The sequence below is a fragment of the Lithobates pipiens genome, unplaced genomic scaffold, assembly GCF_037356315.1.
Source record: "Lithobates pipiens isolate NorthernLeopardFrog02 unplaced genomic scaffold, aLitPip1_a1.2 Scaffold_28, whole genome shotgun sequence".
Classification (NCBI taxonomy): domain Eukaryota; kingdom Metazoa; phylum Chordata; class Amphibia; order Anura; family Ranidae; genus Lithobates; species Lithobates pipiens.
Window position 1 is genome coordinate 131,685,993 of NW_027507789.1, and position 72,089 is coordinate 131,758,081.

Sequence of the window (72,089 nt, forward strand, 5' to 3'; positions counted from 1 at the left end):
CTTTTTCACACCACTGTATATATATATATATATATATATATATATATATATATTTCTCTAATTCTCTGTTTTGCTTTTAATCATTCTATTATATTATGCAAAGCCGTGCTTAGGTTAACAATAGCGGTTGCTGCCTCCCCTCAAACTAAAGTCCCCGAGGAAACTAAAGGTGTAAAATATTATATAAAAAATGCGGTCAGTGGCGCTACCTCAAGTATGCACATATATGAAACACTTCCTTAGGAAACCTCCCTCAAAACAACTCCGCTTTAGGTACTCTTAACCAGAGGAGGAAGATAAAGGGGGGGGGTGACTAATCTATAATAGATCCCCAAAAAACAGAGGTCATCCCTCAGTGTCCAGTGTCCTAAAAACAGTAGTTTTTAAAACTTTCTTTATGCATTGATACATGTCCCCTGGGGCAGGACCCAGGTCCCCAAACACTTTTTTATGACAACAACTTGCATATAAGTCTTTAAAATTAGCACTTGATTTTTCATGTTCGCGTCCCATAGACTTTAACGGTGTTCGCGCACACACACTGGTTCTGGTGCGAACCCCCCTATAAGTGCTTTGTGTTCATTGCCTTTTATTTCATACACTAAGGACTTTGTTGTTATAAAACGTCATGGGTAACAAAAGTGCATCAATATTCTGTCCCAATCTGTAGCAATTTGCAGACATTTCCTGTATTTCTGAACTGCTGCAGAAGACATGTGATAGGGATCACTGAAAACAATAACAGTATATGTGTCAGTGGAAGTATGCATCAAGAAAAACTTCCCTTTTCTAGTCTCTGCCAAAATGTTTTCACTCACTAAGTTATTATCAGTAAGTAAATGCTCTGGGCTTTTACGCCTGAAGTGTAAGAAAAATAGTCATGAGTAATAGACCAACATTTTGTAAATGTTTGTCTAAAGGAAGCTTTATGTAATGTTTGTATAACCACAACGTGCCACTGTCTTTAATCCTTTCTTTAAATATCCATGTCAGTTATGTAATCCTGGAAATTGTCTTATGTTAAAGGGTAACTCCACTTTTGCGGAAGAAAAAATATATAGCAATTTCTACACAATTCACATTGTAATTTAATGTTATTAAAGATTACCTTACCTCTTCAATCTACAATTTGTATGGCAATATGGCGACCCGGAGGTGTTCTGTACATTGTTGTCATTTTCCTACTTGTGTGATTGGCTCACTGATTTCCCAAGTCTGCATTAAAGTGCTTGTAAACCCTCCCTAGTGACTTTTAACTATAGGTAGCCTATAATAAGGCTTACTTATAGATAGTGGAAATATCTCCTAAACGTGCGCCATTTAGGAGATATTTCACTTGTAGTGTGCCAATGATATAATCGGCGCATGCGATGTGAAGAAACGGACCGCCGTGCCGTTTCTTCCCCAGCGTGTGCCGTTACTGATGGCTCCCATGTGCATGAAGATGGACACAGCCTGCACAGGGGACAGTGATGGATTAGTTTGCAGGTAAGTGTGACATAATGAGCTAATATGCGATGCTTACTAGCCCATTATGCTTTTCATTTGCAGGCTTTGCAAGGCGAAAAGAGGAAGTAAAATCCATCAGGGTTTACTTCCTGTTTAAAAGTCAGATTTTAGGCATCCTCTGAAACAGACATGTCATTTTTAGTGAGATACGCCCTAAAGGAATGAAGACATTGCAACTTTTCTTATCAGAGTACTGGGAGTACACCAGTTGATTGTACTGAACCAGTCCCTCCCATTCAGAATCAGTCTACCAAGAACACTCTTCAGAGCAGAAACAGGTAGAAATCTGGTAAAAAGTTTGTTAAAATCCTTGCAATGTATGTCAAATTACAAGAGGGGATTGTTTTTTTCTCAACAAAAGTGTTGAGTTACTTTTTAAACAGCTTAACCGCTTACCGACCGCCTCATGCAGATATACTGCAGCAGAAGGGCACGTACAGGCAGATTAACGTACCTGTAAGTGGCCCTTTAAGAGGCGGCTTGTGGGCGCGTGCGCGCAACAGGAGCTTTGTGAGTGTGATCGCGAGTCCCGCGGACTCGCTGTCCGCAGGGATACCCGCGATCGTCTCATGGAGAGGAAGAATGGGGCGATGATAATGTAACCAAGCATCTCCCCTTTCTGCCTAGTGACACTATCACTGATCAGCTCTCCTTGTAATCGGGAGCAGTGATCAGTGTCGTGTCACACACAGCCCCTCCCCTCCACAGTTAGAATCACCCATTAGGACACACTTAACCCCTACAGCGCCACCTAGTGGTTAACCCCTTCTCTGCCAGTCACATTTACACAGTAATCAGTGCATTTTTAATTGCACTGTTCGCTGTATCAATGTGAATGGTCCCAAAATCGCCGCCATTACTAATAAAAAAATATTAATAAAAAAGCCATAAAACTATCCCCTATTTTGTAAATGCTATAACTTTTGCACAAACCAATCAAACACTTATTGCGATTTATTATTTTTTTTTAACCAAAAATATGTAGAAGAATATATATCGGCCTAATTTGAGGAAAAAAAATGTTTTTATATATTTTTGGGGGATATTTATTATAGCAAAAAGTAAAAAATAATGAATGTTGTCGCTTTTTTTGTTAATAGCGCAAAAAATAAAAACTGCAGAGGTGATCAAATACCACCAAAAGAAAGCTCTATTTGTAGGAAAAATAGAATGTCAATTTTGTTTGGGAGCCACATTTGCATGACTGTGCAATTGTCAGTTAAAGCAACGCAGTGTCAAATCGCAAAAATCGCTCTGGTCTTTGGCCAGCCAAATGCTCCGGGGCTTAAGTGGTTAAAGAGGTTGTAAACCTCCATGGGGAAGTTGTACCTATAAGTAAGTCTAGAATAAGGCTTACCTATAGGTACTGTAAATATCTCCTAAACGTGCACCATTCAGGAGATGTTTAATGCGCTGATGTCATAGGCGCATGCTCTCTGAAGAAACGGCCATCCGTGCTGTTTCTTCAGGTGAGTGTGCCGTGAACCGCGGCTTCCACACGCATCTGCAGGAGTGACGTAATGCGGCTTCGGCTAGTTAAGAGCCGGAGTCCGTGGCCCCCAGAAGGAATATGGGCAAAAATGGTTGCGGTGAGGATGATGCGGGCTTCGCTTGCTAATATGCGGTGCATACTAGCACATTATGCCTTTACATTGCAGGGAAGAAGAAATTAAGAAAAACTCACCAGGGTTTACTTCCTCTTTAACACCTGCCAATTGATCCATCTACTGACATAATTTATTAAAACATTTGCTTCCAATGAAAGCTATCAATGTGATATATTACTACGATGCTTGTCTTCATAAAATATAAAGCAATTCCCTTTATTATTTAAATAATTCTGTTATTCTTTTCATTCAATGAGAAGACTGCGTATTTAGCCAATCAGAAAAATGTTCCATGAATTGCTACTTAGCACTTACCCCAGAAGGAGCTGTTCAGGTCCCCTGTTCCCAGTACCAACAACTCTCTGTGTAGCACCGCACTGCCTGACACACCAAGGCTGAAAAAAGAATATTTGTGCAACACACCCAACAAGGGAACAAAAATGGCAACAGCAGTAAACAGTCACCAAGTAAAGCAAATTTGTACAGTGCAACAATACAGTACACCAATAACAAATTGTAAACCAAATATTTCTGCACCCAAACCCCACCGGGTAACTGAGTCATGACTCTATGGGGGCCCTAAATAGAGGTGATACTCACTTAGAGGCTAAGGCCCCTTTCACACAGACAGACCTATCGGGTCCATCTGTCAGTTTTTAAGGCAGACCCGATTGGACCATCCATTGATCTCTATTGAGTGGCAGATGTCAGCGGACATGTGTCTGCTAGCGCCTGCCAACATCCGATCCTGTCAGCTAAAAACAGACAGATGGGGGTCCTTTCCACATCCGTCTGGTGGATCGGATCGGATGACAGTCAGATGGAAACAGTCAGTGGTCCATTTCCATCTGACAGCACCATAGAGAACAGTGGGCTGTGTCCGTTTCCACTCACTCATCAGCAGAGGAGCGGACACAGACCTGCCATATGCCTGCTTAGTTGGGATCAGTAGACAGATCCCCTGCTGAGCAGGGGGATCCGCTTGATGGAGTCCACCCCATGTCAAAGTGACCTAAAAGTCATGACTTCTCTCTACAACCTCTCCCTGTGGACAGTGTGGTACTGGACATTGGCTACTATTGGGGCCTAGAGTCCTGTGTTGAGGCCCAGAGTGTGTTGAGGCCCAGAGTCCTGCATTGGGACATTTAGATTCTTAATATAATGGTAATGGAGTAATGGGGAAAGAATAACTAAATTAAATACCAAATTAGTATGGCTCTGTCCCATTAAGTGGAGGGTAACAATATTGTGCTGGGACAAACATTTATACCAATTTCACTTGTTGCCAAGAAGTAGTTAAAATATAACCAATATTGTAAAACCAGAGCCCTTCGGTTTACGTGAAGCAAAATAACTTAAAGCTGAATTCCTATTCACTTTATCTGTTTTTCTTTGTCTTAAATAATTAATAGCTATATGTGCATGACATGTAAAGGGATTAATGATAGCTGTTTGGTCTTTAACCACTACAATACAGGGCACTTTCACCCCCTTCCTTCCCAGCCCAATTTTCAGCTTTCATTGCTCTCGCACTTTCAATGACAATTGCGCGGTCATGCTACACTGTACCCAAATGAAATTTTTATAATTTTGTTCGCACAAATAGAGCTTTATTTTGGTCGTATTTATTCACGACTCCGTTTTTTATTTTTTGCGATATAAGCGCAAAAAAAGCGGAAATTTGGAAAAAAAACAATATTTTCTTTTTTCTATTTTAAAAGAAATCCAATAAAATCAAATTTTGTCATAAATTTAAGCCAAAATGTATTCTGCTACATGTTTTTGGTAAAAAAAAAATCCGTTATCAGTGTATAATAATTGGTTTGTGTGATCACGGACATATGTACGCAAATGATCATGTACAGATGTGTGCAGGTGATCACGTACATATGTGTGCAGATAATCATTGAAACATGTGATTTTAGTGGGACATATATGGGGAACATGTGTTTTTTTTTATTTGGGGACATGTCTTTTTATTATTTGGGGACATGTGTGTTTTGGGGACATGTGTGGTGACATGTGTATTGTGGTGATGTGTGTTTACACTAGACTGGTGATCAGTTAGTAAAAAGCTGTAAAAACAGCTCATACTCACTGATCACCAGCCGGCTGCAGCAATCTGCTCTCCTGTCCTCAGCGATGACTTCTGTGTGAGGAGAGGAGGAGCCGATTGCCTAGCAACCGGCTGTTTGTTTACATCACATGATGGGCGTGATTGGACACGGCCGTCATGTGATCAGGAGGGCCAATCACAGAGCCCTCCTGCCGATCCGAGATGCGCCGTGTCCGGGTGACACAAGCACATCGGGATCGCGTCGCTGCGCGGGTACGCGCGTGCGCGACCCCCCTCCTTCTGAAGGACGTTCCTGAATGTCCTCTCAGAAGTAGAGAGCTCCCACCCGGCCGTATATGTATATTGTCCGGGTGGGAAGTGGTTAAGTTAATTCAATTAGGTATGCATTATTCTAGCAACATCTGACTATTACCTGCTCAGGGACGGATTAACATAGGGGCTATAGGCCCCTTACCTTAATATAGGACCATTTGCCCAAAAAAAAATCACAAAAACCCAAAAAACAATCAGCTCGAGGGTCGTGGCTCGGCGACCAGGGGGTCACAGAGACCCCAAAGTATCTGAAGATCTACCCCACCACTGGTCAAAATTTGGTTCCAGAGATACAGGGCTCCTTGCGCAACCTGTCAGAAGCTACATACAGAGCGGGCAGATTAAATACAAGCTGGCACACTCTGTTTGCAGCAGACTGAGAGGATGAGCTCTTAGAGCCTCTCCTCACTTCTTGTCAGAGGCACTGAGCTCAATGGACAGCTTGAAACCTGTAGAGTTCGACAGGCAGCACCACCTGTCAAACTCGCCTATTGAGTTCAATGGGACCACTCTGCAACTGCAAGCCAAACTCGCTCACAGTAGCAGCATAGTCCAACTACCATTCAGCAATGTTAAAAAAAAAAAAAAAGGAGTGACAGTAGCACCTCATGAATGCCTGTCAGCTGCTGCTATACCACTTATTGAAAAGTAATCCACAACAGATCACTTTTCAGAGGGCAGTACGCATTACCGCAAATGTAAAAGAAACTTGAAACACATCATCCATTTCACACTCCCCACCAACCAGGTCACTCCCCAACCACTGCCCATGTTATCCACCTCCCTTCAACTTATATCACAGGTGACCATTTCCCAACCTGCAGATGACAGACCCTACTCCAAAAGATATCACTTCCAGTTACTTCCCCCACGCGCTGATTGATATCCCCCATGACCACCTCACACCCCCTACTGACAGACCTCACTCCCCAGCCTGTCCCCACACACCCTCTCACCTGCTGACCTGTGGATGGCGGAATCACTCCCGCAGTGCTATTGTGTTCTGCCAGTGGGGAGCCTTCCCTACCCACACACAGGCTGGTTGTACTTAAGTTGATTAATAAATTGACTTGTATACAGCCAGCTAGCCCATACATAGATTGACTATGGCTAGTATTAGTCTCTGCTTAATTGGCTTAATTTCAATCCATGCAATCCCTAAACATCCTTCCACAAACCTTTACATTTTACCCTTCACACTCCTCTCCTGTACATACTGCCCTCATAATACCTTCCACACTCCTCTCCTGTACATACTGCCCCTATCCTACCCTCCACACTCCTCTCCTGTACATACTGCCCCCATCATACTCTCCACACTTCTCTCCTGTACATACTGCCCCCATCATACTCTCCACACTTCTCTCCTGTACATACTGCCCCCATTATACCCTGCACACTCGTCTCTTGTACACACTGCTCCCTGTCATACCCTCCACACTCATCTCCTGTACATACTGCCCCCATCATACTCTCCACACTCATCTTCCTGTACATACTGCCCACTGTCTTACCCTCCACACTCCTCTCCTGTACATACTGCTCAGTATCATACCATCCACATTCGTCTCCTGTACATACTGCCCACTGTCATACCCTTCACACTCCTCTCCTGTACATATTGCCCACTTTCATAAACTCCTCTACTGTACATAGTGCGGCTGTCATACCCTCCACACTCCTCCCCTGTGCACACTGCCCACTATCCTACCCTCCACACTCCTCTCCTGTACATACCGCCCTATCATACCCTCCATACTCCTCTCCTGTACATAATGCCAGCTGTCATACCCTCCACACTCCTCTCCTGTACATACTGCCCCCATCATACCCCCCACACGCGTCTCCTGTACATAGTGCACAATTTCAACCCTCCACACTCCTCTGCTCTGCATACTGCCCACTGTCATACCCCCCACACTTCTCTCCTGTGCATAGTGCCCACTGCCATACCCTCCTTACTCCTCTCCTGTACATTGTGCCCACTGTTATACCCTCCACATTCCTCTCCCTCACCTGCACATACTTCCCACATTTATACCATCCATATTCCTCCCCTATGCCTCTTACCCACAAAAACAGTACATTAAAATTATATTGAATCTCCTCAATGTTACCAGCTCTATAATCGGCACACTTTTGTTAGTTTAACCAAAGGAAATCTTCTCAGTCCTCATATTTGTTCTGCCCCGTATTAGAACTCATTTAATTTTCTGATTACTATTTTGATATATAGAGGAACACAGGGGATGTCAGCTACACTAAATATACCACTGGTACAAGAGAGTCCCTGAAAATATTTTTGAAATGCTGGCAATTGTTTGCATTTTTATTTATTTCTTTTATAGAAAGCCCCACCAAAATCCTCAGCCCCAGGCCCATAATGTTCTTAGTCCGACCCTGTACCTGCTTTAAAAGCAATTCAGTCTTTCAGTTTATAACTGCAAATTAAAATGCCATAAAGCTGATCTTCATCAAGCTGCCTAAACATAAGCACGAAGGTTGAAGACCATCCCTTTTGGAATTCATAAAGTCAATTCTCCCTTTAGAACCCGTATTTCATAATTACGGTAACAAAGCTGAACATGAATTTCTCAAATGATAGCTTTTGTAAGATGTCTGAAATTCACCAGAAACTTGCTTATTTCCTTCCTGTGTAAATTCTCAGAGGTTATTAGAGATAATAGTTTTGACCTTTTTGTGTTATCTTTGCCCTGCTATAGAAAACAAAGTGAGTGTAGCTGTCCTGCTGTATTGGCATTGAATGAGAATGTTCTGTGATATGGCATATCAGCTCTCTCCAAGCACTGTTCTTCCATAAACCGGTTGTTAGCCTTAACAATTGCTGCAAATTGTTTCTTTTAAAGGCTTTTTTAATTTTCTTTCTGAAAAGAAGAATTGCTTCTTCCATATTGGTTAGCTTTTAAGCAGACAGTTAAAAAAGCATATATACAATATGCTATCATGGAACTTGGGGTAGCATTAGCAGAAAAAACTAATATTGAAGGTGAAGGAATTAGATAGTTGCAATATAGTGATAGAGCAAGTGGCGGCTGCTTCAGCGCATGACAAGGGAAGTGATCCCACAGTGGGCCACCCAGCCTGAAGAGCAATAAGCAGTATTCTAGTAGCAATGGGTGCTGTGCCTGAGTCTTTCATAGCAGCTGTGTGCTTTTGATGTCCTAACCAGCTATCCACATGCCAGGACTCAGGGGCGGACTGACAACTCATGGGGCCCCCGGGCAATAGGAGAAGATTATGGGGCCCTCGGTTGACATGTCTTCTTTTGTATGAACATAAAGTCTTGAACTATCCTTGGAGAGACCTAAACCATTTAAAGAGGATTCAGCATGGAAGGGATGGGTACCAGTTCCAAACATGAGACATTGGTTAAGCAAATTCAAGACTGTCTTCGTAGGAAAAAATTAATTCTGTCAGTAGACATTGCTGTAGATATATATGTAGATATTGCTGTTGATCCATTCAAAAGAGTTGGTGACACGGCAAAAACGATATCTTCAAACGATACAAAAGCCAGTCAAATGGTCCACTGATGTGCTATTAAACTTTTGTATCTTTTTTTGTGCCATGTTGTCAACTTTTTGAATGGACTTACAATCGGATGGCTGACAGGGGCAATAGTTTAAGCACCACTATATCCTTATTCTAGAGATTAGGTTTTTTTGAACCACAGCCAGGCACCCACAGTTAAAATGCCAGTGTCGCAGAGCGGAGGGGAAGATCCATGGAGCTTCGATCCCCTGCATCGCTGGACCCTGGGACAGGTAAATGTCTGATTATTAAAAGTCAACAGCTGCAGTATTTGTAGCAAAAAAGAGGGGGATAACACTGCGCTAAACCTGAAAGAGGGGAGTGAAAAAGAAAATAACTTTCTGTAGCAGCTAACACTCAAACAAAGTCATACAGATATAAACAAAAAATGTGTAGCGCTAAGGCATATGATAACCATGTGCAATAATGAGTAAAATTCCTTAAATAAACAATAGTGTACAGAGCAAAAATTTGAATCCAGCGGCCACTGCAAAACTGGTAGGTGAGAGTCTGCCTGGAAGATTTAAATCCAGATGGAAATCGGCAATGTCTCAGAAGAGGTGGCTGCATGGGAATGCAATACTTATGACATGGAGAACATCGATACTTAAAACACTCAATGAGGTACACTTACCAGCAATGGTGGACACACATACCATATGGCAGTCAAATGCGCATAGATTGCTCTCTTTAGGTATGATGACAGAATCCTGGTCACGGGGATACACCTTAGGACTGTTGTCCTTATATCCTATGGTGTTATACTTCCATAAAGGGAGGTCTCTTTGTTACAAGAAATTTTTCATTGTATTTTAATACGTTTTTGCTGTTTTTATCGTTGTGAAAGCCCCCCCATGTGTGCGCATCCCCTGGTCCTTGCGTCTTGGGGGTGTGAATGGCCCCCCATAAAGGGTTATTTTTTTGTGATTGGTGGAGATATAAAATTATCTTCCCTTCTTCCCCTTTCTGGGCGGCATGAGGTTTCAAATTGAACTGAGACCTTATTGGGTGCTGGGATGCCATGTGATCCCGTGATTTGACTTGGGGAGGCGGTGTGTCCTTCCGAGGGGATGTGTGCACTGAGGCCCGGTTTTCAGTTCCTTTGTGAGACTCACTGCCATATGGTATGTGTGTCCACCATTGCTGGTAAGAGTACCTCATTGAGTGTTTTAAGTATCGATGTTCTCCGTGTCACAAGTATTGCATTCCCGTGCAGCCACCTCTTATACATTATTGCCGATTTCCATCTGGATTTAAATCTTCCAGGCAGACTCTCACCTACCAGTTTTACACTGGCCACTGGACTCTAATTTGTACTCTGTACACTATTGTTTATTTAAGGAGTTTTACTCATTATTGCAGTTATCATATGCCTTATCGCTACACATTTTTTGTTTATAGCAGTATTTGTAGCTGCTGACTTTTTAATTTTTTTTGTGGAAACACCGCTTGAATCTTTTGGTTTGGTTGCAGACAAAATCCTATAAGGGTAAAAGCAGCATAAATTATGTAAATAGGAAAAATGTCAACCTCTTCCAATACAGAGTTAACAATATAAACAAACAAAAAAACCTCTACACTAGGGATGAGCCGAACACCCCCCTGTTTGGTTCGCACCAGAACCTGCGAACAGACCTAAACTTTGTGTGAACTTTAGAACCCTATTAAAGTCTATGGGACTCGAACGTTCACAATCTAAAGTGCTCATTTTAAAGGGTAATATGCAAGTTACTGTCCTAAAAAGTGTTTGGGGACCCGGGTCCTGCCCCAGGGGACATGTATCAATGCAAAAAAAAGTTTTAAAAACTGACGTTTTTTTCAGGAGCAGTGATTTTAATAATGATTAAAGTGAAACAATAAAAGTGTAATATTCCTTAAAATTTCGTAGCTGGGGGGTATCTATAGTATGCCTGTGAAGGGGCGCATGTTTCTGGTGCTTAGAACTGTCCCTGCACAAAGTGTCATTTGTGCAGGAAAAAAAGTCTTTTAAAATCACTTGCGGCTAAATTGTCGGCTCCCCGTAATACAGAGTACACTCAATGAGTGTTCTCTGTATTAGCCGACAATTCATTAATTGATAAAAAAAAAAAAAAAAGCGTGGGGGTTCCCCTAAATTCAATTACCAGGCCCTTCAGGTCTGACATGGATATTAAGGGGAACCCCTGTCAAATAAAAAAAAAAATTGACGTGGGGGTCCCCTTAAATATCCATACCAGACCCTTCAGGTCTGATATGGATATTAAGGGGAACCCCGCATCAAAAAAAAAATTGACGTGGGGGTCCCCCTAAAAATCCATACCAGACCCTTTATCCGAGCACGCAACCTGGCAGGCCGCAGGAAAAGAGGGGGGGATGAGAGAGCGGCCCCCCCTCCCTCCTGAACCGTACCAGGCCACATACCCTCAACACTGGGAGGATGCTTTGGGGGTCTGTGACCCCCTCAAAGCACCTTGTCCCCATGTTGATGAGGACAAGGGCCTCATCCTCACAACCCTGGCCGGTGGTTGTGAGGGTCTGCGGGGGGGGGGCTTATCAGAATCTGGAAGCCCCCTTTAACAAGATCCCGCCCCCACGTTTGAAATGGTAAGGGGGTACAAAAGTACCCCTACCATTTCACAAAGAAAGTGTAAAAATGGTTAAATAAGACAAACACACTTTTGAAAAATTCCTTTATTGAAAAAAAAAAATAAAAAAAAAAAAGATTCTAGCGGTGCTAATCCACTTTTGCTATCCAGCGACGGATCTCCGGGGTCCAGCGATGGATGATCATATCCAGCGACGGGGGATCTCTCAGTCCAGCGCTGTCCATACATCCGTCTTCTGTCTCCAGTGCGGAGACACTGCGGGATCCCAATGTTGAGGGTATGTGGCCTGGTACGGTTCAGGAGGGAGGGAGGGCCGCTCTCTCGTCCCCCCCTCTTTTCCTGCGGCCTGCCAGGTTGCGTGCTCGGATAAAGGGTCTGGTATGGATTTTTAGGGGGAACCCCACGTCAATTTTTTTTTTTTTTTGATGCGGGGTTCCCCTTAATATCCATATCAGACCTGAAGGGTCTGGTATGGATATTTAGGGGGACCCCCACGTCAATTTTTTTTTTTATTTGACACGGGGTTCCCCTCAATATCCATGTCAGACCTGAAGGGCCTGGTAATTGAATTTAGGGGAACCCCCACGCTTTTTTTTTTTTTTTTTTTTTTTAATCAATGAATGAATGAATTGTCAGCTAATACAGAGAACACTCATTGAGTGTTCTCTGTATTACGGGGAGCGACAATTTAGCCGCGTGATTTTAAAAGACTTTTTTTCCTGCACAAATGACACTTTGTGCAGGGACAGTTCTAAGCACCAGAAACATGCGCCCCTTCAGAGGCATACTATAGATACCCCCCAGCTACGAAATTTAAAGGAATATTACACTTTTATTGTTTCACTTTAATCATTATTAAAATCACTTCTCCTGAAAAAACGGCCGTTTTTAAAACTTTTTTTGCATTGATCCATGTCCCCTGGGGCAGGACCCAGGTCCCCAAACACTTTTTAGGACAGTAACTTGCATATTACCCTTTAAAATGAGCACTTTAGATTTCTCCCATAGACTTGTATAGGGTGTTCCGGCTTTTCGAATTTGCTGCGAACAGCCCAAATTGTTCACTGTTCGCTGAACAGGCGAACAGGCAATGTTCGAGTCGAACATGAGTGTGACTCGAACTCGAAGCTCATCCCTACTCTACACAGGCTAACCCCCTTCAGTCTATCATGATTTCTGCTGTCAAGACTCATCTACCTTACCAACCACTCTGTGTCTGCCACCCCTCTCTTCCAATCCTTATACTGGCTTCCAATTGACCAGTGAATTAATTTCAGAATACTAACAACAACACACAAAGCTATCTACAACCCTGACCCAATCTATATCACCAATCTTGACTCAAAATATCACCCAAACCGACCTCTCCACTCTTCCCAAGATCTCCTGCTCTCATCTCCTCCTCCCTTGCTAGTCTCCAGGACTCTTCCAGATCCTCTCCCGTCCTTTGGATCTCTCTACCTCAATGTGTCTGGTTATCTACTACTTTGGTCACCTTCAGGCTATCCCTAAAACCCACCTCTTCAAGAAAGCCTATCCTGCTCCACCTAACAACTGAACATTAATTCTTCAGTCAGCTCATCCCTCACAGTTATTATATTTTTTGTACCATTTTCTCCACCCTAAGAGATTGTAAACTCTTATGAGCAGGACTCCCTTAGCCCACTTATATTGTTTTGCAACAGTACTGTCTCCATTATATTGTTAAATTCTGGGCAAACTGTTGGCACTATATAAATCCTGAATAAGTATAATATTAATAATAATATTTGCTGAACTAGAACACAACAGCGGGATTAAATCAATACGTATATAGGGTAGATATGATTCAAGAGATGCTGGTGGTGACCAAGAAAAAAGAAGAAGAGGGTTGGTAGCTACTGAAAGACGCTTTGACTTCCAATTATTTTTTGTACTAAGGGTAATGTTGTACCTTTTTGAGCAGTCTCTAATGGATTAACTAATTGCATATAGAAAATGGCAATATATATTCCCTGCTATGCTTGATGAAACTGTCATTGTGTTATAAGTTACAGAGGGGTGAAACGAGGCCTACAGTAACATCATGGGAATATCAGTAGAGCTTTTGGTGTGAACCACAGAATGTTTTTACATTTCCATGTCAAGGGAATTGGCCTGAAATAGGCAAATTACGGTGTTAGAACTTTAGGTAGATAGTGCTGATACTGATGATATCCCAGTGGAGTATCTGGGTGGTACTTATGCTGCTTCCATCAGTGGAGTAACTGTTGAAGGAATCTTGGAATGTGAAAGTAATTCTTTAATCTGAAGATCAAAGCACAACACTAAAGTATTACTGTCTAAAATGTGGTTTTATTCCGAACATATTAAAGGGTGCAACAGCCAGCTCGTTCCAGGGGTCACACCTGTAGCACGTTTTAGGGGACACACTTCACCCTCTTCATTGGGGCCAAAACATTATGGGAAAACAAAAAATAATAATAATTAGGTTAAAATAAAAGAAAAAGGGCCTCAATCTTGTAATCATTACATATCTGAACATATCCTCATATGCATTTAACAGATATTTAGTAGTATGTATGTGATACTGGGAAAATTAAAATGCTAGAAGCATTTTTTTAGTAGGTCCACGCCAATCCAAACTGTGGTTAGAGGCTTGCCAGCCCATCTTTATGAAACCAAAGGGAAAGGTAAAGCAAAGTCCTTTACATCAAGATTTCCCATGCAGGGGTTTCAGTTTCACACAGCAAAAAAATAATAATGCAGAGCCACCTGGCTCCCTCTTTAGCAGCACCTCTTTTCCCTGGTCACTCAGGCAATATTACCTAGCTCTCCTGGTCCACTCCACCAGCACCTTAATTTTTGGTGTGTGTGTATATAATGGAAAATTTATATCAAATACTTACCGTAATTTTCCTTTCCTGATGGGCTCCATGGCAGCATACGTGTGGGTTAGCCCCGCCTCCATAATTACCCAATAGGACCTCTACTCCCATAAATCTTTGCTCCAAGCTGCTATCCGTGTTCCGTAACTAGCCTACTCCAACATTTGGGAGGGAACTCCTGCTGCCATGGAGCCCATCAGGAAAGGAAAATTACGGTAAGTATTTGATATAAATTTTCAATTTTCCTGACAGGCTCCATGGCAGCATACGTGTGGGAAATAACTCGCCAAACACACCCGGGTGGGCTAAAAATGTTGAGCAAAGAAATTAGAAATTTATTTTTCATTGTCCACTGACAATACTTGTAAACCAAAATTAACAGAAGAAAGCGCAGCTGGCTCTACACAATAATGGGAAACAAAAGTATTAATTGAAGACCAGGAAGCTGCTCTACAGATAACTTCTGGTGCGACATGTCGAACTGCTGCCCAAGAGGTTGAATGAGCCGTCACTGCCTCAGGAGGAACCATGCCATTAGCCTTGTATGCCCTTTGAATCGTTTGGACCACCCAAGATGAGATTGATCTTACTGATGCTCGCATCCCTTTATTTTTGCCATGGAGAAGGACAAAAAGAAAGTCTGTTCGTCTGAACGAGGCTGTAGCGTCCAAATAGTGCTTCAAGGTGCGACCAACATCCAAGGGATGAATCTCTTGGTTGTCTGACATTCTAAACGTAGGTAGCTCGATCTCCTGATTTTCATGAAATACTGATGTAACTTTTGGATTTGACCCAAGCATAGGGATCAGGACCACTCTTTCTGGAAAGAAGGTTAGAAATGGTTCCACAAACCCAAGATTCCTAATTTCCGACACTCTTTTGGCTGAAGTTATTGCCACCAAAAACACCGTCTTGATAGTGAGATCTCCTAAAGACAGGGGAGCGTCCGAACTTTTTCCAAGATCAGAAAGAAAATCCAGTACTAATGGAAGGTCCCATTTGGAAAACCTGGGCCTTTTTTGAGGCCTAAGCCTGATGGCTCCTTTAAAGAATTGTTGAATTAATGTATGATTCGCCCACGAAACTCCTGTAAAGGCTGAAATGGCTGAAACTTGTACTCTCAGAGAACTAACTGCCAGAGACAAGTCTAACCCTGACTGAAGGAAAGACAAGATATCTTGAACTGCCAGAGAATTATGTGAATTTGACCTAGAAGACATGTGGACCATAAACCTGGCCCATATACGTTCGTATACTTTATTGGTACTCTTCCGTCTGGCACTAAGAAGGGTTGGAATCGCTTCTTCTGGGCAACCCAGAGCTTCTAGCCTTCCCCTCTCAAGAACCATGCCCTGAGGTGTAGACAGGATGGGCACGGGTGTAACAGTGTGCCCTGGGACAGTAGATCTGGCCTGAGAGGCAGGGGAACTGGATCCCGATAGCTGAGGAGCAACAGCAGAGGAAACCAAGGCCTGTTGGGCCAGAATGGTATTATCGCAATGATCTCCACCTTCTCCCCTCTGAGCCTCCGAAGAAACTGTAGGATTACAGGAACTGGAGGGAAGGCATAGGCTCTCTGGAACTTCCAACAATCCATGAGAGCATCTGTCCCGAACGCCTGAGGATCCCTGAACCTCGAGTAGTATCTGTGCATCTTGCGATTGTACGGCGAAGCGCACAGATCGACCTCTGGAGATACTCCCAGAGTCAGAAGCCACTCGAAGACATCCCTGTGAAGGGACCACTCGTTGTTGTCTATTCTGACCCGTGACAGAAAATCTGCTTGAACATTCTGGACCCCTGGGATGTATACAGCAGAAATGTTCACCAAATTCCTCTGAGCCCAGCTCATTATCGGTTCTACTTCTCGTAATAGAGACCAACTGCGAGTCCCTCCTTGTTTCTTTATATAGGCCACCGCAGTTGTGTTGTCCAATCTTAACATTACTGACGACCCTGCCACCAGATGGCGAAATGCTATGAGCGCTTGAAAGGCTGCTCTCAACTCCAGGATGTTGGAGACCACACACAGCGACGGGAACGACCACCTTCCTTGAGCTACTTCCGTAAGGCAATGAGCGCCCCAACCTTTGTTGCTGGCATCTGAAGTTACTATTACCCAAGAAATCGGGACTATCGAATGATGGTTGCGTAGATTCTTCCCTTGAAGCCACCAAAGGAGAGACATCCTCATCGCTGGAGTAAGAAGTATGCGTTGTGTTTGACTGGATGAGTCCCATTGTTGCAGAAACCCCTTCTGGAAGGGACGAGTGTGCCACTGGGCCCACTTCACCATAGGGATGGTGGCCGTCATTTTGCCAATCACTTTCAAACATTGTAGAGCCGAAAGATGAGAAGATTCCCAAGCCTTGTGAATCCTGTCTCGGATCACACTGATTTTCTCCTCCGGTAGGGAGATAGTGCCTTTTAATGTGTCGAACTGAGCCCCTAGAAACACGATAACTTGAGTTGGAACCAGATGGCTCTTCTCCAGGTTCAGGAGCCAACCAAACGTCTGCAGAGTGGAGATGACTAAACTCTTGTGTTCCAGAATTTGATCTCTGTCCTGAGATAATAGGAGCAAATCGTCCAGATAATGATGGAGACAAACTCCTTTGACTCGTAAAAGAGCTACTATCGCTAGGAGTACCTTGGAGAAGACCCGAGGAGATGTTGTCAACCCGAATGGGAGACAGGTAAACTGGAGGTGTTGATCGCCAACTGCGAAACGGAGAAATTGCTGGAAATCCCTTGCTACTGGCACGTGAAAGTAAGCATCTTTCAAATCGATTGAGATTAACCAATCCCCTAGCTGCACCGACTGTTGGATTGTAAGAAGAGATTCCATCTTGAATTTTTCCTTGCGAATGAAGGAATTGAGGTGGGTCAAATCTATCACCGGCCTCCATGCGCCATTTCTTTTCTGAACCATAAACAGAGGAGAATACATGCCGTCGCCACGTTCGTCTTCTGGCACGGGTTCGGCTGCGCCTTGATCCAGTAAACAACTTACGTAGGTCAATAGGACCTGTTTCTTTTCCTCCGAGCTTGGAATTGTTGTGGGAACGAACCTTAACCTCGGAGTGTTGATGAAAGTCCACTTGTGACCCGAGGAAACCGTCTTGAGGGTCCAATAATCTTGAATTGATGCCGCCCAAACATGTCGGTAGTGAAGAAGGCGAGCCCCCATCCGACATGTTTGAGCGGGCCCAATTTCAAAAAGATTTAGTAGAATCTTGGTTACCTGCGGAAGCCCCCTTTGAGGTTTTCTTAAGGGAGGATTGTCTGGACCTCCAAGACCTAGAGAACTCCTTGCCGGGTCTATAACTGCGCGCTTCTCTAGCGCGATCCGAGGTCTGCCTTCTTGGAAAAATAAGTTTTTGGTTTTGAAGACGTCTGTCTTGAGGGAGGAACCCAGACCTCCCACCTGTGGCCCGGGATATGGCGCTATCTAGTTTATTACCAAACAAGGAGGTTCCCTCAAATGGTATACGACACCATGCCTGCTTAGATGTTGGATCCGCCAACCAAGGACGGAGCCACAAAGCACGGCGTGCCGAGACTGCTGCCAACATAGCCCGAGACAGAAGGCGGGTAATGTCAATAGATGCCTCCCCCAAAAAGGCTGATGCCATTCTGATCTCCTGAATGGGAGAGTCTTTAGCCGTATTCACTGAGATACCTCTCAAGAACTCCTCAACATTGTCGGCCCATGTTTCAATAGCCTTTGAGACTGCGGCTAAAGCCAAAGTTGGTTTACAAGCCATCCCTGAAGTTAGATAAATTCTTTTCAGATCTGAGTCAATTCTTCTCTCTAACGGATCTTTGAAAGATACCGTGTCTTCCAAAGGGAGAGTCACGTATTTGACTAAACGCATAAGTGCTGCGTCTACCAGAGGAGCTGATTCAAGGTGCTTCACATCATCCTCCTTAAAGGGGTACAATTTAGACACTTTTGATTGCATAGAGCTCTTCCTATCAATCTTGCTCCACTCTTCAGTAATGATTTCTCCCAATTCAGATAGGAAAGGAAAATGTTGCCATTCCTTTTTGAGTTGTTTGAAAAACTTTCTTGTTTGGGGAGGGGGGAAGTAGTGGGTTCTTCCCATTTTAAAGCTTCTTTCACTGCCTTGACAAGAGCAGGTACTAAAGCATAATCAAATCCTACTCCTGGATCCTCTGGATCTGATTCGCTGTCAGACAAGAGCACAGAGTGGTGGCTTGGTTGAGAAGATTCCCCAGTGATGAGCTTCCCTCTGCTGCAGGGATTCCTTTACCACCCTTCTCACCATAGATTCCAAGCGTTGATCCGCACCATCTCTTTCATCTGCGACTTTAGAGAAGCAATGATCACAGAGCGATTTGACTGATGGGATGGGCATCTTACAGCCCCAACATGAATTAACTGGTCCTCTGCTTGAGTGCGAGTGACCACTGCGTTGTTCAGATCTGGAAGATCTATGGTGACCAGACTTTGATGATGATTTACGGTGGTGCGATTTTGACAATCCACTGCGACTATGCGCACTGTAATGCGGTTCGGACCTAGAAGGGCTATAAGGAAATATACAAAAGAGAGAGAGAGACACAGACCAGGCTGGTATCAAATGCTAAGGAATACTCCACATATACACAGCAATCCAGCCATGCACATACCTGTTACAAGCGGGCAGGTCACTAGTAGGCAGTGAGGCATCCATGACTAAGAACGCTGACTGTAACAACAATAGACCCTCATAAGCAGCCATACAAAACACAGGAGCAACAATACATCAGAGCAGATCATAACCTACCTTACACCAACCAGAGAATGGCCCCGGGAAGTCGCTGAATTTCCTGCAATCATTCCCAAATTCTGACATCTCTCACTGTGTTTTAAATATGGCGCTCATGACGTCATCATGACGTCATCAGCTGCGTCAGACGCGAGATGCCCGCGCGCATGCGCGGGAACCAAGCCTCGCTTTGGATTTGGGTCCGCGCATGCGCAGAACGCAGCGCTGGACCCGGAAAACAGGAGGAGAAAGGCTGCTGGAACGCGGAAGCGTCAGCGTCTATGCACAAGAACCAGCTGGCATATGAAAAAGACACAGGTAGAAAAAACACATAAACACTGCTGCCATGAAAAATTGAATTTTTACAGCTCACCACTCCACCAACGATCATCTGGCCGAACAGATTCAAGCACACACCACCGATCCACTGGGCAGATAATGGCCACCTTACATAGCAGGTAATAAGCCGTGTACACTTATCTTCGGACAAACCAAGCCTTCAGCGCTACTCTGCCATACACTCCATACCCATGCTTAACAGACAGGGCCTATCGGAGGAAAATAGCTTGATAGTCGGCCGACTTGATCGTAGTGAAGATATCTTCAGATAGGAAACACCTGTCCTATGGAGGAGGACAAAAAAGGAACACGGATAGTAGCTTGGAGCAAAGATTTATGGGAGTAGAGGTCCTATTGGGTAATTATGGAGGCGGGGCTAACCCACACGTATGCTGCCATGGAGCCTGTCAGGAAATATATATATAACAACCTTGCGCTAAAATAATTTATAACAGACTGTTGAAAGTAAAAATTTCCTGAATACTGGAAAGTAGGCAAAGATAAAAATAAAATAAAAGTGCACTGTCAGTTAAAAGATACCAAACGCTACCAATAGTGACCACAGTGATAGTCAAATCAATGCGGTGAATTTTCTTGCTCAAACTAGTAAATTGGTAACAGTGAATAAAAACAAAAAATAAAACTAACAAAAATGCATCATTCACATAAAATATGCTACTTAAGGGGTAATTTACTATAGCGCTCCCCTGGGGGACATTTATCAGTAAAAAGAAAGTTTGTGAAAAATGTAATTTTTTTAAATGAGAATTGATTTTTTAAAGTGAAAGCATAAAAATGAAAAATTCCTTCCAATATAGTGCCTAGGGGGTCCCCTTAGTCTACCTGTAAAGTAGCAGATCTGTACCATGTCTAGAACTTGCTGCAGCAATAATTGCGTTTCTGAAGCTCAAAAAAAGGACATTTTCCCTGCAAGCTGCCTTCATTTTGCTTGGCAACAGCTGGGGACCCAGTGTGTATGATGAGGTCACAGTGTAGTACACTGGGAACTAGATTAGAGAGGTGCAAACAGGTGCAGAAAAATTACTCTTTGGGTGTCGGGGGCGCCTTCCCACCATAACACTATAGAGGTGCTCTTGATGAAGGGAAAAAATGCAATGATATGCACCTGCCAAACAGGTGCAGAAAAATTGGTCTTTGGGTATTAATTGTGCCCATGAAACCTATACCAAAAACATACTTCCAGATGAAGTGATTGAACACCCTCAGGCCACGTACACACGGGCGGACTGTCCGCCCAACTAGGTTCGTCAAACAGTTTGACAAACAGTCCGTTCAAAATTAGCATGAACGGACTTGACCACACACGACGAACGAACAGTCCGCTGAAAACTTGCGCGATGACGTGAACGGCACGTACGACGGGACGAGAAATTCGGCGTCCGATACACTGCAATGCAACCTTCGCCGTGTAAATTCTTTCTGAGCATGCGCGAGACTTAGTTTGCCGAACAAGCCTACACACGAGCGGACTGTCCGCTCAAACCAAGTTTCAGCGGACAGTCTTACGGAAATTCCGAAAAACTTTGTTCGTCAGACTGTCCGCTGAAACTGTCCGCTGAAGCCCACACACGAGCAGACTGTCCGCTGAAACACTGTTCAGCGGACAAAGTTGGACGAACAGTCCGCCCGTGTGTACGCGGCCTCAAAGCTAGGCAGCCTCAAAGTCCTGCAGAGATTCCAGATCCCAAAAAAGACTTAATCAGTGACATTGGCATCAGGGGCTTCATAGCTGGTAATCCAGGACTATAAAAGTCAAACGGTCCACAGAGTCTGTGGACAGACACATTCTATGATCAGTAACGAAACCTCCTGCAGCACTGAATGCACGTTCTGAAAGCATGCTGGATGCAGGGCAGCCCAACAACTCAATAGCATACTGGGCAAGTTCGGGCCAGTGTTCTATTCTCATGACAAAGTAAGTCAGTGGATCGTCAGCTGGAAAGCTGTCCATCTCATTTTTTGCCCCAAGGTAATTGTCCACCATGTAAAGCAGACGCTGCTGATGGGATGTGAAAGCTGACAGCCCTGAGCGGCGAGGACTAAAAAAATTATGAAATGCCTCACTTGGGCAGACGTCTTCTCCAATGCTCCTCCCTTGACCAACAGAAGACTCAAAAGTACGGTTTCCATGATACTGTAACCTACTGGAGTCAGGAAAAACGTTCAAAAAAAATCCTCTTTAACGTGTCCTTAAGAGATTTAATCTTCTACACTCTCTGGGAGGATGGAAGTTCTGAGACCTTCCCCTTAAAGCGGTGGTCAAGGAGGGTTGCCGACCAGTAATCACCCTTCTCCTTTATGCATCATATTCTTGGGTCCTTTCACAGGCTTTGAAGCATGAGGTTGCCCATGTGCCTCAAATTTTGCAGAGGCTTGAGAAGCAGACTCCTCAGGGTCATTCAGGATGACAGCTTCTGGAACTTCCTTCTCCTAGCCACGTACTGCTCCCAAGGGTCCTGGGGTTGGAAAGCCATTGCTTACAGATTGACGCATGTCTTCCTCTTCTTTGAAGCCTATGAAAGTGCCAGAATCCTCCTCCCCCTCCTCCTCCCCTCTCTTCTCCTGTGTGTTCTGTGACATAGGAATGATGGTGTCTGGATAAAGTGGGCCTTGGGAGGAAGTCCTCCTCTTCCTCCTGCTGCTCTGCCTCCAGTGCCCTGTCCATAATGCCACTCAGAGTCTGCTCCAGCAGAAACACAAACAGGATTGTGTCACTGATGCATGCACTGTCACGGCTCACCATCCTTGTGGCTTCCTGAAATGATGACAATACAGATCATGCATCCTTAATGATCAGCCATTGGCGTGGGGGAAAAAAGCAGAGGCGGCCTAAGCCTGTCATCATGCCATATTCGCAGGGCGGACAGGAGGTTTGAGTCATTATCGGACACCACCATTCCTGGCTCCAACTGGCATGGTGTGAACCACCTCTGGGCCTGTCCCTGCAGAGCTTCAAGAATTTCTGCTATGGAAATAGCTCTGGGAATAGCCTTTTAAATTCTTAGGGGGTACCTGATGTTCATAGGAAAATTCTGCAGAGGGCATGGAGGTGGCGGAGGAGGGGGTAGAGCTCACAGGTCTGGCATCATCACCAGCTGTATGGAGACATGGGGGCACAACAAGCTGCAGCACCGAGCCCTGTCCTGCATCCTTTAGAGTTGCAAGCAGCATTACCCAGTGTGCTGTGAACAAAATATATTGTCCTTGCCAATTGCTCGCTGGACCACGTGTCAGCAGGAAGGTGGCTTTTATGGCAAACTGCCTTGCCCACCGATTCCAGAACATTCCCTTCCACATGATGGTAGAAAGATTAAATGGTCTTACGTGAAAAGTAGTAGTGACTGGGACCCTGCCATTGTGGCACAGTACAGTACTGTGCAAATTCACAGAAGAGGGTCAGAATCCATCAGGCTGAAAGGCAGAAGTTGGAGAGCCAACAGCTTTGACAAACTTGCGTTTAGAAGCTGGGCATGTCGATGGCAGGGACTGTATTTTTTTCATTTTTTCACTGCAGCAGATGGGCCAGAGAAATTTGACGGTTACAGTTTACAGCTGGTGGTGTGCTGCTTGGACCTGGGACACCCTGTGCTATACCATCATCTCTGTCAGTGGAGGCAGCTGAGAGGTAATGACTCGGTATAGCAGGGGAAGACTGAAGTGGTTAAGGAGGAGGAGCAAGGAACAGATTTGGGACCCTTTTGTGTGGCTTTTAGGTGCTCTTGCAAAGGTTGAGTGGTCGGACATTAAATGCCTCGTTAAAGCGGTGTTTCAGCCCTAAAAATTTTTTTTTAAAGTCAGTAGCTGAATCAAAAGTAGCTGCTGACTTTTAATATGGAAACTTACCTTTCCAGGGCGCCCGCGATGTCGGCCGCCGAGGCTGACATGTCCCTCGGCTCTCGGGTCCCAGTGCTGCCATTCCAACTAAGGGAAACAGGCAGTGGAGCCTTGCGGTTTCACTGCCCGTTTCCTACTGCGCATGTGCGAGCCGCGCGGCACTTTGTGAATGGGACGCACTGTGTTAGGGAACACACAGTTCCCAGAACACAGCGCGCCCCATTACCCAGAAGACAGCATGGAGGAAGAGAAGACCGAAGATCACAGAGGAGCAGGAAGAAGGCAGATTAGGAAGACTGCCTAGCAACAGGGATTTCTGGACAGGTAAAATTTTTTTTAAAATATTAATGCTTTTTTTTTTTTTTTTAGGGTGGCCCTCCACTTTAAGCATGTGGTACCCAAATGGTTGGTGTTTTTGCCACGTTTGATGTGCCTGAGACACAGTTTGCAGATAGAAACAGTGCGATCTGCTGCAGATGTGCTGAAAAAGGCCCAAGGGATTAGTCCCAGATCTAGACCTCATTGATTCCATCTTGAATAGCAGTCAATTCGACTTAGAAGAGGTATATGCAGTCAGTGGGTTAAGCCATAGGGCTTTACTAACCACACAAAATACTAGAAGAACAGCTTACTGCATCTATAGTGGTTGTACTGCATCACTGGTCACTTTAATTTCACTCAAGAATAAAACACCACCGAGACTTATTACTGGCCAAGTTTGACTTCAACTCGTCTGCTGAGAACCAATAGCCTTGGCTACTGAAGTGAACTCAAGCGCATGCTAAACAACACTACCTAATGTTAGTATAATCCTTCTTCATTTCCAAATCCATATTGCTGTTCCCATGCCTCTGCAAAGGATATTGCATCATATGTTGGCAGACTGGCACTGGCTAGTCTAATGAAGATTCCTTGGCCAACTGCTTCTGAAGTAAAGTTGGGCTTTACAGAGAGGATCTTGCATCCCCTGCTGGCATGAAGACACATCTGGCCAATCTGAAGAAAGCTCATTGGTCCACTGCTTTTGAGGCAGAGGTACCCTTTACACAAACTCAGCTGTTTGATTAGCTTAGTACCTGAGCACAGTGGTGCAGCGTGGGTTGTCAGCACCCAGAACAAGGCAAGTAATTTGCGCCCCCTAACCTGCGGACTTTTAGCATTCCCCGAGTCCCTTCAAATACAATAGTACTGACCTACCTGATTCCTATAATGACCACTACACTAACCTACTTTATTTCAACACTGACCAACCTGATTCCTTTACTGATCATTACACACTACACTGACCACTATACTATACTGCCCACTACACTGAGAACTACACTGACCACTATACTATACTGTCCACTACGCTATACTGACCACTATACTGACCAATATACTATACTGTCCACTATACTGACCACGACACTACACTGACCATTATACTATACTGACCACTATACTATACTGTCCACTACACTACACTGACCACTATACTGTCCACTACACTGGCCACTATACTATACTGTCCACTACACTGACCACTATACTATACTGTCCACTACACTGACCACTATACTGCACTGACCACTACACTGACCACTACACTGACCACTATACTATACTGACCACTACACTATACTGTCCACTATACTGTTCACTATACTGACCACTATACTACATTGTCCACTACACTATACTGACCATTATACTAACCACTATACTGTCCACTACACTGACCAATATACTAACCACTATACTGTCCACTGCACTATACTGTACTACACTTACCTGCCTACAGGTACAAGGGGCAGTAGCAAGACTCTCACTCACCTTCTTGTCCTGGCCTGCATCAATCCGGAGGAGGAGGAGAAGACAGCGGTGGCTCAGATCTTTGCTTGTCTCCCCTGCGCTCTAGCTGCCATGTTCAATGTCCAGCTGGTGCGCTTTGATTGGGCGTATGGGGGGTCATGTGTGGAGGCAGGACTTCAGGAGCGATCTGGGACAGGCCAGCCCTACGTCTCACATGACCCCCATACGCCCAATCACAGGGCACTGGACACTTAACATGGCGGCCGGAGTGCTGGGGATACAGGAACTTGAAATTAGCAGAAGGCAGCCAATGACACATTCTGGCGCTCCCCTAAATCTCGCTCCCGGGGCCACGGCACCCCCTGCACCCCCCACGCTATGCCACTGCCTGAGCATTAACAACTAGAGAGCTACTCAGTCAGTTTGAACAGACTCAAAACATTTGCCTTTTGTTTGCTATCGCCTGGTATGCAACTTGGCATAGCATCTTGGTGGGCACATCAGCTGACCACACTCCCCATACCGCCCAGGATTGTCCTTATTGGGATCTTCTTTATTCGGCCCCTCCTGACAGCACCTTGCATGCATAGCTGTTTTCTTCAGAGCCAAAGAGGACTTGTCACTGTTAAAGGAATATTTTTTTATTTATTTCATAATAGTATACATACCTGACCCTCACTTTAATGAACGTGGCTGGTCTCTGGGTAGGCTCATGGCTCAGAGCATGAGCTGCTGGTTGTGGTCATAATAAATACCTGAAAGTACTGGCTAAGACATTAGCATTAATATACTATCAGTGGCCATCCACACATCCATCTGCAGACATTGAAGCAGCAAATGGACCTATAGGCTAGTGTGAGTAAGGATTAACCCATAAGACAGAAGTAATTACCAATAGGTGGGTAATAAACAAATAGCTTAAGGCACTGTAAACTTAAGCAGAGCACTGAATTTCACTCCAGCATTTAGCCCCCATTCACACCTATGCGAATTAGATGTGCATTTCGCCGCATCTAATTCGCATAGTAGGAGAATGTGACTGGCTCTCTATGGAGCCGGTTCACATATCTCCGAGGCGGCTGCGGAGCGCACTGCAGAAAAAATGCTGTGCGTCTTTGGCTCCGTTTCAGGGCCGCACAGCGCTCCTGTGCGTTCCGCAGCGGGTTATAGTGTGAACCCGGGCTTAGACATAACATTGTTTTATTGTTGTATGTATGAGTATGTCTGGTTTTGTTTGTAGAAAGTCAGGGTGTATGAACTGTTCAGATAAGGATGATCTTTGGGTCATCTTTGGTTAATGTTGTGTAAACATCTAGGATCGATTGATGCAATTCAATTAAGGTTTATTGTTTTATGTATAGAAAGAAATAAAAATATTTTTGCTATTAATCAAATGTCCTATGTGTTCACCGAAACCTAAGGTAGCTACTTTTCTTTTTTCCACGTGTTGGTACGCAAGTTAAAAGCGGGACACAACAGCAGGGGAAAGGTCTCTTTTCTTTCTTTTTTTCTGACTATATGTTGGCTACGGCTTCGGCCTTGTAGACTCTGAGGAGTGACATAAGGACTTATTTCTTTCAGAGGGGCCCACTGCCACTATTTGGATTTATTCGGTAGTGACAGTGGATATGGTCATGTAACGGTATAAAAAATGTTAGACATAACATAGCAGCACTTAAAGCAGAGTTCCACCCGAAAGTGGAACTTCCGCTTTAAGTACTTCTTACCAACTTACATGCAACATTTGGCATGTCATTTTTTTTGGGGGGGGGGGGCAACAGGTACCTGTTTTTGACAGATACCCAGCTCCCACTTCCATTTTGGGGTGCCTAGGTGACTCCCCCTAGGTGGCCCCTCCCTCCCTGAAATCTTCTGGGATGCATCACTGGTCCCGGAAGAATGCATGGCCATTCATTACGAGCAGCGCGACTCGCGCATGTGCAGTGCGCACCCGGCTGTGAAGCAGCAACCTGTCAGTCATTAGTAATGCCGGCACAGCGGACAGGTGGGGGAGAGGAGCGAGGCTTCGGGGTGGCCACATCGCTGGACCATGGTACAGGTGAGTGCCTGTTTATTAAATGGCAGCAGCTACACTTTTTTGTAGCTGCTGATTTTTAATAAACACAGAACCGGGTGGAACTCCGCTTTAAAGTATAGCAGCTATTCAGCATATAGTAGCCAAAGCAGGCATTAAACACATAGCAGCCATACAACGCATAGCAGTTATTAATACTGAAAACATTACTATATCATAAGCAGCGCAATGAAGGGTTAATATACCTTAGACCAATAGCCCTGGCAGGATAATCTACACTAGGCCACTGCACTGCTAATGTTAAAACAGCATTAGAGCCTTAAACACAGTAACCAAACCTGCAGAGCCAGGCATTGCTGAGTTAGCCACTTAAAGAGGAAGTAAACCCTGATGGGTTTACTTCCTCTTTCATTCCCTGCAAAGGTAAAGCATAATGGACTACTATGCATCGCATAGTAGTCCATTATGTGTCACTTACCTGACACAGGAGCCAGCGATGTCACCGCTGTCCCCTGTAGTCCGGCGCATCCATCTTCTCGGTGGGTCTCGCTGCTCCGCCGCTGTGGGGGAGCCGCCACGCGCGGCATGCGCCGTAGACAGCGGTGCCCGTCTTTCGGCAAATATCTCCTAAACCTACACCATTTAGGAGACATTTCTTGGACCTACAGGTAAGCCTTAATCTAGGCTTACCTGTAGGTCGAAGTGTGTTGTAAGGGTTTACAACCACTTTAAGGACCAGGCCTCTTTTTCAGACTAGGTGTTTACGTGTTTAAAACAGTTTTTTTTTGCTAGAAAATTACTTAGAACCCCCAAACATTATACATTGTTTTTTTTTTTCTAACACCCTAGAGAATAAAATAGCGCTCATTGCAATACTTTTTTTCACACCGTATTTGCGCATCGGTCTTACAAGCGCACTTTTTTTGTAAAAAATTCACATTTTTAATAAAAAAATAAGACAACAGTTTAGCCCAAATTTTTTTGTTATATTGTAAAAGAGAATGTTACGCCGAGTAAAGAGTAATAAGATACCCAACATGTCATGCTTCAAAATTGCGCCCGCTCGTGGAATGGCGGCAAACTTTTACCCTCAAAAATCTCCATAAGCGACATTTCAATGCTTGAAAATTTGACAGGTTGCATATTTTGCATTACAGAGGAGGTCTAGGGCTAGAATTATTGCTCTCACTCTACCGATCACAGCAATACCTCACAAGTGTGGTTTGAACAACGTTTTCATGTGCGGGGCGCTACTCGTATGCGTTCGCTTCTGTGCGCGAGCTCGTGGGGACGGGGTGTTTTAAAAAACATTTTTTTTTCTTATTTATTTTACTTGATTTTATTTATTTTTACACTGTTTAAAAAAAAAAATGGATCACTTTTATTCCTATTACAAGGAATGTAAACATCCCTTGTAATAGAAAAAAGCATGGCAGGACCTCTTAAATATGAAATCTGGGGCCAAAAAGTCATCAGATCTCATATTTGGACTTAAATGCAATAAAAAACATAAATAAATAAAATGTAATTTGAAAAAATGACATTGAAAATGAAAAAGAGGTAGGAGCGGAAGTGACGCTTTGACATCACTTCCACCCTCCTATCGTATAGAGACAAGTGGGGGCCTTCTTAGCCTCACTCATCTCTATACCCAGCAGTGTGCAGGACCCGATCGGTGGCACCTCTTCCGCCGCCGATAATGTTGATCTTGTGGCAAACCCGCTGCGGAGACCACCATTATCGTACACAGGACCGCCTCCTGTAAAGAGGGATATCTCTCTTCAAAGTACCGACGTATATGTACAGGAGGCGGTCCTTAAGTGGTTAATAGGAAATACTCTACTTTGCACAGCAAACACATGTATATCAGCCCCTGCATTAGCAGTCCTACAGACAAAACAAAACCTGTGAAGCATTAAAGAGGAAGTAAACCCTGATGGGTGTTACTTCCTCTTTGTTTTCCCCTGCAAAGGTAAAGCATAATGGGCTACTAAGCCCATTATGTGACACTAACCTGCAAGACAAGCCTGCAATGTCCCCGTCTTCCTCGCTAGTAGCGAGCGTCCATTCTTCACCCCTCTTCCTTCCGGGGCTGCAAACTCCGGCTCTATGACTGGCCTTCAGGGGCCAGAGGTTTCTTTTTTTTTTGGGTGTGGTGGGTGGCATGATTGACAATGGATTTACATTGGGGGACATTGTTTTTGATTTTTTAATAAAGAATTAATAAGGGTACAAAGTGCTTTGGGGCAGGGGGACATGTTGAGGGCATGTGGCCTGGTATTGTTCATGATGCGGGTGCTCACTTGTCCCACCACATTCCTGGCCTTTCAGGCTGCATACATGCCAAATAAGGGTCTGGTATGGATTTTGGGAGGACCCTGCGCTGTTTTTTTCTTTTTGTATCAGCTCTCGGCGGGTAAGCCCGCTGAGTTGTTAAGGAAGTGGCGGCCAGCTTTCCGGCCTGTTCCTTAACCAGCTATTCTTCACACAGAATTCTAACCAGTCGATCATTTTTCCACCAATCTGAATTCAAATCATTGCAAAAACTTGGAATTCTTTAGAAATTTGTTAGAAAACAAATATACAAAACAAAATTTAAAGCGGAGTTCCACCCAATTAAAATATCAGCAGCTACAAAAAGTGTAGCTGATGACTTTTAATAAACAGGCACTCACCTGTCCCACAGTCCAGTGATGCGGGCGCTCGAAGTCTCGCTCCTCTCTCCCTCCTCTCTGCGACACCGGCATTGTGACTGTGGGTGCCTGGCAGTGGCTTTTATATGCTGGCTAGCCCAGCCTTAGATATCCTCTAAATTTACAAAACTACCCAGTCCAGGGAAGATATTAACATTTACCTAAAGCAACAGTTTTCAGCCACTTCCCTATTAACAATTTTAAGCCCCGAACCATTTTGCTGGCCAAAGACCAGAGCACTTTTTGCGATTCGGCACTGCGTCGCTTTAACTAACAATTGCGTGGTCGTGCAACGTGGCTCCCAAACAAAATTTACGTTCTTTTTTACCCAGCTTTCTTTTGGTGGTATTTGATCACCTCTGCGTTTTTTATTTTTTGTGCTATAAACTTTTTTTTTTTTTACATTTTGCTATAATAAATATCCCCCAAAAATATAAAAACATTTTTTTTTACTCGGTTTAGGCCGATACGTATTTTTCTACATATTTTTGGTAAAAAAAAAAAAAAAAATTTGCAATATGTATTTAATGATTGGTTTATGCAAAGGTTATAGCGTTTACAAAATAGGGGATAGTTTTATATCATTTTTATTAATAACTTTTCTTTACTAGTAATGGCGGCGATCAGTGATTTATTTTTATTTTTTTTATCATGACTGCGACATTATGGCAGACACATCGGACATTTTTGACACAATTTTGGGACCATTGTCATTTATACAGCAATCAGTGCTATACAAATGACACTGGCAGCGAAGGGGTTAACCACTAGGGGGAAGTGTAGGGGTTAAGTATGTCCTGGAGAGTGATTCTAACTGTGGGGGGGGGGGGGTAGCTGAGTGTGACACATTACTGATCTCTGCTCCCGATCACAGGAAGCAGAGATCAGTGACACTGTCACTAGGCAGATTGGGGAGATGCTTGTTTACATTAGCTTCTCCCCATTCTTCCTCTGCATGAGACGATCGTGGGTATCCCCACTGGACCAGCGGCCCGATTTACGCAGCTTTCTGTGGGCACGCACGCCCGCAGGCCGGCTCTTGCCTGTACGAGCCCTTCTGCTGACGCATATTGGCATGAGGAGGTTGGCAAGCGGTTAACAGAACAGCCAACATCATCTTTTCCTGACAAAAGCATGACAGCATACACGTATGGGTATAGGTTTTGCCCCTTGCCTAATCAGTTATCCTATATATAAATGAGTCGCCTCCCCCAAGGTGGCATTCTCTTTTTGTTCCTCAAATGCTTATCTGGTTATGGCTGTGAAACAAAGAAGATTTTTATTTTTGCCCTCACCTTGCCAGATTCATCTGGCCAGCCGCACAGGTTCAGCCTCAACTGTGATGAAGTTCCCTCCATTAGAGTGTAAAATGCTTATGAGGGAAGCCTCCCCTGGATCCAGGTACTGGGGTACAGGATATTGGTCTCTGGATGTTCTGTCTTGTTGTTTGTTGGGATTGATTCAGTCTCTCCTCCCTGGTGAGTTGTGGCCCCACTATGTGGTTAGTCTGGCGCTATGTGTATGTTTTGTGTTCTCTTGCAAAAATGCTGGAACTGTTGTCAGGGCAGATGCCCCCCTTCCAAGATAGCTCCTTGTCTACTTCCTGTGGCTGTACTGCGGGCTGCCCCTTCCAGGTGGATGTGTGGATGGGAATGGTAGACTTCCAGCCCGCGGTAGTAGACTGACATTAATATGTCAGTCTGCCAAAGTATGTTGAACTTGCTGTTTATAGTTCTGGCTGTTTCATTAAAGTGGTTGTAAAGGTGCTTGAAATATCTCCCAGACCTGCACAGTCTAGGAGATATTTGCAAATCGTCGTACAGTGATTTCTTTTGCGCATGCGCCAGAGTTAGAAAGGGCACGCTGTGCCGTTTCTAGCTCGGGTCATGTCGTTAAAGGCGGCTCCGGCATGCATTGCTCAAGGAGGATGTAGCCAACCAGAGCTATGTTCCTATACTTTGCATAAACCTTATCCAAAGGAATTCACAGAAAGGAATGTATTGTAGTTTGAGTCCTCATGGCCACTGTCTCTGTATGTGAAAGAGTGCAGGGTCTGTCTGGTCCAATGAATTCCTTTGGATAAGGTTTATTCAAAGTACAGGAACATAGCTCTGGTTGGCTACACCCTCCATGAAAAGTACTCTTTAGCCAAGATTGATGCAGTTTGCTGCAATTAATTCATTATATAATTAAGGAGCAACTTGGGGAACACGCTTTGGATCCATGATATCCGGGCTGGTCTCTCTTCCCTGGCCCTGACGAGTACATCTTTTTATTCTTGAGTGTCTGTCCATTGTCGGTGAATTGCTTACATTTGGGAGTCACAGCTTCTGAAGTGTTGAAGCCTGTACAATCCCTGAGGAAGATCCATGCGGTATGTGTATTTGAAACGCGTCGGTCAACAGTCTGCGGGCTCCCTTCACAGCTGGTTTTTACATCTGTCTCCCATATGTATTCGGCATGGGACGTTAATTCACTCGTATAAGGCAAACCCTCCTTTCATTGTTCTAAAAAATTGTAATCTGTTGGAAAATGAATCACGAAACGAATTAACAAAACACAATTTAGTAACATAGCAAATATTTTCAAAACAAAACATTTTTTTTCCATTCTGCACATGTCTAATGGGCAGCACTGTGGCTAGTACTTTTGCCTTAAAGCACTTCAAATTTCAATATCTGCATGGGATTTGCATGTTTTTCTTATTCTTGCTGTTGTTTCTTGCCAATACTCTGGTTTCCTACTACACTCCAGCTAGGACAATATCTGCATGGTGTTTGCATGTTTTTCTTATTCTTGCTTGGGTTTCTTGCCAATACTCTGATTTTCTACCACACTTCAATGAGATATTGGTAGGTTAATTGGCTGTTATCTCAATTGGCCCTAGTATATGTGTGTGTATAGATACTTGTGAGATAGGGGCTTTAGATTGTTAGCTCCTTGAGAGCAGGGCCTGATATGAATCAATACGATGTAAAGTGCTGTGTAAATTGTCAGCTTTATATGAATACACTGCCTATAATGAATAATAGTGTAATGGGGTGAGCAGTAAGAGGATTGATGCCCTGTCAAAGTGTTACATTCATCATTCTGGAAAATAGCACTTACAATCGATGGTGTCAAATGCTTGGCTAAGATAAATTGGCCTTTCTAACCAGTGGCGGCCCATCCATAGGGGGCAGCCCCCCCTCCCCCTCCGGCCAGTCACAAAAAAAGGGAACAACATTTTTTTTTTAAAGCTGGCCTACATGCACAAGATGATAAAGACCTCATTAGGTCACAAGATTCCTTTTCCAGATGTATTTGGTATAGATCACCATCATGGTACAGCCTTCATAGTAGAAGTTATGAATCCCCCTTTACGCACTCACCGCTATGTCAGCTGCTCCAAGGAGTGAGCCTGCTGGGGAGGCAAGACTCCAGTCCCAGAGGTCAACTCTCTGTGTGAGCTAGGTGGTTGGAAAAGGGAGATGATGATTTCCAGTAAATGGAATCAATGGTGAGGCACGTGGTGCAAGAATCCCTTAAAGAGTGGACTACAAGCCAAGCGCAAAGTAGTTCAACAGCCGTTGCAGTATGTTCTCCCACTAGGATGACCAGGAAGAACTTAAACTGTCCCAACCAAGCCATCCATCTATGAAGACCTCAGACAGTGAGGCAGAGGGAGATGAGTCTCTTTGCCCTTGTAACGATTTTTGGTTAAGGCAATGATGGGTGCATTTACATAAGTAGAACCTGTAAAGTCTCCTGCAAACCAAGAGGAAGTCCGGTAAGTAATTTGGGTTTCGTTTTCCTCTAGTGCAACTTGTCATGCGCCTTTGGACACACAGTTCACACAACATGTCACAGCCCATTGATTTCAAGGGTACCCGTTCCAATCTATGCGACTTAAAGTTGCAGCGAGTCTAGAAAGGTTCCTGCACTACTTTGATGCGACTTTTGATGCAGGTTTGATCCAGAGATTGTAAAGTTGGTTCAGAGCTGCACTCAGAATCGTATCAAGGTCCCACTCCAAAGTCGCGCTCTAAATCAAGCGACTTTGTGGTCGCAATAATGAAGACGTAGCCTTTAAGAGAGTGTTCTATTTCCTCCCATTCCTAAGGGGACAAGGGGACATTATTTTTGATGAGGGCGGCAAGGTCACGAGATATACCTCCCTTCTGAGCAAACGTCACTTTTTTTTCTTCAGAAAATGCAGTGAATAGCCCGAAAGTCGAGCGAGGCTCTTGTGGCCATGTTGAAAATGATCAAAATGTGGATTGAGAATGTGGACACAGTATTCAAGAGTGTTTTCAGAAACTCTGTAGTTCAGGAGCCGGAGTTGGTGTCTGTTTCCATAATAAGGCTCCAATCGTCATCATCCGCACAATGGCACAGGTTATGCCCCCATCAGTTATGGCAAGTGAGTACTATAGCTAGGGCCTGGGCTTGCTGATCCCACCTCTAACAGATGTAATATAGCATTATAGCATTCCCTTTGAGGGAGCTTCGTCTTTGGCAAGCTGGATAGCACTTCATCTTTGGCAAGTTGGGGTCCTGCCTCAAGACTGGCTCCTGATCAGCCGGAAGGAGGCAGTCTAGAGAACAAAGTTTGAAGCAAGCAAGTGTCGCACATTTTTACAGACCAGGTTGGAATTTTAGGAAGAGCTTGAGTGGAGAGCAGATTTTCCCTCAGAAGCAGTCTAAAAGCTTGGACTTGGGTAACCAGGAAGCTACTGAGTTTGGACCTCAGACTATTGGAACGTCAAAATGGTCTTTTTGGGACATGCGTGGTCCATCAGAAGTCCTCCTCATCTCGGATTAATTTCAATGGATTTTACCTCATTCTGAGAGGAAGCATATACTCATGCTTTATTTAAGTCACTGGTGTCGCAAAGTGCTTCCGTGCCAGTCAGGAAGAGTATCAGTTTGAGTAGGCCATTTTTGGACCTTGCTCTTCTGAGACAATTTTCAGCAAAGGAGAAGTTCAAGGTGGAAACATTGTCTCTAATTCATAGGGGGTCCAGCCAGGTGACTGGCTTGTTTCCAATAGACCTAAGATGCTTACTTTCATGTGTCCATTGTAGACTTCCACAAGTTCCTTCGGTTCGCTGTAGGTCAAGACCATCTCCAGCTCCAGCTATTCGGGCTTTCAACATCGCCCTGTGTGTTTTCAGGGTCTTATTGGTTGTTCTAATCTTTATCAAAACAAGGAGTATGTGGCTGCATAGTTATGTGGATTTCCTTCTCTTGCTGTGCCAAAACAGAAGGCAGCTGCTGGAGCCCAGAGCTCAAGTCTTTTCAATGCTCCTCAAATTCAGCTGGCAGCTGAATCTGTAAAAGAGTGACCTGGAGGCCACTCAGTCTCCTGTGTGCCATGGGGCTCAGTTCATTACAATTAAGGGGACCATTGCCTTGACTCTGGATCTCGATGTTATTAAACAGAAAGTTCCAGGCCTTGTCTTCTTCCCACCTGCGCACCTTTCAGTGTCTAAAATGATTAAAATGATAGGCACTATGGTGCCCTTCCGGAAGGTGTTTCTCCAGCAGTGGGGGCCAGGAAGCAGAATTAAGGTAATCTACATGACAGCGAGTCCCCTGGTGGCTACAATAGATAAACTGGCTCATTTGTCATTCCATTGCCCCATTTCCTGTTTCACAATCACGTTCGATGCTAGCAATATGGAATGGGGCGGGGGGGGGGGGGCTTGCTGCCTGTCCGGGATAGCTCAAGGCAGGCAGGGCTATCAATTTCACAGATTGTGTTGAACATTCTGAAACTATGGGCAGGCCTACAGGCCTTTCACCATAAAATGAAGGGAGTGTCATTGTTCTTAGGTTAGTCTACACTATGGCAGTCTCCTATGTTAAAAGACAAAGGGGGACTCACAGCCTGTTCTCTAGCCAATTATGCCTTGGGCTCAGAAGATTCAAACCTACACATCACCAGCTTATGTCCTCAGAGTCCAAAATATTCTAGCAGATTTTCTTTCCAAAGTCCAATTGGACAACAACAAATGGTCTCTACATGTGGAGGTTTTCAAGCACAGATGCCCTGATGGATCATTGAAAATGCGGTAGGACCTGTGCGTTTCTTCCAGTCCTGATCAACCTTGGGTTTTCTATGAAGACTTCAGAGGTTGTAGAGGTAGTGGTACTCTCATAATGGTCAATAGAAGTTCAACATGTCACCTCATGGTAATGAACTCTCTGAGGATCTTAAAAAAAAAATTGTTGCTCTATATGAAGATGGCCTAGGCTATAAGAAGATTGCCAAGATTCTGAAACTGAACTGCAGCATGGTTGCCAAGACCATACAGCGGTTTAACAGAACAGGTTCCACTCAGAATAGGCCTCACCATGGTCAACCACAGTAGTTAAGTGCACATGCTCAGCGTCATATCCGGAAGTTGTCTTTGGGAAATAGACATATGAGTACTGCCAGAATTGCTGCAGAGGTTGAAAGGGTGGGAGGTCAGTCTGTCAGTGCTAAGACCATACGCCACACACTGCATCAAATTGGTCTGCATGGCTGTTATCCCAGAAGGATAACGATGATGCAGAAGAAAGCCAGCAAATAGTTTGCTGAAGACAAGCAGACTAAGGACATGAATTACTGGAACCATCCCCTGTGGTCTGATGAGACCAAGATAAACTTATTTGGTTCAGATGGTGTCAAGCATGTGTGGTGGCAACCAGGTAAGGAGTACAAACACAAGATTGTCTTATCTACAGTCAAGCATGGTGGTGTGAGTGTCATGGTCTGGGGCTGCATGACTGCTGCCAGCACAGGGGAGCTACAGTCAGTTGATTGAGGGAATCGTGAATACCAACATGTACTGTGACAAACTAAAGCAGAGCATGATCCCCTCCCTTCGGTGACTGGGGCAGTATTCCAACATAACGACCCCAAAACCACCTTCAAGTCCACCACTGCCTTGCTAAAGAAGCTGAGAGTAAAGGCGATGGACTGGCCAAGCATGTCTCCAGATCTAAACCCTATTGAGCATCTGTGGGGCATTCTTAAATGTTAAGTGGAGAAGTGCAAGGTGTCTAACATCCACCAGCTCCTTGGTGTTGTCATGGAGGAGTGAAAGAGGACTTCAGTGGCAACCTGTGAAGCTCTGGTGAACTCCATTCCCAAGAGGGTTAAGGCAGGGCTGTAAAATAATGGTGGCCACACAAAATATTGACACTTTGGGCTGAGATACTGTAGGTGAGGGAATATATAGCTATAATTGCACCCCTAAAGTGAATAATACTAATAAATATAGGTGCTACTAATAATGAATAATACTAATAAATATGTACATAGATTTTTACTCCTGCTGGCATATCTCCTCTGCGGTGGTACCTGAGCTATAGCACACTCTTTGCTGGCTCACGTTGGGGCCTGTTCTATCTTTGTGGATCTGGTTGTGGAGTGGATGGCCTGTATTTGGGTGTGTTTTTATCTCTCTGCACAATGCATTTTTTTTTAAATGTTCCATTAAATATCATGTACCTTTTTTATATGCATATTTTTATATTACTGTTAGTACCCTGTATGCATACTTCCTGAAGAAGACAAACAACAAAACACGTAGAAGATAAATGCATAGAGAACTCTGACAACATCATACAGTATATACTATTTATTACAGTTTGGTGAAATTTTCTATGGATTTTAAAATTGATTTGTAATAAAAATTTGCATTTCAACTGTTCTGTTTTGGATAATTGATGTAGCCCCTTTAAAACCTTTACAAAACATTACAGACTGAGTGGGAAAGGTATTTTTTTTAACAATAAATTACAATACAGCTTGTGTATCAATTATATACTGTATGCTGTATTATTATTTTTTTACATACTTATTTACAATAGTGGGATTACTCTTTAAAGATTTTTCAGTAGGCCCTCTTTGACCCATTTACAGTTGAATATCTCGATTTAGGTGAACGTCCTGTCTTGGTGGGTCCCTGCCTTTGTGGTGAGCTGACAAACACAGGCCAATTGGGCTTGAATAAAAATATTATAACCCGTGAAAATTTTTTGCTATTGTCCCTCCACCACTACCTATTGAACCTTTTAAAAGTGTCACTTTTACATCCCTCAAAAAGTTAAGGATCCAGTCCTGAGGTGAGACGTTAGCCCACTGAGCCACTCGGGGGTCCCTAACAGCCATCACGAGGTAAGGAGGTGCTACAAATGGTAACGGGTTATTCACAGTGCATTAGCAAAAATAAATGTAATTCAAGTAAAACTAGCCTACTTCATCTTTAAGAGTAAGGATCAGACCCTTATAGTATGCTTGTTTTCTTAGTAAATTGTAATGACTGGTGGTAGTCATTCCATTTACTGTGGTTTTAGTCTAATTTTTCCCCTGCAAAGACTTTAGCAGATTTAGCAAATACCTTTTAAGTTATTTTGCTAAATGTTAAAATAAATAACATTTGATAACTATAAATTGTGAAGGAAACTATGTGAAAAATGCTCAATGAACTCCGAGTTCTGTCTTGTTAGTGACTCATGGACAGAAATAATCTGCAGAAATAGTTTTCATACCAAGCCAACTAGCCAGTTTCCTGTGTCACTTTCCACTGTATTGAGAAGACACCAGACTTCACGGAGGAAAGATTGTGTTCTTCCTGCCTTATAACAAAGCTGATACAATGTATCTAATCTCTGTCTTAAGCTTTTGAGCTTCACAGGTGGATAGAACTGGATCCACCCATTCATAATGAAGACATTAAATATAAACAGCTACCAGCTTGCTCACTGGAAAGGAATTCATCAGGTGTGGGCCACTGCTTTAGCTTGCATAGCATAGAAACAAGTTTACATTAAAAGAATTGTCCTCTGCAGCAGTGGCAGCTAGTGCTGTATATTTTGGAGGTGGGGTGGCAAACAAGACATCCAGCCACCCCTCCCCCCCCCCATCGGTCAGTCCCGCACTTACACTGCCACCCACAGTCGGTCAGCCCCACACTTACCCCATCTAGGTCACGGGCAGCTTTGACTCCTTCATGCTTCTCGGGCTTCACGACGGCTTCCTCCTCGGCTGCTTCCCTCCTCCTTCCCTCGGTGTGGCCAATACGATCGCTTCTCCTCTTTGCCAATTGGGTCTAACCTACTTCCTGATTGGCCGAGAGGAGAATCAGGAAGACAATTGCAAATATTAATTTGCTATTGTCACACACCTGGGTGGGCTCAGGGCGCAGTGCACTGCACCTCAAGACTCCTTTTTTAAAGCCAATTAGAAACTCTGGCTGTAATCACGTGCTTCTAAAAAAAAAAAATATTAGGGGCCGAACGCTTGGATTAGGGGGGTGGTGTCCATGCGTCCCTAATGGACAGGCCCCCACTGCTGGTAAAATAATCAGATAAGGTTTTCTATCACATGGGGTGCTCCAGCCATGGCAAAATAAAGGAAATTGGCATACCAAGAAACAAAGTCCATACTACACTTAAACTGTGCTTTTACGCCTCCCTCCAATGCTCCAGCCATGGTCATACTAACCATTAGGCACACACTGACCATTGGGCACACACTAGACCATTGCCTAGGGCAGGGGTCTCCAAACTTTCTAAACAGAGGACCAGTTTGCTGTTCTTCAGACTTTAGAGGGGCCAGACTGTGGCCATTGAGAGTAGATATTGTCCTGACGTCAGTGGGAGGAAAAAAATGCATCTTTGGTATTAGGGGAGGAATAGTGCCCCATTATTGGTGTCAATGGAAGAAATAGTGCCCCATTGTTGATGTTAGTAGTAGGAATATTGACACATTGTTGGAGTCAGTGGGAGAAATAGTGTTTTGTATCAGTGGAAGGAAAAGTGCACCAAGGGCTGGATAAAGGCAATGAAGGGGCCACAGTTTGGAGACCACTGGCCTAGGGTATCAAGGTGAGTGCAGCAGCAAAATGACAATAGAAAGGCGTTTTTTCTTTTGTTTGTTTGTTTTTTTAGCTTTCCTGAGTATACTTTTGGATGAACCCAATAACGGAGCTGTGGTGAGGGACAGCAATATCATGCTCAAGACGTAGTGGTGGAGGGGTGCTGGACACAGATTTTCAAAAGTTATCAAAATGTGGGCAAAATCGATACTTTTTTTAATTTAATTGTTTTTTATTGAAAAAGAAGTTTAACTTATACATACATAAATAAAACATGGTTTTGCGTACATAGAGGGGGTATACATATCAGCCAAAAATACAGAGTTTTTCTTCCAAAGAAACTACTTAACGCCAATGACGTAGTCATATCTGTCCCTCTAATTATCGCTAACGCCCCTGTAGGGCTATCCCCTCCTCCCCCCCATACCCCTGTTCTTCGAACACACGCTGCTAAATCCAAACAAGCTTATTTGGATAGCCAGTAACAGAGTGGCGAATCCATTCAGGGACAGAAATAAGGAGCTTCCAATAGGCTCCCAGACCGCCCCCGACCTGAGACCAATAGGTGCACTCTAGGTCCCATCCTCCACTATCTCATCTAGGGGGAAGCCGATGTCCCCCAACCATGGATTCCATAGCAGCTTGAATTTTTTAAGGTTATTTTGTCTAATATACATTGCCCGTTCGCACCAAATTATAGAATTGATGGCATTTATCCATGCTTGCAGTGCTGGAGGATTCTTTGCCTGCCAATTCATCGCGATTAAGCGTCTGGCCTGGTACAGGCATCTTAATATAGATGTTTTTGTTACAGCAGAGATTCCACCCCTTTCCATAATCCCTAATAGACAAGTCCTAGCTTCAGGTTCTAAGGTGGTGTTAAAAATTCTATTTATTCTGTGCACAATTTCTATCCAGTACCGATATAGTTTTGGGCACTTCCATACCATATGGAGCAGATCTCCTGGTGCTCTACATCTAGGGCACTCCCCGTTAGACTTACTGCTTATCCTCCGCATTTTTTTGGGGGTATAGTATGCCCTATATAGGAAGAGCTTATGGGACATACGCTGCGATGGGGAGATAGACACCAAATTCCCCTGTGCTAGGATCTCGTCCCATTGTTCCTGCTCAATTGGTCCCAAGTCTTCCTCCCATCCCCTCCTGCTCTTATCCGGTCCTTCTCCATTCAAAACTTTATCCCTAAGTTTTGTATACAAGCTAGAGATCTGGCCCTTTGTTTGTCCTTGCTCGAGAAATCTCTGTAACAAGGGGTTTTTTGTCCTCTCAATAATAAGTGTGCCATACTGTGAATGTATCCCATGCCTCACTTGCAAATATATATAAAATGTTTTATTGGAGATGCCGTATTCCTGGCGAAGGTCTTCGAAAGATTTCATAGTGTTCCCCTGGTAGAGATGCACCAGTCTTCTAATCCCCCTCCTCTCCCACTCCTGGGACCGGGCTATACAGTTTAGTTCGGCCAGTTCTCCGTTGTTCCATAGGGGGGTATACTCAGTTACCCCCCCCCCCATAGGCCAAGAGTTGCTTAGCTATCTGCCATACTTTCCTCGCCAAGGCATTGGTGGGGCATTTACAAGCGAATGAATTAGCCTCCAGAACTTCAACTAGAGTTCTATGATATGCATTATTAATCATCAATTTATGATTTGGACAGCCACCCTCTTCCAGTCCAGCCCCAGTCAAATGCTGGAGCTGGGCTGATAGAAAGTATGTTCTTAAATGTGGCAACGCTACTCCTCCCTTTTCCACCGGGAGCTGCAGCGTCCGCAGCCGAATCCGAGGCTGTCGCTTTTTCCATATTAATTCTCGAATTAATCCCTCCAGTCTGTTAAACCATTTCTGGTTAATCCAGACTGGGGAATTGTGGAGGATATATAGGATCTGTGGCTGCCAAATCATTTTTACTAAATTACAACGCCCCGCCACCGACAGGGGAAGGCGACACCAGCTATTAACCTTCTGTTTCAGCTTTGCCAATAATGGTGCCAGATTCTCCTCAACATACTGGTCTATCTCTCTGGGAATCCAGACACCCAAGTATTTCAGCTTGGGTACCACTTCTAGTCCCTCAACTATAGACGATGTTTGGTCTTCAAACTCCGATAGTGGCATAAGGGCTGATTTACTCCAATTGATGACCAAACCTGATTGCTGCCCAAATTCATCCATCAGCCGTACTACCCTATTCAGAGTGAAGCGCACATCGTCAAGGAAAAACAAGACGTCATCTGCAAACAAAGCCAGCTTCTCCTCCTCTAGTCCGCGCCGGAATCCCCGGATGTCCGAGCGTGTTCTCGCCATCACAGCCAGGGGTTCCATAGCTAGCACAAACAGGAGGGGAGACAGCGGGCATCCCTGTCTCGTACCTCTTCCTAGGTAGAACACTTCAGAAAATAGAGTCCCCATTTTAATCTTGGCCCTGGGTCCCCTGTATAGTAGTTTTACCCACTGGATGAATTGGGGGCCAAAGCCGAAACGTTCTAATACACCCCAGAGGTAGTCCCACTCCAGGCTGTCGAAAGCCTTGGCGGCATCCAACGCTAGTATGGCACATGGGTTGTCACTATCTCTAGGTATTTGTAGGTTTAGAAAAACCCTTCTAATATTAGTATTAGTTGTTCTGCCTGGGACAAACCCAGACTGGTCTGGATGTATTAATTTATGTATACAACTATTTAACCGAATTGCTAGGGCCTTGGCTAGAATTTTTATATCTGAGCATAGCAGAGATATCGGCCGGTATGACGAGACCTCATGTTGGTCCTTCCCCTCTTTAAGGATTAAGGTGATATTAGCCTCGCTCATTGAAGCGGGGAGTTCCCCCGCCTCTAGTGCATAGTTTAACATTTCCAGTAGTGCCGGGATCAGCTGTTCGCTGTATCACTTATTAAATTTCCACTGGAAGGCCATCGGGACCAGGAGATTTACAATTGGGCATACTATTCATTGCACATTTTAGTTCTTCCAAAGTAAGTGGTAGATCTAGATTCAATTTATCCTGGTCTGAAAGCACGGGAATATCTGTTTGCTGCAAAACGTTAGTGTCCAGAGCCTCCCGTCCCTGTGTGGTTGATTTATATAAGGTTCTGTAATAATCACCCAGCACCTTCATAACCTCGGAGGGCCTAGAGACAAGGTCACCCTTCTGTGTTTTAATTGCCTGTATTCCTGTGGGGGGGCTATTGGTACGAGTCAATAGAGAAAGAGCTCGGCCCACCTTCTCCCCTTCGCCAAAATAATATTGGCGTTGGAAAATGCGTTGATTTTCTACCCTTTTTAGAAGTGCCATTTTATATATCTGTTGGCTATCCTCCCAAGTCTGTTGTTTCCCCGGCGATGGATCCTCCACAAACTCTCTCTCAGCCTGAATAACATCATTTCGGATTTTCCCCTCTTGGTCTCGGGATTCCCGTTTTGTCCTTGCAATATTCTGTATGAGTATTCCTCTAAGAAAGGCTTTTAGGGAATCCCAAACTACTCCAGATGCCGCTGTCCCCCTGTTAGTCTGGAGAAATTCCCCTATTTGATCTCCTAAAAGGTTGGATCTATCAATTAGTTCCAGCCAAGCGGGGTTTATTCTCCATTCTCTCCGTGGGGCGCACTCTCCCGTGTTCAAAGTTATAGCCAAAGGGGAATGGTCTGAGATCCCCCGTACCCCGTATTCTATGTCTACCACCACTCCCACTGCCTCATTGTTCCCCAAGCCCATGTCTATTCTTGATAGCGTCTGATGGGTACTAGAGAAACAGGAATACTGCCTATCCTGGGGGTGTCGCATACGCCAGATGTCTCTTAAACCAACTTCCATAAGAAGTTTGTGTAATCGACCTGTTCTATTCCCAGTTGGACAAGGAAATCTATCTAGGCGTTTATCTATAGTTTCATTGAAATCCCCAGCAATTATCCATGGGACACCCATTTTACCCAGGCTGAACATGAGAAATTTATCCATAACCTCTAATTTGAAAGGAGGGGGTATATAGATATTTGCTAGGATACATTCTTGCCCAGCCACCTGACAGTGCAAGAAAACAAATCTCCCCTCCCCATCTATCTGGGACTCTTTACATAAAAAATCCGTGCCCTTCCATACCAACACGCTCACGCCGCGGGAGTACGATGAATAAAAGGAGTGGTAGTATGCCTGGAATTTCCGATCATGGAGCAGAGGGGCCGTAGTTGGAGTCAGATGGGTTTCCTGCAAAAAGAGTAAACCAGGTCCTCTTCCTTCCAGCTCCAACATCACAGACCTCCGTTTCTTAGGGTCTCCCAAGCCCCTCACGTTCCACGAGGTTATATTCCACCTACCCATCGACTCCAATCATATTCCTCCCACTCATCGACTCCAGTGGTTAATGTGCCCATGAAGGGGAGGGGGTAAGGGGAGAGGGAACCGCTTCCTCTCCCCGTCGCCACTCCCCTTCTCAACCTGCCCCTTATCGCTGCCCCGTTACTCACAGCGTGTGTTCGAAGACTCTCCTCCCTCCCGCCCCCCACCCAACCCTGCCCATCTGAGCCACCCTTAGGGGTCTCAATTGTAGCCGGTATAATCATACCCCATTCAAAAGTGTCCAAGCTCGCCATCCCCCCACGTGATCTTATCACTCCCCATCAAAATTCTTATAGGGTGGGATCATAATCCCTCCGTAGCACCCATCATGCCCTACCGATAATAGAGAAAAAAAAAAAAAAGGTGAAAAAAAGAAGCTTATATATAGATCCCCCCCCCCCAAATCCCACACTCCCAACTCAACTATAAAATTTCATTACCCCTTCTAGTGTAGAATTGTGTGTGCTATTTTTTCGCCATATGGCATCACAGTGTTCTATATCCATAGTATTATACCTCAACTTTAATCATTTCATTTTTCCCCCACCCTGCTCGAGCAGCGGGCGGCAACAATTTAACCCCCCGTCCCTTTACCAAGATGGGTTCACAAATAAAATTATTTCCAATAGCATACCTACATAAAATTATATTCTCTCATACAACCCCCCCTCCAACCCCCACACCCCCACCTTCCCACCGTGTCTATAACCGTGTCTTTATATACAATACAACTCATCTTATAGTACTCAATTTCTCATAGTGCAAAAAAGGAAAGAGAAAAAAAAAAAGGGGGGGATGTATCCTCTTCCTTTTTACTCCTCCCCCTCCCTCAGCCCCCCCCTCCCAACTCTTCCATAACACCTTGTTTACTGCTTCAAATATGAAATTATATAGGCTGTTAATTTACTTTGTGATATCGCAGTGCTCTATACTCCATAGTATTTTACCCCATTACTAATCAATTTATCATATCGTTTTGCCCATCTCACCAAAGCAACCAGTTGTAGCATTAAGGCTCCCCAATCCTTCAGCGAGATGGGTACATAAACAAAATTATTTTCAAAAATACATATACAAAAATTTACATTCCCCCTTACAACCCCCCCTCCCCCAACCCCCACACCCCCCTCTTCCCGCCTCTCCAGAAAAAACAACCTCTCCTCTCCCCCCCCCCCCCCCATAACCAAAAAAAAAAAAAAAAGGCTAATACAGGCCGACTCTAAGTATCATTAAAGGGCCTCTTTGTGTTCCTCCAGCCAGTTCACGGCCTCCTGCGGGGAGTTGAAGAAAATTGTTGAGCCCAAAGCAGACACTCGGAGTTGGGCTGGATACAATAGGGCATACATTATCTTATGCGATTTCAGGGTGCGTTTAACAGGAATAAACTCCGCTCTCAGTTTCTGTAAGTCCGGTGAAAAATCTGGATAGAATGACACCCTAGTCTCCTTATAGAAGATGTCTCCCAATCCCCTAACCCTCCGCATCAAGATCACTCGATCGTTATAATTAATAAATTTCAATATCATTGGCCTACAGCGTCCCTCCGAGAAGTGGGATCTAGGAGGAACTCTGTAGGCTCTTTCGATGCTGGAGGGCGAGGAGAAGGAGACATCTCCCAGTAATTCCTTGAACCAATTTTCCAAAAAAATTACGGGGTCTGGGCCCTCGCTTCCCTCTGGCAAGCCAATTAGTCGCACATTGTTCCTGCGGTTCTTGTTGTCCATGTCGTCAATTTTGGATGCCTGTGCGACAATTTGTTTCTGAAGAGTAGCTATTTTTTCCTGGAGGGGAGATAATTCATCTTCCACCGTGCTTAATCTTCCCTCTAGGGCGTCTATTCTGTCGATGGTATTGCTTAATTGTTGACTCATAGCGTGCAGTTCATTTTGGATATTACTCAGTTGACTGTCCAGCCCAGAAATAGAATTCTTACAATCATTAACCGCCAGCAGTATCTCTCGTAAAGTCGGTTCCCCACCCCCCCCAGGTTTTTGGGCCGTACTACTGTCCTCCTGGGATGGCTCACCTACCCCACCTCCCGGCAGTGGGGTACCAGGATCCAGTGAGGGGCGACCTGCACTCCTTCTGTCACCCACTGGCCCCTGCGTTTTAAATTGACCTGGTGGATGGTGTTGAACTTTCCTGCCTGGGGAAGTTGCATGAGCAAAGCGCTCAAGTTTCAAGGCCGCAGAGGCTTGATTTAGCTTTTCTTTGGCAGCACGTGTTTTTTGATTTCCCTCTCCATGGGATGTATCTTCTACCGCTCTTTTGCTAAGTATGGTAAAGTCCCCGTAGAGGAGTCACCAAACCAACGGGAGGTAGTAATAAAGCAGTTTGTATCGCTAAATCAATTCTCCCAGCAAAAAGGCCCGATTTTTTAGCAAAAGGGACCTTGAGGGGGGCCAGCCAATTCACCAAGCGCGCGGCACCTGAATCCTACATTAATTATATTTATGGGGTAGACTTGCTTCAGCCAGTGATTATCAGAAGTAGAGCAGATAGGGAGAGGCAAACATTAAGAAGTAATCAAGTCTCTACTACACAGGTTCTTAACTTTCGTCCCGCTAAGTTATATAGCGTTTCTCACCACACTGCAACCAAAGTTCTTTCATCCATAGAGCTGGCGGATGTCTCCGGGAGGTTTGCTCTTCCGAGGCGATCGTAGTGCTCTCTCCGCGTGTCCTCGTGCGGCGTTGTAAGCGTTCGTCTATCCTCGGATCTCCGACCGGGCTCCCGCGGTAGCGACACCTAGCGCGGAGTCCTCCTCGGGTTCTATCAACGATCTCCGTCAGTGCTGGGCAGCCGTCGTGAAAACGCACGCTCCAAGTCAAGCGTTCGTTACGGAGCTACGATAGAGGGAGCCAGGGAGCGGCAGCTGTATCCACCAGCGAGCTGCGTTCCTCGCATCGCAGGGCGGAGGCTAGGAGCTCGGACACACTCGCACTCCTGCTCACTCACTCACGCCCATCTCCATCCGGCCACACCCCCGGGCAAAATCGATACTTGAGTTCAACTGTCTTGTGCTCGGCAGCTCACAAAAAAACAGGGACCCCCCAGGAGAGGATGTTTACCCGAATCAAGAAATCGAAGTGTAATAGGTTAAAGGGGGTACTGAATGACAAATTCTGAAGTCTTTATTGTTCAACTGGTTACAACAAGCAGGGCAAAAGACATCCAACACGTTTTGGGGGCACCCAAACCCCCTTTTTCATTCTATTGGCTCCTTTAAAAAAAAAATATATATATATATATATATATATATATATATATTGTATGTATGTGTACGTATGTGTGGTGTGTGTATATATATATATATATATGTGTATATATTTTTTTGTAAATGCAGCAAAACTGATGTTTTAAACGTGGGTTGCTATCTGTCAAGTTAAATCGTTCAGCAAAAATTTTAAAAACGTCCCATGTACATGAAGCCTAAGATATAACAATGCCTTTTCTCTGGAAGCAAAAAAGGTGGAGGTGAAATATAAGGTAACATATTTGTGCAGATACAGTATATCACTATAAAAAAGTCACACCGCATACTACTCCCATATTTAAACTTCTTTTGGTAATGAGTTGTGAATGCTGACTGCAGTTATTTTATCCATATGTATCTTGATGCTTTGGTATCCAGTAATAAGAATATTGACCTTTTTGTATTCATGATGTAAAGTAGACTCTTGAAGCCCAATAGTGCATGCAACCTCCACTTTATCACTCCCGAGAGAATGTTGCTGTCCTGTTATGTCGATATCACATTCAGCAGTGGCTGTCAACTTAAAGTTATTGTAAAGGTTGAAGTCATCAAAGAGTCCACTGGCAAATGGTTCATCTTCCATGCTTGTTGCATTGATCCTTTACTTTATCCTGCATGGTCATGTGACTACAATTACCCTGGAGATAGAAACATTCATCAGACAGTGGGCAAATAACATCGGCATAAGCGCCACTCGAGTATGGAAAGAGCTGTAACAGTAGATGTTCACATATGCCCCATCCAACCTGAACAGAAAAGGAGATGGGTGGGATGTTGGCGGCCCATCCATAGGGGGTGCCCAGGCACCGCCCCCATCCCCACTCAGGCAGTCACAAAAAAATATATTTTTTTAAACATGGCCCTTTAACCACTTAAGGACGAGCCTCTTTTTCAGATTCAGTGTTTACATGTTTAAAACAGTTTTATTTGCTAGAAAATTACTTGGAACCCCCAAACATTATATATTGATTTTTTTTCTAACATCCTAGAGACTAAAATGGTGGTCTTTGCAATACTTTTTTTTCACACCGTATTTGCGCAGCGGTCTTACAAGCGCACTTTTTTGGGGAACAATGCACTTTTATTTAATTAAAAAAATGACAACAGTAAAATTACCTCATTTTTTTTATATTGTGAAAGATAATGTTATGCTGAGTAAATTGATACCCAGCATGTTATGCTGAGTAAATTGCACCCGCTCGTGGAATGGCGTCAAACTTTTACCCTCAAAAATATCCATAAGTGCCATTTAAAAAGTTCTACAGAATGCATGTTTTGCGTTACAGAGGAGGTCTATGGCTAAAATTATTGCTCTCGCGTAGGGATGAGCCGAACACCCCCCGGTTCGGTTCGCACCAGAACTTTCGAACGGACCCCAAATTCGAACGAACGTTAGAACCCCATTGAAGTCTATGGGACTCGAACGTTCGAAATGAAAAGTGCTAATTTTAACGGCTAATATGCAAGATACTGTCCTAAAAAGGGTTTGGGGACCTGGCTCCTGCCCCAGGGGACATGGGTCAATGCCTAAAATGTTTTTAAAAATGGCCGTTTTGGCGGGAGCACTGATTTTAATGACGATTAAAGTGAAAAAAAAGTGAAATATTCCTTTAAATATGGTGCCTGGGGGGTGTCTGTAGTATGCCTGTGAAGTGCCACGTGTTTCCCGTGTTTAGAACAGTCCCTGCACAAAATGACATTAAACGAAAATAACACCATTTAAAACTGCTTGCGGTTTTAATGTTATATCTGGTTCCTGCAATATGGTTGAAAATCATTGAGAAAAATGGCATGGGTAGCCCTCCCTGCCCATTACCAGCCTATTTGGGTCTTGTACGCATATTAAGGGGAACCTCGCACCCATATTAAAAAAAGGAAATGTGTGTGGCCCCCAGGCCCTATATACTCAGAACAGCAGTATACAGGCGGTGCAAACAAGACAGGGACTGTGTAGGTTTGTTGTGTTAAGTTGAATCTGTTTGTAATTTTCAACTGGTACATTTTTAAAGTGTAGCTCCAGTCAAAAAAACTATTTTTAAGCTTTTTGGAAAACATAGGGAAGGGTTATCACCCCTGTATAATTTGTTTTGTCGTCCATCTTTTTTCATCTCACTTGCTGTTGTCTCCTTCCGTTTGCAAGTAGGAGATGTTTGTAAGTTGGATGTTTGAAAGTAGGGGCCTGCCCTATATGCTCTGCAGAAATGGCGGAACAAGGTGTTGGTTTTGCCACAACATTGTAAGCCCTCAAAGTGACTCTTGCTGGGCGCTGGAGCGCCCTGCTGTGAACGATTATATCAAGAATTGTAATTACATGCCATTGTTGAACAGTGGTAGAAAAATTGACCTTTGGTGGTTGTAGGGCTGGTGCCACAACGCTATAAGTCCTCACCGTTACTCTGAGTGGGCACAGGAAGGGGCCCTCCTGTGAAATATTATATCAAGAATTGTAATTACATGTCCCTGTTAAACAGGGGCAGAAAAATTTGGCCTTAGGCACTGCTGCTGGTGCCACCACACTGCAACCTCTTCCATATACTCTAGTTTTATTGCAGGAATTAGCCCTGCTGAAAAGCATTGCATCAAAAATTGTAATTAAACGCCCCTGTTAAACAGGGGCAGAAAAATTGGGCCTTAGGCACTGGTGCCACCACACTGCAACCTCTGCCATATACTCTAGTTTTATTGCAGGAATTAGCCCTGCTGCAAAGCATTGCATCAAAAATTGTAATTAAACGCCCCTGTTAAACAGGGGCAGAAAAATTGGGCCTTTGGCACTGGTGCTGGTGCCACCACACTGCAACCTCTCCCATATACTCTTGTTTGATTGCAGGAATTAGCCCTGCTGCAAAGCATTGCATCAAAAATTGTACTTAAACGCCCCTGTTAAACAGGGGCAGAAAACTTGGGCTGATGACATCAACCAGAACCAGAAATGTTCTTCCAACATATCAGCGGAGGAGGAAGAGGATAGACAATCAACATAACAGGACAGTCACTCAGCATCAGCATAGGCAGTCTTGAAGGGATGTGATATTTAAAAAAAAATTATTCAGTTACATCAGCTTCAGGTGTTTGGTAGCTGTGGGTGATCCAAGACTGATTCATCTTGATGAAGGTCAGTCGATCAACTGATTCGGTGGACAGGCGCACCCTGTGATCGGTAACAAAGCCACCAGCAGCACTGAAGGTGCGTTCCGAAAGAACGCTGGATGCAGGACAGGCCAGTAGCTCAATTGCATACTGTGCAAGCTCTGGCCAGTGATCCATCCTCAAGACCCAGTAAGCCAGAGGATTTTCGGTGGGAAAGGTGTCCAAGTCTGACCTTGCCCCTAGGTATTCCTGCACCATGTAAATCAGACGCTGGCGATGGGTGCTGGAACCAATCATACCTTGGGGCTGCGGACTAAAAAATTGTCTGAAAGCATCAGTCAGACGGCCACCTTCTCCACCGCTCCTTCTGACCGATGCCTCAGCAACACTTTGTCCAGGACCAGGAGTTTGTAACCTCCCAGTCTCTGGGAACGCGTTGCACAGACTTTTCTGCAAGGCCTCCCGGAGATGTCTCATCCTCTGCTCCCTCTGCGATGGCAAGATAAGGTCGGCAACCTTACCCTTGTACCGTGGATCAAGGAGAGTGGCCAGCCAGTAATTGTCCCTCTCCTTGATCCGAAGAATACGAGGATCCTTCCGCAGGCTTTGCAGGATCAGGGAGGCCATGCAGCGTAGGTTAGCTGAGGCATTCGGTCCGGAGTCCTCTGGGTCACTAAGGACAACATGATCCGCAGCTACCTCCTCCCAGCCACGTACAAGTCCACGTGTTTCTTGGGACTGTAAATCATCCCTACAAGACTGCTGCTGCTGCTGCTGCTGCTGCTGCTGCTGATGCTGAGTGCCAGCCTCCACCTCCATGCTGACACAATCATCCTCCTCCTCCTCTTCCTCCTCCTCATCCTCTTCCTGTGTGATGGGTGGCACAGCAGGAACACTATCTGGATAAAGGGGGCCTTGAGAGGCAAGGAAGTCCTCCTCTTCCTGCCTCTGTTCTGCCTCAAGTGCCCTGTCCATTATTCCACGCAGCGTATGCTCCAAGAGGTGGACAAGAGGTACAGTGTCACTGATGCATGCACTGTCACTGCTCACCATCCTTGTGGCCTCCTCAAACGGTGACAGGACAGTGCATGCATCCCTGATCATGCCCCACTGGCGTGGTGAGAAAAAACCGAGCTCCCCTGACCCTGTCCTGGTGCCGTAGTCGCACAGGTACTCATTGATGGCCCTCTGCTGCGTGTGCAGCCGCTGCAGCATGGCCAATGTTGAGTTCCATCTGGTGGGCATGTCACATATAAGGCGGTTCTTGGGCAGGTTCAACTCCTTTTGGAGCTCAGCCAGCCGAGCACAGGCATTAAATGATCGGCGGAAATGCACACAGACTTTCCTGGCCTGCTTCAGGACATCCTGTAAGCCGGGGTACCTGCCCAAGAACCGCTGCACCACCAGGTTAAGGACGTGAGCTACACAGGGCACATGGGTCAGTTGTCCCTGTCGGAGGGCCGAGAGGAGGTTGGTGCCATTGCCGCAAACCACCATTCCTGGCTTAAGCTGGCGTGGCATCAACCACCTCTCGGCCTGCCCCTGCAGAGCTGACAAAACATCCGCCCCAGTGTGGCTCCTGTCCCCCAAACAAACCAGCGCAAGCACGGCATGGCATCGTTTTGCCTGCGTACTTGCATAGCCCCTGGAACGCCTACGGAGCACCGCTGGTTCTGAGGACAGAGCACTGGAAGAGGCCATGGAGGAAGAAGAAGAGGAGGGGGTGGAGGAGAGAGGTGTGTCACAACCAATAGTAGCATTTTGGAGGCGTGGTGGCGGAACAACCTCCAACACTACTGCACCTTGTCCTGCATCCTTCCCAGCTGCCAGAAGAGTGACCCAATGGGCCGTGAAAGACAGGTAACGTCCCTGTCCATGCCTGCTGGACCATGAGTCAGCGGTAATATGCACCTTACCGCTGACCGCCCTGTCCAGCGAGGCAAGGACATTGCCTTCCACATGCCGGTAGAGAGCCGGAATCGCCTTCCGTGAGAAAAAGTGGTGTTTGGGGACCTGCCACTGAGGAACCGCACATTGTACAAACTCACGGAAGGGGGCCGAGTCTACCAACTGAAAAGGCAGCAGTTGAAGTGCTAGCAATTTAGCCAAGCTAGCATTCAACCGCTGGGCATGTGGATGGCTGGGAGTGAACTTCTTCCGCCGGTCCATCAGCTGGGGCAGGGACATTTGCCTGCTATAATCGGATGTGGGTGTACCGCTAGCAGAGTTCCCGGAAGAACTTGGCTGTGACACACCTAATTCTACACCTTCATTCCTCTCAGAGCTGGTTTCAGAGAGGACTGAAGGTCTAGTGGGGTTGGAGATGCCAGCTGATGAGGAGCAAGGAGAGGTCCGCTTTGTTCTTTGGTGTGGGTCTTTGAGGTACGCTTGCCAACGAGCTGCATGGCAGGTCAACATATGTCTGGTCAAGCATGTGGTGCCCAAGCGGCTGATGTTTTGGCCACGTGAGATACGCTTGAGACATATGTTGCAAATAGCAGCGGTGCGATCTGATGCACTCGTCTCAAAAAAGGCCCACACCAAAGAACTTTTAGAATAACGCGCAGAGGCAGCGCTCTGCACAGGCGGAGCTCTGCGGTGTGATTCAGTCGGTGTGCTGCCCCTAAACTGGCCCCCGGAGGGCATCCTGCCTCGTTGGACATGTGCCTCCTCCTCCTCCTTCCAGGCACCCACGTGGAGTCAGTGCCCTCATCATCCCCTCCCTCTTCATCGCTGTAGCAAACCTGGCAGTATGCTGCAGCTTGTGGAACATGACTGCCAGATTGCTGTCCTTCTTGAGCATCCCCTCTCTCTGCGCTCACGCTACTGCCTTCCTCTAGCTGAGTGTCATCATCAGAGCCCACAAAACACTGGGCATCCTCCTGGAGCATGTATCCAACACTGTGCTCAAAGAGTTCAGGAGACTCCTCAGGAGGACGTGGTGGGTCTAGGGAAGGAGTCACTGATGATGACATTGAGAGGAGGGAAGACGATGCGTTGGCAGCTGCTTTGCTACTACCCTGAGACTGGGTGAGAGAGGATGAGGAGGATGAAGAGGGCTTGGTCATCCACTCTACCAAGTCGTTGGCATGTTGCGGTTCAACATGTCCAGCTGCCGAAAAGAAGGACAAGCATGTCCCATGGCCACGTGCTGATGACAATGCACCGCGTCCACGACCAGCATTGTTGTCTCTAGACACAGAGCCTGCTTGCCCTCTTTTATCGGCTTGCGCCTGTCTGCCTCTCCTTGCTGGCCTTCCAGACATGGTAATGGCCTGAAGGGAGTTGGGTAAAACAGCAGTTGGGTAGTGTATATTGTGCTGGAGGCACACAACACCCACTAACTCCTGCAGATGCCTTTATTATAGAACACCAGAGATAAAGGGGTATATACAGATGTATACTGTGCTGTGCTGGAGGCACACACAACTTCCAATAACTCCTGCAGATGGCAAGTGGGCTCAAATAGAGAAGAGCTATGTAGGTGGATATAGCGGTATGTACTGGGTACAGAGCACGCAGACAGCACGCACTATCTCCTAACACTACTGACTGCAAGCTCTATTATAAAAGATAGATCACTAGCTATATAGGTGAGGTGAATATAGCGGTGTATACTGCGGTCAGGGCACGCAGACAATAACCACTACACAACAGCAAGATAGAAAATCGGCCGAAAACGATCGGTGTGTACTGTGTTGAAGGTACACAGAACACCCACTGCTTCAGATGCCAACACACTACACGAGGCCGCCGCGATGGCGGCCTTATATAGTGTGGGGCGTGCACTACACAGCCTGAGCTATGATTGGCCACAGGCATCCTGCCTGTGGCCAATCATGGCTCTCCTCGCTGCTGGCGCTGCGATTGGCCAAGCATGCGGGGTCACAGTGCATGCTTGGCCTTTCATGAGCCAGCAATGCACTGCGCCATCGCAGTGCATTGTGGGCCGTGAGCGCCACACGAATTTGACGCGAACGGACCAAAATGTTCGGACTTCGCCGAACGTACGTTCGACTCGAACACGAAGCTCATCCCTACTCTCGCGCTACCGATAGTGCCGATACCTCACATGTGTGGATTGACTACCATTTTCATATGCGGGTGCTACTCACGTATGCGTTCGCTTCTGCGGGCGAGCTCGTTGGGATGGGGTGTTTTAAAAAATATATATTTATTTTTCTTATTTATTTTACTTGATTTAAAAAAAAATGTATCACTTTTATTCCTATTACAAGGAATGTAAACATCGCTTGTAATATAAAAAAGCATGACAGGTCCTCTTAAATATGAGATCTGTGGTCAAAAAGTCCTCAGATCTCATATTTGGACTTAAATGCAATAAAATAAAAAAAAGTAATTTGAAAAAATGTTCCTTTAGGAGGTACAGTCGGAAGTGACGTTTTGACGTCACTTCGGCCCTCCTAAGCCCTTGTACACACGGTCGGAGAATCCGTCGGAATGCGTCCTATCGGACCGTGTTGTCGGATAATCCGACTGTGTGTGGTATGAATCGGACTGATTCCGTCGGAATATCCATCGGACCCAATTTTCCAACTTGTTGGAAATATTTCCCGACCAACTGGGCCGGTCGGACATACTCTGATCATGTGTAGAGAATTTTGATCGGACCAAGTGCCACGCATGCTCAGATCAAATTCCTACATCAAAGCTATTGCCTACTAGCCTGAATGTAGTCCCATCGTAACAAAATTACGTCATCACGTTCTGAAAGATCGGATTTTTCGACAACTTTGTCCGACCGTGTGTATGCAACAGTTTCGGACAACGGATTTGGTTGTCGAAATCTCCGACCGTGTGTACAGGGGCTTAGCCTCACTCGTCTCCATACCCAGCAATGTGAAGGACCCGATCGCCTCCGCCACTACCGACGGCTCCGGTAAGCGGCGGAGGGCATGGGAGAACAGCGGGAGGGGGGGTGGCACCTCTCCCGCCACTGATAATGGTGATCTAGTGGCGACCCCGCTGCAGAGACCACGACCGGTGCCAGAAGAGATGGATATCTCGGTTGTGGCAGCAGCTGCTGCCATTACCGAGATATCCCTCTTCAAAAAATGGACGTATATCATCGTGCGCTGGTCGTAAAGTGGTTAAAAAAAAAGTCCTTAAGTGCACTGTGTTTGGGCGCCGGACACAGTGCACTATGGGAAGCATCAAGTCAATGCAATCACGAGATTGCAGACGCATCGCTTCATTGGCAGGGTTTGGAGCTGCTTTACAGCACAATCCATTGCGCCGAGCAGCATCCGCCCGGCGCCCGGCTGGGTGCTTTGTTCTCAGTGTCAGAACAAAGTCCCTTCCGGCGCCCGGCAGGCTACAAAAAGATGGCCACCACCTAATCCCCTTGTGTTCAGTGGAGAGGGGAGGCCCCTCCCCTCTCCACTGAACACATGGAGAAAGACAGGAAGTAGCAGAAGGGGAGAGAGAGAGACAGACGCGTTATGCTGGTTATTTTTGTGCTTACCGTTACCTTCCGTTCTCCTTGTTGCTCGTCTAGGGGATGTCCCGTGGTAGATGGCCCAGTAACTTGAGACTGCCAATAGATCCACTTGAATGGATTTTATTTGTAAAACTCAGACAATTAAACAGTCTTTCAACTTGGGATCAGAGGGTTGGAAAGGAAGTTCAGGAACTCTTAGGGGCTGATTTACAAAGCATTTGCGCCATGAGTTGCGGCTCACACCGACGCGCAAGGGCCGTTTTCGTATTCACAAAGCATTTGAGCCTGTAACAGCACAATTCCCCATTTACTATGAGCATGCCGGCGCATGGGCGGCCGCGATCTGTGCGCCGCTATAGACCTGGCGCACGACATCTTCAACTCAACAAGCTGGAAGTGCCAATATTACGGGGGTGATGTGGGGTGATGTGAGGAAGTATAGATATGACTGTCCAAGTAACAACTATGCCCAAAATAGAACGGAAATGTAACTTTCTCTGAGCAAGCTTGCTGCGCCTGCAAATACACTCGGAACTGCGCTAGGTCAATTTATGCATTGCACATGTGCAAGCGGCATTTGCGCCCATTCAAGTGCTCTGGTTCACTGCGCTGGCAAAATCTTAGTAAATGTCAAGCCACGTAGATTCATTTGCATAAGTTGAACCTTTCAACTTGATTTTTTTTTTTTACGCTGGTTCACTTCTATGTTTTTTTTTAAGGCTATTGGCACATAGGTCATGTTAGTATTAATAAAAAATGCGTGGGGGTCCCCTGAAATTCCATACCAGGCCCTTCAGGTCTGGTATGGATATTAAGGGGAACCCCGCACCAAATTAAAAAAAAAAAAGGTGTAGGGGTCCCCCTCAAAATCCATACCATACCCTTCAGGTCTGGCATGGATTTTAAGGGGAACCCCGGGCCAAAAAAATATATAGCGTGGGGGTCCACTCAAAATTCATACCAGACCCTTATCCGAACACGCAACCTGGCAGGCTGCAGGAAAAGAGGGGGGGACGAGAGAGCACCCCCCCTCCTGAACCGTACCAGGCCACATGCCCTCAACATTGGGAGGATGCTTTGGGGTCCCCCCCAAAGCTCCTTGTCCCATGTTGACGAGGACAAGGGCCTCATCCCCACATCCCTGGCCAGTGGTTGTGGGGGTCTGTGGGTGGGGAGCTTATCGGAATCTGGAAGCCCCCTTTAACAAGGGGACCCCCAGATGCCGGCCTTCCCCCCCGTGTGAAATGGTAAGGGGGTACAAAAGTACCCCTACCATTTCACAAAAAAAGTGAAAAAAGTGTTAAAAATTACAAGAGACAGCCTTTGACAAGTCCCTTATTAAAGTCTTCTTTCATCTTCTTTCTTCGGGTCTTCTTCCTTCGGTTTCTTCCTCCATCTTCTTCTTCCTTCTTGGTTCTCGGGCTGCTCTGCAATGGGAGGCTCCCGATGTGTGACGCTTCTCTTCTTCTGACAGGTCTTATATAACAGAGGGAGGGGCCCCCCCGTGACCCCACTCCCCTCTGACGCACGGTTCCATGCATTCGAGGGGGTGGGGGCATTGGGTGGCCCCACCCTCCGTTATATAAGAACTGTCAGAAGAAGAGAAGTGTCACACAGCGGGAGCCTTCCATTGCACGGAGCCGTCCGACAAGGAAGAAGAGACGCCGTGAAGGAAAATGGCAGACGAGAACACCTGAGCAAGAAGAAGCGGATCGGAGGAAGAAGCGGATCGGAGGAAGAAACTGAAGGATGAAGAAAGGAAGAAGGAAGAAGACCAGAAGAAAGAAGATGAAAGAAGACTTTAATAACGGAATTGTCAAAGACCGTCTCCTGTCATTTTTAATACTTTTTTTGTCACTTTTTTGGTGAAATGGCAAGGGTAATTTTGTACCCCCTTACCATTTTACACAGGGGGGAGGCCGGGATCTGGGGGTCCCCTTGTTAAAGGGGGCTTCCAGATTCCGATAAGCCCCCGCTCGCAGACCCTCACAACCAACGGCCAGGGTTGTGAGGATGAGGCCCTTATCCTCATCAACAGGGGACAAGGTGCTTTGAGGGGCTACCTCAAAGCACCCGTATAATGTTGAGGGCATGTGGTCTGGTACGGTTCAGGAGGGGGGGCGCTCTCTCGTACCCCTCTCTTTTCCTGGAGCCTGCCAGGTTGCGTGCTCAGATAAGGGTCTGGTATGGATTTTCAGAGGGACCCCCACGCCATTTTATTATTCTTTTTGGCACGGGGTTCCCCTTAAAATCCATGCCAGACCTGAAGGGTCTGGTGTGAATTTTGAGGGGGACCCCCACGCCATTTTTTTTTGGCGCGGGGTTCCCCTTAATATCCATACCAGACCTGAAGGGCCTTTTTTTTTAAAAAATTTTTTAATTTTTTTAATTTTTTAAAAAATTTTTTTTAAATTAAAGTCACCTGGCCTGGGGGCGACTTAAAGTCGTGTTGTAAGTCGCCTCAAGTCGCGCTGTGATTCACACTCAAGTCGTGTCCAAGTTGTCTCCCAAAGTCGCGCTGGAAGTCGTGTTGCTCCTGTGTGAATGGACTGTTAATGATACGACGCGCACTATTGTCAATTGCGCTGGCATATTATGTGTTGCGAATTGGTGTGTGGATAAGCTAATTCCATTGTTTATACACTGGCACGAGCACTGGGAAATATAACCTGGGTATTATATTACAGATAAATTAGTCATTCTGGTATAGGTAGCGCCATTAGTCCTATAATAACATTATAAATATTATGTGTTGCGCTTATGCGTGTGCCGGTTCATACGCTCACTTGATAATTTATCTGGTGCACAAATGGAGGTATGAACCGGCACAGCGCATTCATCTTAGTAAATCAGCCCCTTAGTGTAAAAGTCAAAAAAACATTGAAGAACTTGTTTACTTTGACTGCATCCAGAGAATATCCATTTGCAGCTGGATGATCACTCAGGTTGGACAGTCCTTCTCTCACAAGGCCTAGCAGCCAACTTGGTGCTTACTCAGGAACAAGTCTCTGCCACAGATGTCGTTGTAGAAATGTACAAGATAATATCTCTGCCACAGACGTTGTTGTAGAACCCATCGGAAAACTAAGCTTGAGAACACTTGTAGGATACCTGGATCTTTCAGCCTGCTTGGTGATATCCACAAGACCGGATTCTTTCGGTTACTTCAGCCCTTCCAGGCTCTTGCTAAGAAAACCAACCCATACGTGGTGTTGTTCTGCAGAGTTCTCCCCTGGAATGCTTGAAGTACACTGGGTCTCTCCCGAACCAGAGACGGCACCCATCCACCTCAGAATCCTCCTTTAGTTTCCTTGCCTCGGGCTAGCCAGCCCCGAGTCATTAAAGTCAGGTGGATCCACAACCCCAGGCCATACCCTTCCTGGGGGCTGGTCAGGAGGACCAGGACCATGAAGTCAGCACTAGGGATGGCCGAACGGTTCGCCCGGCGGTCATTTTGCGGCGAATTTCGGCTGTTCGCCCGGCGGACTTCCGTGTTTACTGTGTAAAAGAACTTTGACCTATGATGACACATCCATCATGGGGTACAGGACAGCCAATTGAGACATTACAGCACATGGACACTTGGACATTCCCCCTAACTAATAAATAGACCCGATCCGGCAGCCATTTTACATTCTTTCTTCTGTCACTATAGGGAGAGGTTGCTGTGTGGAGCAGGGAGAGATTGCAGTGACCCAAATCGCTAGCTATTTGGTCCACAAAAGTGCTTTTTAGGACTGGTATAGGTGTTAGGTGTAGTTCAGGATATAGGTTTGAGGCAGTGCTGTGCTAGTGATTGTTGCAGCAGCCGGAGTGTCTTTTGTCAGTGTAGAGAAAGGGACAGGACGCTGTGTGCTGCAGGGACAGTCAGTTTAATCATAAGCTGTTACTATTAGGTCCACAAAAGTGCTATTCAAGTTATTGTTCCAGCAGCCTCTGTTTTGTCAGTTTAAATAGGGACAGGCAGGAAGCTGTGTGTGAGGCAGTAAGGGACAGTCAGTTTAATCAGTAGCTGTTACTATTAGGTCCACAAAGGTTCTTTTCAGGACTGGTATGGTAATAGGCTTGTACACGTATAATATTCTTTCTTCCAAATATAGAAAGAATATTATACTTGACTGCTGCCCTTCTGCTGCAGTAGTCCTTTATGAGTATAGGGACTGAGGTACAGTCTGATAATCATTCACAACCTACTAGTTCCACAAAGGTCCTTATAAAGACTGGTAAGGTCTAGGGTACTACAGTACATAGGGTTGAGTGAGGTACAGTCTGCTATTACTTAAGGACTGGTATAGGTCCACAATACATAGGGTTGAGGTGCACTACTGCTGAGTCTGACTGCTGCCCTATACTGCAGCAGTCCTTTATCAGTATAGGGACTGAGGTACAGTCTGCTAATCATTCACAACCTACTTGTTCCACAAAGGTCCTTATAAGGACTGGTAAGGTCTAGGGTACTACAGTACATAGGGTTGAGTGAGGTACAGTCTGCTATTACTTAAGGACTGGTATAGGTCCACAATACATAGGGTTGAGGTGCACTACTGCTGAGTCTGACTGCTGCCCTATACTGCAGCAGTCCTTTATCAGTATAGGGACTGAGGTACAGTCTGATAATCATTCACAACCTACTTGTTCCACAAAGGTCCTTATAAGGACTGCTAAGGTCTAGGGTGCTACAGTACATAGGGTTGAGTGAGGTACAGTCTGCTATTCCTTAAGGACTGGTATAGGTCCACAATACATAGGGTTGAGGTGCACTACTGCTGAATCTGACTGCTGCCCTATACTGCAGCAGTCCTTTATCAGTATAGGGACTGAGGTACAGTCTGCTAATCATTCACAACCTACTTGTTCCACAAAGGTCCTTATAAGGACTGGTAAGGTCTAGGGTACTACAGTACATAGGGTTGAGTGAGGTACAGTCTGCTATTCCTTAAGGACTGGTATAGGTCCACAATACATAGGGTTGAGGTGCACTACTGCCGAGTCTGACTGCTGCCCTATACTGCAGCAGTCCTTTATCAGTATAGGGACTGAGAGTTTTGTCACAGGGTCATTTAAAAAATGACAGGCAGAGGAAGAGGCAGGCCCTTCCGCAGGGGTGGTAGGGGTAGGGCAGGAGCAACAGTTTTGAGCCAAAGTGGGAAGTTGCAGAAGGTGCGTTCAATTACTTTAAAGGACGCACCAGACTTGGTTGAGTGGCTCACTCAACCTTACTCTTCTGCACCCTCCTCATCCTCTCGATCTGCACCCTCTTCTTCACTCTCTGCTATGTGCATCCCAAAGACACTACCACCAACAACACCACCACCACCACATACCTTCCGCTTGAGTCACAGGAATTATTTTCCGATCCATATCAAGATATTTCTGATGCGCAGCCACTCTTGGTATTGGATCAGGAAGAGGAGGTAGCAACAACCGCTACTCAGCAGTCTGACGACAGTACCCAGATCAGCCCAAGGAGGAGGTTGGTCCCCGGTGTTGCTGCCTACTCTGAGATCTCTACTTATAGCGGTGGAGAAGGTGACGTCGATGATGACGTGTCTAGTGATGTCACGTGGGTGCCCACAAGAGAGGAAGAGGAGGGGAGTTCAGAGGGAGACATGGACCAGCAGATAGGGAGGAGAAGCAGGAATAACTTACATTGCACAGGAGGGACAAAGCAGACTGCAAATTTTTTAGGAGCGAGTCATCGACCATGTATGGTCACATCTGGCGCTCCCAGGACAATGGCACATGGCTCCGCAGTGTGGGCTTTTTTTAACGTGTCCGCTGCTGACAATAGCGTTGCCATCTGCAATCTTTGCAGTCAACGCATTAGTCGCGGTAAGCCCAACACTCACCTAGGGATGACCGCCTTAAGAAGGCACATGAGCAGCCATCACCGAGCCCAGTGGGAGCAATGGAACACACAAAGCCACACTCCAGGCTCTCACCGTCCAGCCTCGTCTTCTACTTCTCCTTCTCCTCTCTCCTCACAATTGTCCTCCACTCCACCTTCCATCACGCCAAGCTCACGTTTTTCTGCAAAAAGGCAGGCTTCCGTGGGCCTAATGTTCGAGCGTAATTAAATGATGACGCCAGATAACCCTTTTGCCCAACGGTTGACGGCTGGCTTGTCAGCACTCATAGCCCGCCAACTACTGCCATATAAACTGGTGGACTCGGAGGCCTTTCGCAAATTTGTGGCCATTGGAACACCACAATGGAAGGTCCCAGGAAGGAAGTATTTCTCAGAGAAGGGCATCCAAGAGCTATATGGCTATGTTCAGCGGCAAGTGAATGTATCTCTGGCACACAGTGTCGATGCCAAGATACATCTGACCACAGACACGTGGTCTAGCAAACACGGCCAGGGAAGGTATATCACTTTTACTGCCCACTGGGTGAACCTTCTGACGGCCGTCAAGCATGTAACCCGTGGCACCCGTGTAGATTTGGTTTTACCGCCACGGATTGCATGCAGGCCTGGCTCTTCTTCTCCTCCTCCTCCTACTCCATCCTCCTCCCTCTCCTCCTCGGCTGACTCCTCCTTTTCCGCTGCTAGCGTCTCTTCCGCTGCACCGCCCAAGCTCCCCAGAACCGACATGCCAGGTGAGACGTTGCCATGCCGTGCTGCGTCTGTTGTGCCTGGAAGCCAAGAGCCACACTGGCCCGGCACTCCTTTCAGCTTTGCGTTCACAGGCAGATCAGTGGCTAACACTGCTCAATTTGACAGTTGGTAAAGTGGTGTGTGACAACGGTGCCAATCTGCTTAGCTCATTGAAACAGGGCAAAATTACGCACGTGCCATGCATGGCACACATCTTAAACTTGGTCGTGCAGCGATTCGTTGTCAAATACCCTGGGGTCCAGGACATCTTGCGGCAGGCAAGGAAAATCTTAAACGGCCATGGCTCGCCTTGCTGACATTCAGCGGCGACACAATCTGCCGGTCAGACGTCTTATTTGCGATTGCCCGACATGATGGAACTCAACCTTCTGTATGCTTGATAGGCTGCTCCAGCAGAAACGTGCAGTTAACGTCTACCTGTATGAACTCTGCGGCAGAACAGGTTCTGGGGAGCTGTTTTTTTTTTCACTGCGCCAGTGGCTGCTCATGCGTGGCACATGCAGACTTCTGCGGCCATTTGAGGAGATCACCAAACTGGTCAGTCGCAGCCATGGCGCCATCAGTGACATGGTACCTTATGCCTTCTTTATGGAGCGTGCATTGCGTCGTGTCATTGATCAAGCTGTGGAGGAGCAGGAGCAGGAAGATGAGGAAGTCGCAATGCTGGATGATTTCCCAGGGGGGGCTACTCTATCTGAGACAAGCGAACAACAGGAGTCTGAAGAGGAGTCAGAGGAGGATGGTGCCAGGGCGGATGAGGAGGAGCAAGAAGAGCATGCTTTAAACCTTTCTGGGATCCCTGTTGTTGTGCGTGGATGGGGAGAGGAGAATGAAGAGGACGGCATTATCCTGGATGATGAGCAGGAGCCAGGCCACCACACCGCTTCCACGTTAGTGCAAATGGGGGGCCTTCATGCTCCAGTGTTTTAATAGGGACCCCCGTATAAAAAGCATAAGGGTCAAGGACCAGTACTGGGTGGCAACGTACTTAGACCCCCGGTACAAACACAAAATGGCGGAAATGTTTCTGCCGTCACAGAGGGCTGTCAGAATGGAGAACTTCCAGGCCTTACTTTGAGAAATGCTGCATTCTGCTTTTGCGTGCGCTGGCAGAGGAGCAATTCCAACTCCTAGAGAAGGAGTTGCGGGTACCAATCCAACAGCGCCTGCAAGAAGAGGCCGGTTTGAAGATGTGTTGGTGACTTCTGATATGAGGTCATTCTTTCAGCCGACCCATCGACAGGTGTCATCCGGATCCAGCATCAGGGAACGCCTAGACCATCAGGTGTCCGACTACATCGGGTTAACGGCCGATGTGGACGCTCTGAGGAGTGATGAACCCCTGGACTACTGGGTGGGCAGGCTTGACCTCTGGCCAGAGCTTGCCCAATTTGCAATCGAACTGTTGGCTTGCCCCTCGTCCAGTGTCCAATCCGAAAGGACGTTCAGCGCAGCAGGGGGGATTGTGACCAATAAGTGTACTCGCCTAGCTCACGACAGTGTAAACTACCTCACATTTCTAAAAATGAATGAGGCATGGATCTCGGAGGAATTCAACACATGTGACCAGTAGACCATGTATATGTCTATAAACAATTTTTTTAATCGAGCACACAGACCTTATTTCTTCATTTGGCTCACTTCCTTGTCCAAAAAAAGCACACCGTACTATATGCCCGTACCCTCCTGTTTGAAGAGGTTGAGTGGTGTCATATTTCTACTGGGGCTGCTTATTATGAGGGGCTCCCACCATCCCTATGCTGTGCTAACTTCCTCCTGGGGCTGCTTATTATGAGGGGCTCCCACCATCCCTGTGCTGTGCTGACTTCCTCCTGGGGCTGTACCTCTGCTGTGCATATTATGAGGGGCTCCCACCATCCCTGTGCTATGCTCATTATGAGGGGCTCCCACCATCCCTGTGCTGTGCTGACTTCCTCCTGGGGCTGCTTATTATGAGGGGCTCCCACCATCCCTGTGCTATGCTGAAATCCTCCTGGGGCTGCTTATTATGAGGGGCTCCCACCATCCCCATGCTGTGCTGACTTCCTCCTGGGGCTGTACCTCTGCTGTGCGTATTATGAGGGGCTCCCACCATCCCTGTGCTATGCTCATTATGAGGGGCTCCCACCATCCCTGTGCTATGCTCATTATGAGGGGCTCCCACCATCCCTGTGCTATGCTGACTTCCTCCTGGGGCTGCTTACGGTGCAGGTGTCAATGCTGTATATCAAGGTGCTGGTGTCAGTGCTGTATATCACGGTGCTGGTGTCAGTGCTTTATGTCACGCTGCTGATGTCAGTGCTCTCTATCACGGTGCTGGTGTCAGATCACTCTATCACGGTGCAGGTGTCATTGCTGTATGTCACGCTGCTGATGTCAGTGCTGTATATGACGGTGCTGGTGTCAGTGCTGTATATCACGGTGCTGGTGTCAGTGCTTTATGTCACGCTGCTGATGTTAGTGCTCTCTATCACGGTGCTGGTGTCAGATCACTCTATCACGGTGCAGGTGTCATTGCTCTATGTCACGCTGCTGATGTCAGTGCTCTCTATCACGGTGCTGCTGTCAGTGCTGTATATCACGGTGCTGGTGTCAGTGCTGTATATCCCGGTGCTGGTGTCAGTGCTCTCTATCACGGTGCTGGTGTCAGTGCTCTCTATCACGGTGCTGGTGTCAGTGCTCTCTATCACGCTGCTGATGTCAGTGCTCTCTATCACGGTGCTGCTGTCAGTGCTGTATATCACGGTGCTGCTGTCAGTGCTGTATATCCCGGTGCTGGTGTCAGTGCTCTCTATCACGGTGCTGGTGTCAGTGCTTTATGTCACGCTGCTGATGTCAGTGCTCTCTATCACGGTGCTGGTGTCAGATCACTCTATCACGGTGCAGGTGTCATTGCTCTATGTCACGCTGTTGGTGATCATCTCCTGCACCCTCTTCTTTGCCTACCCTGACCTTCCCTCTCCTCCATTGCCTTCATGCGCTCCACAGTCCTGAATTGTCACAACAATTTCACATATAAAAAAAGAATGGTTGTAGTTGTCGATCCCAGATTCACCTCATACATGTGTTATGTCATTGGCCATGTGGTGGGACTATGTTTGCACAGCTAGTAATTATTTTGTGGCTGCAAATTTGACCTGTAGGTTTGCAAAGTTTGCCTCCCATTGAAGTTATAGGGGCCCGCCGCGAACGTTACGGTTCGCGAACTATCGGCCGCATTCACGGTCCGCGTTCGCGAAACGTCCCGTCGGAAGTTCGTCCATCACTAATCTTAACTTTGGTACATCAGTGGCCTATACTGATTCTAGATTGAGGCTTATTGGGATAATAAGGATAATAATAAGCCTGATATTTAGTGTTTTTGTTTTGTGTTTTGTCTTGCAGCAAATTTGAAACAACTCAAAGACCCTGAATTCACGGGCCAATTCATAGACAAATACAGGGATATGCGAAATTTATCGGAGGTTAAAAACCCCTTATATCGAAATAAACCAGCTAGGAAGGCATCGCTGAAGAAACTGCTGGATTATGTGAAGACGCAGGTTCCTGACGCAGACATCGAGTTTGTGGAGAAGAAAATTGGTAGCTTGAGAAGCACATATATGAAGGAGCTTAATAAGGTCCAGGCTAGCATGAGATCAGGAGCTGTAGCAGAGGATGTGTATGTACCCAGTCTGTGGTACTATAGCAGGATGCAGTTTTTTGAAGACCAGATGGAAGCCAGGGAATCACTTTCTACACTTCCATCCACACCCTTCCCTCAACCCCAGCTGAGGCTTCCGTGGACCAACCTGGGCCTTGCATCCTGGAAGAAGTTGAGGAGCCCAGCTGGAGCCAGGTATAGTATTTTTTTAACATATTTCTTGTCCGAAAATTATTGTTGTTAACTATATGTTATTCTTGCTAACAAATGAATCATTTAACAAAAAGCATTTGACATATCAATTGACAGTAGGGGCCAAAAATGGGTGTGACAAGAATGAAAAATGATAGTCTTTTCTATTTATTAACATTCAATTTGTCATAAGCTGAAAATTGGGTGTGATTGATGAACCAAAAACGAAAATGATGTCCCTTTTTCATTTACAGGAAGGCCTCAGCCAGGACGAGGCTCTGGAATGTGGCAGCCAGGAGGATGCGGGGTAAGTGGCAGCCAGGAGGCGGCGAGGGTAAGTGGCAGACAGGGGGTGGCAGGGCCCTGTAGCCTCACCCAATAACAGGTGCCTCCCCTTCGCCTTCCAACAAAAAGGGCCAGGAAGGGGAGTAACGTGGAGGAGGCAGCACTGGGCTTCAATAAGGATGCTAATGCGGCCCTGAAAAGCCCCCCGCCCCCCCGACGCTGAAGAGCCCTATGGTTGCTATGTAGCTGCTAAATTGCAGCAAATGGAGGAGGGCCAATGCCTCAGGTGTGAGAATTTTGTTTTTGAGGCCATTCAGAAGGGGTTGAATGGCCAAATAAGTGATAACATGCACTTATGTATGCTCGCCCATCCTCCTCTTCCTGCCACATGTCCACCTCCAGAGTAGGGATGAGCCGGACACCCCCTGGTTCGGTTCGCACCAGAACTTTCGACCGAAAGTTCGTACGAACTTTAGAACCCCATTAAAGTCTATGGGACTCGAACGTTCGGATTCAAAAGTGCTTTTTTTAAAGGCTAATATGCAAGTTATTGTCCTAAAAAGGGTTTGGGGACCAGGCTCCTGCCCCAGGGGACATGAATCAATGCAATTTTATTTATTTTTTTAAACAGCAGTTTTTTTGGGAGCACTGATTTTAATGAGGCTTAAAGTGAAAAAAAGTGAAATAGTCCTTTAAATATCGTGCCTGGGGGGTGTCTATAGTATGCCTATGAAGTGGCACATGTTTCCCGTGTTTAGAACAGTCCCTGCACAAAATGACATTTAACGGAAAAAAAGTAATTTAGAACTGCTTGCGGTTTTAATGTAATGTCTGGTTCTGGCAATACAGGTGAAAATCATTGAGAAAAATGGCATGGGTAGCCCCCCCACTGCCCATTACCAGCCCCCGTGGGTCGTGTATGGATATTAAGGGAATCCCCATACCCAAATTTAAAAAAGGAAAGGTGTAGGGCCCTATATACGCAGAACAACAGCAGTATACAGGTGGTGAAAACAAGATAGGGACTGTGTAGGTTTGTTGTGTTAAGTAGAATCTGTTTGTAATTTTGAAGTGTAGCTCCAGTCAAAAAATCTATTTTTAAGCTTTTTGGAAAACACTTCCTGTTGTCTCCGTTTGCAAGTAGGAGACGTTTGTAAGTTGGATGTTTGAAAGTAGGGGCCTGCCCTATATGCTCTGCAGAAATTTGGCCCTAAGGTGTTGGTGTTTTCACAAGTTAACACTGTAAGCCCTCAAAGTGACTCTAGGTGGGCGCTGGAACACCCTGCTGTGAACTATTAAAACAAGAATTGTAATTACATGCCATTGTTGAACAGTGGTAGAAAAATTGGGCCTTTGGTGGTTGTGGTGGTGGTGCCCCAACACTGTAAGTCCTCACAGTTACTCTCGGTGGGCACAGGAATGGGCCCTGCTGTGAAATATTATATCAAGAATTGTAATTACATGCCCCTGATAAACATGGGCTGAAAAATTGGGCCTTAGGCACTGGTGTCACAACACTGCAATACCCCACAGAAACTCTAGTTGGAGAGCAGGAATGAGCCCTGCTGCAAAGCATTGCATCAAAAATTGTAATCACATGTCCCTGTTAAACAGAGGCTGAAAAATTGTGCCTTAGCCACTGGTGGCGGCGCCCAGAACCAAAAATGTTCTTCCAAGCCATCAGCAGCATCATTGAGGAGGAAGAGGACAGTCAGTCAACATAACAGGATAGTCACTCAGCATAAGCAGTCTTGAAGGGATGTGACATTTCAAAATAAATTATTTGGTAACATCAGCTTCACGTGCTTGGTATCTGGTGGTGATCCAAGACTGATTCATCTTTATGAAAGTCAGTCGATCAACCGAGTCGGACAGGCGCACCCTGTGATCGGTTACAAAGCCTCCAGCAGCACTGAATGTGCATTCCAAAAGAACGCTGGATGCAGGACAGGCCAGTAGCTCAATTGCATACTGTGCAAGCTCTGGCCAGTGATCCATCCACAAGACCCAGTAAGCCAGAGGATTTTCGGGGGAAAAGGTGTCCAAGTCTGACCTTGACCCTAGGTATTCAGACACTGGTGATGGTTGCTGGAACCGAGCATACCTTGGGGCTGTGGACTAAAAAATAGTCTGAATGCATCGGTCAGACACCCACCTTCTCCACCACTCCTTCTGTGACTGACCGAAGCCTCAGCAACACGTTGTCCAGGACCAGGAGTTTGTAACATCCCAGTCTCTGGGAATGCGTTGCACAGACCTTTCTGCAAGGCCTCCCGGAGATGTCTCATCCTCTGCTCCCTCTGCGATGGCAAGATAAGGTCCTTATCCTTGTACCATGGATCAAGGAGAATTGTCAGCCAGTAATGATCCCGCTTCTTGATCCGAAGAATACGAGGATCCTTCCACAGGCTTTGCAGCATCAGGGAGGCCATGCAGCATAGGTTAGCTGAGGCATTCGGTCCAGAGTCCTCTGGGTCACTAAGGACGACATGATCCGCAGCCACCTCCCCCCAGCCACGTACAAGTCCACGGGTTTCTTGGGACTGTAAATCATCCCTAAAAGACTACTGCTGCTGATGCTGAGTGCCAGGCTCCACCTCCATGCTGACACAATCCTCCTCCTCCTCTTCCTCTTCCTGTGTGATGGGTGGGACAGGAGGAACACTGTCTGGAAAAAGGGGGCCTTGAGAGGCAAGGAAGTCCTCCTCTTCCTGCCTCTGTTCTGCTTCAAGTGCCCTGTCCATTATTCCATGCAGAGCATACTCCAACAGGTGGACAAGAGGTACAGTGTCACTGATACAAAAAAATAAAGAAAAATTGAGAAACCCCCTAGATGTGGGACTTTATAGGTACTACCATATTTACATACGTAGGAAAATATGTAATAAAAAAAAAAAAATTATACAAAGAGATACATAGTTAAAATATCACAGAAACATATAAATAATCAAGGATGGATAACAATACACAAAAAATCATGGATAGGTGTAATGGAGTAACCCAAACCCAACAATGTTTCAGAGATGAGTCGTATTTTCCTTCATCAGGGTTTTTTTCAGGTAACACCATATCTAGAAGATTTAGACAAGGGAATCAGCCAAAAAAAATCACAACTAAGATTGCTGTAATGCTATTTGATAGTACAATACATATACTTACATCCTAATCACTAGGTACATTTTAGCATCCAAAACTATTTTAAAATAAATGCAGAAGAGACATCCTGACGCAGGGGCCAATCCAAATCCCATCCAACCAGATATTATTTAAAGAGTATATAGATGGTAAAACAAAAAAAGGAAAATTGGAGAAGGCAAGGGAATAATATTGCATTCCCTCACTAAATCACCTATCCTATCAGCCACACTGCAGTCCAAAATATCAGACCAACAGGTGGCCTCTATGTGCACTGGGGCCTAGAAAAGGCTGGAGAATCTGCAAGGGAAAACAAACAGAGGGACATCACTAATAAAATTAATTACATGCTATATACAAACGCCACTTCTCACGGAAGGTGATTCCGGATCTCTACCGGCTCTCTACCGGGATGGTGAAAGCAATGTTCATGCCTTGCTGGACATGGCGGTCATCGGTAAGGTGCATATCCGCTCATGGTCCAGCGGGCATGGACAGGGTCATTACCTATCTTTCACGGCGCATTGGGTCACTCTTCTGGCAGCTGGGAAGGATGCAGCACAAGGTGCAGTAGTGTTGGAGGTTGTTCCGCCACCATGCCTCCAAAATGCTACTACTGGTTGTGACATACCTCTCTCCTCCACCCCCTCTTCTTCTTCTTCCTCCATGGCCTCTCCCTGTGATTTGTCCTCGGAACCAGTGGTGCTCCGTAGGCGTTCAAGGGGCTACGCAAGTACGCAGGCAAAAAGATGCCATTCCGTGCTTGCACTGGTGTGTTTGGGGGACAGGATACCCATGTGCCCTGTGTGGCTCACGTCCTTAACCTGGTGGTGCAGCGGGTTCTTGGGCAGGTACCCAGCTTTACAGGATGTCCTGAGGCAGGCCAGGAAAGTCTGTGTGCATTTCCGCCGATCATATAATGCCAGTGCTCGGCTGGCTGAGCTCCAAAAGGAGTTGAACCTTCCCATGAACCACCTTATATGTGACTTGCCCACCAAGTGGAACTCAACATTGGTCATACTTCAGCGCCTGCACACGCAGCAGAGGGCCATCAATGAGTAGCTGTGCAACTAGGACTGGGTCAGGGGAGCTTGTTTTTTTTTCACCACGCCAGTGGGGCATGATCAGGGATGCATGCACTGTCCTGTCACCATTTTAGGAGGCCATGAGGATGGTGAGCAGTGGCATTGCATGCATCAGTGACACTAATGAAAAAGAGCTATCTGAAATACATCTGCTATAAAGGTGTACCACATCCCCAGAAAGATAGAAAAATGGAGAAACCCCCTAGATGTGAGAAGCATTTGGGAACCTGCCACTGTGGAACCGTACATTGCACAAACTCACGGAAGGGGGCTGAGTCTACCAACTGAAAAGGCAGCAGTTGAAGTGCTAGCAATTTAGCCAAGCTAGCATTCAACCGCTGGGCATGTGGATGGCTGGGAGTGAACTTCTTTTGACGGTCCAGCAGCTGGGGCAGGGAAATTTGCCTAGTACAATCGGACGTCGGTGTACTGCTAGCAGAGTGCCCGCAAGTACTTGGCTTTGACAAACCTAATTCTACACCTTCATTCCTCTCAGTGCAGGTTTCAGAGAGGACTGAAGTTATAGTGGGGTTGGAGATCCCAGCTGATGAGGAGCAAGGAGAGGTCCGCTTTGTTCTTTGGTGTGGGTCTTTAAGGTACATTTGCCAAAAAGCTGCATGGCAGGTCAACATATGTCTGGTCAAGCATGTGGTGCCTAAGCGGCTGATGTTTTAGCCACGCAAGATACCCTTGAGACATATGTTGCAAATAGCAGCAGTCCGATCTGATGCACTCGTCTCAAAAAAGGCCCACACCAAAGAACTTTTGGAATAACGCGCAGAAGCAGCGCCCTGCACAGGCGGAGCTCTGCGGTGTGATTCAGTCTGGGTGCTGCCCCTAAGCTGGCCCCCGGAGGGCATCCTGCCTCGTTGGAGATGTGCCTCCTCCTCTTCCTCCTCTCTCCTATCAGGCACCCAGGTGGAGTCAGTGACCTCATCATCCCCTCCCTCTTCATCACTGGAGCAAACCTGGCAGTATGCTGACACTGGTGCAACATGGCTGCCAGATTGCTGTCCTTCTTGAGCATCCTCTCTCTCTGGGCTCACGCTACTGCCTTCCTCTAGCTGGCTATTGTAAGGTGTTCGTCTTCTAGATTCCCCTGGATAGCCTAGGCT